This window comes from Rhinatrema bivittatum, chromosome 8 (assembly GCF_901001135.1).
Source record: "Rhinatrema bivittatum chromosome 8, aRhiBiv1.1, whole genome shotgun sequence".
NCBI classification, from domain to species: domain Eukaryota; kingdom Metazoa; phylum Chordata; class Amphibia; order Gymnophiona; family Rhinatrematidae; genus Rhinatrema; species Rhinatrema bivittatum.
Window position 1 is genome coordinate 35,882,559 of NC_042622.1, and position 72,089 is coordinate 35,954,647.

General features: G+C 42.9%; 1 protein-coding gene across 1 annotated transcript; it reads left to right on the forward strand.

Annotated features, from left to right (window-relative positions):
* The first annotated feature begins 8,856 nt into the window (after positions 1–8,856).
* On the forward strand, positions 8,857–57,825 carry LOC115098172 (thyrotropin-releasing hormone receptor-like). The gene is made up of 2 exons (XM_029614563.1): positions 8,857–9,660; positions 57,409–57,825. Exons 1-2 carry the CDS (start codon positions 8,857–8,859, stop codon positions 57,823–57,825), a joined length of 1,221 nt encoding a protein of 406 aa, XP_029470423.1.
* The last annotated feature ends 14,264 nt before the right edge of the window (positions 57,826–72,089 follow it).

Sequence of the window (72,089 nt, forward strand, 5' to 3'; positions counted from 1 at the left end):
TGCGCCAGCACTTGGCTGGTGCACACAACCTATGCCTGCCCAGAGGCAGGCGCAACTTAAATAATAAAGGTGGTGGTGGGGGGGGGGGGGGGGGGGGGGGATTTAGGTAGGGCTGGGGGCGGGTTAGATAGGGGAAGGGAGGGGAAGTATGGGGAGGTGAATGGAAAGTTCCCTCCGAGGCCACACTGATTTCAGAGCGGCCTCGGAGGGAACGGGGAAAGCCATCGGGACTCCCTTAGGGCTAGGCGCGCGCAAGATGCACAAGAGTGCACCCCCTTGTGCGTGCTGACCTCGGATTTTATAACATGCACACGGCTGCGCTCGCATGTTATAAAATCAGGTGTAGGTTAGAAAATCTGGCCCACTATGCACGCCAGTGACCCAAGCATGTTCAAAGTGAATTTATGTGCATATGTTCTCTTTGAAAATGCTTAGTTTACCTCTACCCACACAATTATAAAATTACCCTATTTAAGCTTAGAAAAAGAATTATCATAGAGCATTATGGTATTTTGACAATTCTGTCAAAAGCAATCAAACTGTAGGTAGTAGTAGTGGGCTGGCATTATTTTTTCGTATATGGAGACTTTAAATTAAGATTTTTGGAGCAAGGAAAAAAACTTTTATTTTAGAACCACAATAGGATGAGTCACCAAGTTCTTATTACTGGACAAGGTTTAGGTAAAATTTAGTGTATAACAAGATACTAGGATGCATCAGGAGTACTGCTAATTGGAATATTAGAAAACCACACAGTTGGTTACCAGAGATGATTTTGGCATGGACTTTTCGGGGAAGTATTTAAACTAAATTGTAACTTCATAAAACAATACTAATCGGTAACAGATAAAGAGGAGAAAATCCAGGAGTCCAAGGTTTCTATATGTGTAGCTATAAATAGACTTGGAGCGGCCCATACCTCCCCCTTTAGCAGGCCATCAATATTAGGTATGATTCTGTCTTTGCCACTATAGATCATCCTTGCTGCTATGAATCAGGCAAGACAGATTAAAGAGAGAACAGATCAAGCATAGCAATATCTATAACAACTGTGGAAACGTGCCTTGGGAAGATTTTTAAATAAAAGGCATATCATCTGGTATTTCTCCTGTGGCCCTGGTTTCCAACAGACAACTGATAACGTATTATCCCCAGATCTCGAAATCTTGAGATGAAAGAGCCTAGATCTCAAAAAGAGGAATTTATATTCCCTCTAAAATGAAAACTAACAGTGCAAAACAAATGTCTTTTATAAAATAGCAGCGATTCTAAATTTAGCAAATAGTGAGGTTGCAGGCTGGTGACCAGGAAAGCTTCCCGGGGTAACTCTACCTGCACATTCTGTGCAACATAAGTATGTAAGTTTTCCACTGAATGTACACAGCTATTTTTCTGACCAGACTTACCCTGCTAACTTTAGCTAGGTAGTGCTGAATATTAGCACGCACCATCCAGATTTTAGTGCTGCCACTCCAGAACATCCCTAGCACATCCTTTTTTTTTTTTAACCCAGCTAAATGTTGTTTGGGTAATGAATTACCCGATCAAAATGTAACTAGCAAGTGGAGGATGATATTGCTATCTTGGGTTTTATAATGGATAGCTTGAAAATTCATTCAGGCAAACCCACTGAATATCATTCTCAGGAGCTGTATATGTCATAGAACCTAATGATCAGCTCCCTTTTATTTTATTTGTTTTTTTTTTTTCAGGGATGTGCATTTGTTTGAAATGAAAGGTAAAATGGGATGAATGAGCCCATTTTTGTTTCATTTCAAACAAACTGAAAATGAGGGGAAAACACAAATTTTTGGAGTTTTTTCATTTTTGGCAAATTGTGTGCCCTATTTGCCACATATGAAAAAAATACAAAAAAAAAAAAAAACACCCCAAGAAAAGCCAATGAAATGAAATATGAAAAAAAAAATATTCTGAAAATGAGCCCAATGAACTGAAAACAAAAATTTTGAGCATGCACATCATTACTAATTTTATTTTTAAAAATGTACATTGGTCCTCATACATGTCAGTTTGTCAAATTTCAGAGATCTTTGCCCCTTAGCCCTTAAAATATCTGAAGTGTAACTATGCTTATCATTTGCAAGGCTTTTAGTTTAATCTCTGTTTTTCTGTAACTAGCTTTTCAAAGCTATCCTGCCTTCATCAGAAAGCATGTTGTTTCCTTAGATGTCCTAGTAAAATATTCAGTCCATCAAAGTTCTCAAAATCTAGTCCTAGATGTACAGCAACTATCAAATAAAAATACTATATATTACTTGCAACTTGTTTTTTGACTCTTATTTCTACATATTGAAGTGACTAATATAGTTTAATCTCAAAATTTTGATTTAGCCCAGTTAGAATATAAGCAGGTGAGATTCCTCTGGATAATGGCAGATTAAAATATGTCAAATATCTTCTGAGTGTAGTACTATGTTCAATTCCTCTGCTGCAAAGAGTCAACTGTGAAAGCAGCATCAGAGAAGTTGAAGTAGTCATTTCAGTTCTGAAACTGTCATCATGACAAACTGTCTTTCACTCTTTTAGGATTTTGATTCAATATGTCACCATTCAGGATATCTAGATCCTGTGGCTCACGCAAGAGAACTGTGCTTGCCCAGCAGGTAGCATGGCAGAGAATGGCTAGCACCACAGGACCCACCTAAAACACCCATACAAGAAAATAGCCAGCAGCCAGCACACCTTAAAGCCATTTCACGTTCACTGAAATCTGCACTTCAAACTGAAACGGTTTGGAATAGATACTAATCCATAATTGTTTGATGGAACAGCACAGTTAATTATATTCTTGCATATTAAACCTACTTCAAAACCAGAGATGACAAAGCCACCATGAACCTGGAAATACTGAGAGCAAACTACATAACATTAATGGCGAGGAAGGCCCGGAGCAGTTTTAAAAACTAAACATAATGGTATTGAAAGATGCTTCCGCTTACTGGAACATATGGGTGTTTGTTTTGAAACATGAAGAAAAAAACCCCCACAATGAAGTATTTTGTCTCATTATATGTTATTTCAAAATGAAAAGAAATGAAAACCCCACTGACATTTGTTGGGTATTTCTTTTCACTTCAGAATATAGTCCCGGCCCAGTTCCTCACCACTACTACCAAATCCCCTCTCCTCCCAGCACTGCTGAACTTAGAAACATATAGAAACATAGAAATGACAGCAGAAGAAGACCAAACGGCCCATCCAGTCTGCCCAGCAAGCTATGCACATTTTTTTTTTTTTTATTTCTCTCATACGTCTGTTACTCTTGGCTCTTAGTAACCTTTTGGTTCTATTTCCCTTCCACCCACACCATTAATGTAGAAAGCAGTGTTGGAACTGCATCCAAGTGAATATCTACCATAGTTAGGGGTAGTAACCTCCGCAATAAGCAAGCTACACCCATGCCTTTGTTTACCCAGACTATGTAACTCAGTCCTTGTTGGTTATTGTCTGTATATAGATCCACCTTTCTACGTTCCCCCTGCCGTTGAAGCAGAGAGCTATGCTGGATGTGTGTTGAAAGTGAAGTATCAGACTTTCTCTCCTGCCGTAGAAGCAGAGAGCTATGTTGGATATGCGTGAAGTATCAGACTTTCTCCCCTGCCGTTGAAGCAGAGAGCTATGTTGGATATGCATTGAAAGTAAAGTATCTGGCTTATTTAGTTTGTCATCTGGCCCATGACAAGTAACTAAAACAAAGTTACTTGTCATGGGCCTTCCATTATCCTCCCACACTCACTAGGACCCGTCTTATCCCATTTGTGGGCCACATGAAGTTGCAATTGGGCAGGAGAGATCCTACCCCACAGGGTCCCATTTTCAAAATGGTGCCAGCTGGCTCTGAGGCCGGTGCCATTCTGTTGAATGGCCGCACAAAATACGATCATATAACAGAATGACGCCAGTCTCAGAGCCAGCTGGCACCATTTTTAAAACAGGTTCCAGCAGGGTAGGACTGACTGAGGATTGCTTCTACCCCATTTTAAGAACATAAGAACATAAGAACATAAGAAATTGCCATGCTGGGTCAGACCAAGGGTCCATCAAGCCCAGCATCCTGTTTCCAACAGAGGCCAAACCAGGCCACAAGAACCTGGCAATTACCCAAACACCTAGAAGATCCCATGCTACTGATGCAATTAATAGCAGTGACTATTCCCTAAGTAAACTTGATTAATAGCAGTTAATGGACTTCTCTTCCAAGAACTTATCCAAACCTTTTTTGAACCCAGCTACACTAACTGCACTAACCACATCCTCTGGCAACAAATTCCAGAGATTTATTGTGCGTTGAGTGAAAAAGAATTTTCTCCGATTAGTCTTAAATGTGCTACTTGCTAACTTCATGGAATGCCCCCTAGTCCTTCTATTATTCGAAAGTGTAAATAACCGAGTCACATCTACTCGTTCAAGACCTCTCATGATCTTAAAGACCTCTATGATATCCCCCCTCAGCCGTCTCTTCTCCAAGCTGAACAGCCCTAACCTCTTCAGCCTTTCCTCATAGGGGAGCTGTTCCATCCCCTTTATCATTTTGGTTGCCCTTCTCTGTACCTTCTCCATTGCAACTATATCTTTTTTGAGATACGGCGACCAGAATTGTACACAGTATTCAAGGTGTGGTCTCACCATGGAGCGATATAGAGGCATTATGACATTTTCCGTTTTATTAACCATTCCCTTCCTAATAATTCCTAACATTTTATTTGCTTTTTTGACTGCTGCAGCACACTGAGCTGACGATTTCAATGTATTATCTACTATGACGCCTAGATCTCTTTCTTGGGTGGTAGCTCCTAATATGGAACCTAACATCGTGTAACTACAGCTAGGGTTATTTTTCCCTATATGCAACACCTTGCACTTGTCCACATTAAATTTCATCTGCCATTTGGATGCCCAATCTTCCAGTCTTGCAAGGTCCTCCTGTAATGTATCACAGTCTGCTTGTGATTTAACTACTCTGAATAATTTTGTATCATCTGCAAATGACATCTTTTGACTCACAGATGAGATAAGATGGGTCCATTGATAGTGGGGAAATAGGGGAAGACCCAGAGAGGAGGACATATATATATATATATATATATATATATTTTTTTTTTTTTTTTTATTTTGGTGGTGCTGCTAGGTTATTTGGTGGCAGAGGGAACCCAAACTCCCTTTGTTACCTTTTTTTTTCCTGTTTTTTTCCCTCATTGGTGTCTATTTAATTTCAAATAATGAAATAAACTAAAATAAACATCAAGTAAAACAAAAAAGGAAAAGAACCAAAAAAATCCTAATTTTTTTTTAAATGTGCACATTCCTACTAGAATCACAGTTCTCTCCCTTTTAATTGTAACTCAATTATCTCTGCAACACAGCTTTCTTCTGCTGCTGAAAGACAGTACAACTTCTCTATCTACCATGCTGCAGAATTTATCTCCAGGCAGAACTTCATGTGAAAAATGCATCTAATGAGCTGTTTAGCTTCCTTATTATGGGGGCTATTTTTAATCTCAGATTTGCACAACAGAGGAAATAAGATCTTTTAAAAGGTTTGTTGATGTCTATGTAAAATAAAAGCCAAAACAAACGTTTCAGAAAAGCATGTGGATGACACTTCAAACAGTGTCATCCTACCAAGATGAAGTTATTGATCACCTGTAGTGTGTAATAGTCTGCCAAACATTCTCCCCTCAGCTTCATTCTCAGCTCCATTAGTTATTTACATAGTAACACAGTAACGATGACAGAAAAGGACCACATTGTCCATCCAGTCTGCCCCGCAAGCTTCTTAAGGTAGTAACTGCCACTCTGTGCAGGTTACCCCCATGTTTCTCTTACGGGTAGCAACTGCTGCTCCGTGCAGTTAGCCCCAAGCCTTATGATAACCCACAACGATTGCAGCTAGCAACATTTTTTACTGGGAGATGAGCTTTCTTGAAAATTCAGTCAGTGCTGCTTGACGTGCTTTGCTTATGGACTTGGCCATAGAAGCCGTCCTGTACTTTTTCCCTTATGTCTGCATAACGGATCTTAGAAGTCTTGGAAGTAGCTGAATCCAATTTCTCTTTTCCCCCTCAAAGGAAACACCGTTACAGAGAGGGTTTTGGTGTCGTACACCAGCCATTGCAATGATAAAGCCAATAGCAATGCCATCATTATGGGATTGTTCTATCACGGCAGTTTCCCATTTTCTTTAATGCAACATTAACAGCAGTGCAAACTAAAAATTTGCTCTCTGGTTTACACCACAAGTATTTTTGCTCTTCAATTAATATTTTTTAAGAAGAGCTATACTAAAAAGTGTGAAATGTGCTCTTAATTTTAAAATCCTTTATTTTAACATCTGCTGTCAAGAATTATTTATGTGAGCTATTGTCTCCAAATGTGTTTGTTTTGTGCATACCATGACAAGAATGACCCTCATTTGTAAGACAGAGTATGTTGGTACAGGTTCTCAAATTTACTGCTAGTGTGTATATTCCATTCAGAAGTTCATAGGGTGTAAGAACAGTAAGATGTATATAAAGGAGAGCTTGAAAGTTTTTATTTTAGGCCAGTGGTCCCAAAAACACTTAAGACTATTTCTGTACCTTTCTGTATGTTTCTCTTTTTTAAACTTCATGATGACCTTTAGGGTTGATCTATTAAACTTTTACAATGAAGCAAGCAATCTGGCTAAAGATTACATCATACATATTTTTCTGCATTCATACAACATGCATTGCAACATATTGTTGTCCTCAGATATGCATTTTATTTTAGGGAACTAGGCTATGCTGCTGCAATTTTGTTATCAAATGATTTTTTTTTTTTTTTTACAAAGGTATTAGTAAAGGGCAAGGAGAAATATATTTACAGAAAAAAATGAAAGCTTGCGCCTGTATATTAATTAAATACCTGTCATTAAACTAATACAACTTTTCAAGTAGGCTGCTAGCTTCAGTGTGTATTATTAGACTACTCATCTTTGGTTATTAGCACATATGCTGACAATTTATCTCCAGTCCTTGTAATGGCAAATAGATTCAACCAAGCATGCACTATCCCATACACCTTGCCCTCCTGAAGACATCAATGTAGTTCTGATGGCTTTCTTATCTTGTGTATCAGGTACCTTTTCTATAAATAGTTCTGGATTAGAAGGAATCATGTATGTTATGAATGAGCAGCAAAGGGAGAGATATTTACTTTCTGCTCATTCTCCATTTCCACCCTTCTGCTCCCAAAAGAAATCCAGAGGACCAATGGTTTCTTCTAGCTATAGTGAAGTAATATTCAACTTTGGGATGTAAATTTCTCCTAGCATCACTAAAAATAAATCAGTAGGAGTAGATGTTTAAGACAGAGCCAATTTCCATTATTTTTTCCATGGTTTCCTGATGTTTTAGTTATATCCTTATTGCTAAGTTTATATCGTTATGTTTATTACAATTTATGAATCGCTTACAAATAGATACTAAGTGACATACAGGTAAAACAATCATAGTGCATAGAACTCACAAAACAACTACCGCAGAAGTGTGCAATATCAGTCAAGGAGGATTACCAAACCAGGTTTTCAGGATATCCCTAATGAATATGCATGAGTTAAGTTTTCATGCACACTGCTCCAACTGTATGCAAATGCCTCATGCATATTGATTAGGAATGTCCCAAAAAAAACAGACTAGTTGGTGGCCCTTGAGGACCAGAATTGCCCACCCCTGCTCTACTAAGAATTTCACGGTTGTGAATTACTTCAGAGCGTGTGTGTGTGTGCGCGCGCGTATTACCTGCTCTATATACTCATGTGGAGGAGTATGTGGCTATGCCAAAGCCATGAGTTTATTGGTTTCTGTTACCCTAAGAAGCGCTACGGCACAATCACTTTTAGTAAACGGAGGCATTAGGACCCAGACGAAGCCTCAGTAGGAGCCAGGGTGCTGTCTATGGTGCTGAACGAGCCCTGCTCAGCCAGGTTTTCTGCCGCTGCTGCCGCCGAACAATAGCTGCCTAGTGTCCTGCTCTGGAGAGCGCAGAGTGAGAGAAGGCAAACAAGCTGGAATCCGCCGTCACCATCACCTTTCTACTAGTGTCACTTCAACCCTAGGGCGTAGGGAAAGCTATACGACCAGACTCTTCTACAGCCCATCATATGGTAAAGTTTGCAAAAATATTTATGCATATCGGTTTCCATGCAGAGTATGTTGAGGCGTATCGGCTGTTTGTTACACTTTAACTACATGATCGGTCTCTGTCTTGAAGAATGAAAGTTTTATGTCGTTGACCTGGTCACGATTCTAGCTATCTAGTTGAAGTAACTTTAAACTATTTCTTCAAAACAAAATTGTATGGATTGTAAAATCTGTACTGAGGCTTTTTATTTTAATATGTTGTAACTATTCTGCTTAAATAAAACACATAAATCAAAATCAAGAGTTGTAAGAAAATTATGCAATAAAGGAAGAATTACATGAGTGAAAAATAAGCAAAATAGTATGGGGTAACATTTTTAACTGCATTTTAACAGATTATTAAATATTAAACCTTGTTCAATACATTGGTAGCATTCTATACATCACATTAAGACAAACTGGCTGAAATCCTGTGTATATGTCAAGAACTAGTTATCCGCCAAAATATTTACAATAGATACAGGTTTCCTTTGTGATTTTAAAGGAAGACAAGCAATCTACAAATAAAGCTGAAATACAGTATTAGGGTGAAACAACCTTTTCCTCATCCAGAAAATGACTTTTTCTCTCTTTTTACAGGATTTTTGTTCTTGAATATAAAGGATTCATTTTCATTATTTTATTCATAACTGACACCTCCAGTGATTGGAAGGTCGAGGTAAAGGAAGCAGCAATGGACAATCAAACCTGGATTATAGGAACACCAATAATAAATACAACGGGAGAAAATCAAACCTTGCCAAAAATGCCCCAGCAAACACTAGAGTTGCAAGTGGTCACAATTTTCCTTGTGCTCTTGATCTGTGGTGTGGGTATTGCTGGAAACATCATGGTGGTTTTAGTGGTCTTGAGAGCCAAGCATATGATGACTCCTACCAACTGTTATCTGGTCAGTTTAGCTATAGCTGACCTCATTGTTCTTCTAGCTGCAGGACTTCCTAACATTTCCGAAGTGGTAGCCTCTTGGGTTTATGGCTATGTTGGCTGTCTGTGTATTACCTATCTACAGTACTTGGGCATTAATATTTCAGCTTGCTCTATCACAGCCTTCACTATTGAACGATACATAGCCATCTGCCACTCCATTAAAGCCCAATTCATCTGCACTGTCTCTAGAGCCAAGAAGATTATTGCTTTTGTGTGGATGTTCACGTCAGTGTATTGTGTAATGTGGTTCTTCTTGGTAGACACCAAAGAATTCAAATTTTCTGATGGTGTTCAGGTCAATTGTGGCTACAGGGTATCCAGAAACTTATATACCCCCATCTACTTTCTGGACTTTACAATCTTTTATGTTATACCATTGGTGTTGGCCACTGTTCTATATGGTTTGATAGCCAGGATATTATTTATGAATCCCTTACCTACAGCTCCACAGGACCCTGACAGAATGAGTTCTAAACATCAAGGAAAACCCTATAATTCAATCAAGCTTTCATGTCGTGGGAACAAAGGAACAATCAGCTCCAGGAAACAAGTAAGCATATAAAATCTCTTGCAGTTTAGAGCAAGGTAGTAAGACATAAGTTTGTGTAGGCTATGTAGATTCTTGTTTTAGTTGTTATAAATTTTAACAGGTTTTTTTTTTCATTTTTAAAATCCAACAATTGCATTTATCTTCACTTAAATTACAAATAAATTACATATATGTAACATGGAGATGTCATTAAAAGTCTAAATGAACACTATAAGGTGAATTTTAAGACCTGCACGTGGGAACACATGTGCATGTTTTTGCTTGCTCGTGCACATGGACGCAGCAGTTTTATAATATATGCACTTATATGTGTGCCTTTTATAAAATTGGCTATACGTGCATACATGTGCACATAATTTTACATTGATGCGCACATGTGTGCGTAAATGCCACTTTGATTTGTAAGTGGGGGGGGGGGGGGAGTTTGGTAGATACACATGCCAATCCAATCACCTATTTCCCCAATTCGTTCTCAGTTCACCCCAGTAAAAGGAGAGGAAGTCCTTAACCCCCTAGCTAACTTGTCTCCCTTTTACCCTATTAACCCTGACCCTTAAAATCCTACTGACTAGCTTGTTTTTTTTTTTTTCTTTCATGACTTACATGCCATCCATAGCAGACGTTAAGTTATGCGGATAGGGATCCTGGTGCGCACTGGTGTGCGTAAAAACTTACATGCTGGTTTCATTCATATTTCCTGGAACACCCATGCCTTGCTTAGACCATGACCACACCCCACCCCTTTTATGAAAAAAAAATGTAAACGTGTACTAGGACATACACAGGTACCCAGGCACTTCTTGAAATCCGCATGGCACATTCTGGGCCAATACACACGTGTATCTCCCGACATTGGCGCACATAGGGCTTTTAAAATTCACCTGTATAAAGCTAGAAAAACTAGCCCTAATGACTTTTACATTATTGATATAGTAAACCAGCATCAAATGTTTTCTCCAGTAGAAGATTTGCAAAAGTCTAGAGTAGTGAATAACTACCCAACTACTTTATTGTTTACCAAGACAGATTTCCTGAACTTTATGTGGTTTATACCAATCTTTCACAACTAGTGTGCCTTCAGATCTGATTTGGTGTGCCATGGAAAGGTCACCACTACTTGATGCTCTGCTTTCAGTATCTCATGGCAACAAGGGTCACCAGTGGTGGTTCTTAAACTTGTAGGAACTCTTTTTTGAGAACATGTGTAATCATGCATGCCTCTTCTTCCTCACCTCAGGATGAATCCCAAAGTGTGGTATTTAATAGGCAGCATGCAGGGCACAGATAACTGAGACCCACTTTGTGCAATACACACATTGCATGCAGCTCCTCTTCATTTTCCCTGTGTTTGAGTCCTTCCAGCCTCTGTCTTATCTCCAGGCTGAGTGAGATGAGGAGAGTATTGGATATGACTCACTCCTGAGTGTTGGGAGCAGCAGCAGCAGCAGTGGAGGAGCTCCGGCAGCCATATGTGGCAGCCAAGGTACCTAACCGAGCTAGCTGCCTGCATCACACGGACGTCTCCTCATGCACTTTTACATAGATAGAGCTTGTCCATCATGGTAGATTCATGTGTGTTTCCATCCCCTCTCTCCCTTTGTTTTAAAATTTGGAAGAGGGACTGGCAGGGTTTTCAGTTCTTTTCTAGTTCTTCTTTTGGCCATATGAGTCCTCTCCATGTCTGCACTGCCTGTTTCATAGAGGCTGGTGTGCCACACTTTGTGGGTGTGCCTTGGGCTTGAAATGGCTGGGAAATACTGATTCATAAAACACTTGTGCATAGTTGCACACCAGCAAAGAATTGCTCCAACATATAGCATGGTATGCACAATATAATAAAACATCACATTATAAAGTATAAAAGTAGAAGACATGCCACTTTTTGCAATTTTCATTCTGTTTGATTTAATGCACCCTTTTGAAGCATAATAATCTTGTAAGGAAACAAACCTGAATTCTTGTAAACAAGGGAAGAAAAGGCTGAGGTAACATTAATGTCTCTGAGCTATTTCTATTCTAACATTTTCTTTTGCAGAAATAATTTAAATAATGCACAGCAGAACAAAAAATGTGAATCATTAAGTAAAGTGAATGGAAATAGGCACTTTCCAAACAAGGTGCTAACTTGCCAAAAACAGGAATAAAACTTATTACCCTTCAGTCTTGTTTCCCTGTTGAGTGCAAGAATTCAAATGTACTTTCTGGCAGGTTCATACTTTAACACTAGAAAGGAAAAGCCAGTGAATTAGACAACTCACATATGCTTTCTGAGCATTAACAGCATCATTCAATTATAGATAGCACAATTATCTCATGAAGCTATTATTATAGGAGATCATCATATTGTTTAGAAGCCTTAGGTATTTTAAACTGTACATCTCATTAAGCTTCCTGGAAAGGCTGTTTAAATTAAAATCAAACCAAATAGAGGCATAAAGAAACTGAAACACCAAACATTTTAACATTCAAAATATATTCCTGTTAAGGCTATAGAAGATGCTGTTGTGTTGGAGGTGTGGTAGCCAATAATAGAGAAGTTAAATCATTAATTGAGTTGTTACGGGAGGATGGTTTAAGGGTAAAAAAAAAAATAAATGTTTCTGTGTGTTTTTCTGGGGAAGAAGAAGTTGACAACCCTGTTATACTCCTACTTCCAGCACCACCATGGTGCATTAGACAGATTTTAGAATGCATGCAGTTTAATATGTTCTTATAATAGGATTTTATGGTTTTCTGACAACTTAAATAGTAGGCTGTATTTTTAGATGTGTTTATTTATTTATTTTCTTTGCTAATGAAATCCTAAATTGCGTTATCCAGCAGAGGGCAATATGTTAGTAATCATTTATACCTAACCACTTTTTCTGATATGCTGCGTTTCTCCCTTTCACTTCTACGTAAAATGCTTTCTTTCTTTCTCTCTATCAATTCTAATCACTTTTGTTTCTGGACAATCACCTCTCTGGACACAGAAAGAATACAAAGAGCTCCAGGGACATTACAGATGTCTTGTAACCAGTAGAGATGTGTTGTGAGTCGTATTGTGACAGATGAAAGTGGCAACATGTGTAGATGCTTGTCCCTGCAGACTTTTAGCAGATGTCAATCAACTGATCTTTTTAGAAAATTTGAATTGACCCTTTAGGCTCCCCCCCCCCCCCAATTAAAACAAAACAGCAAATACTAAAGAAATTACAGTTAGCTTGGGACACTTTCAAAGAGACTGAGTAGGACTGCTCCTGTGTAGATACAATCTTTGGGTACTTCGCGCTGACCTTGACAGATGGTTCAGGTGTCTTCTGAAACAGCAAACACCAGAGTTAGCTGAAAAATAGTATTTTCCAGCAAGGCTATGGCACTTGCAATGGCAGCATGCTCAGTGGCCAGCGACGTCATGTGCAAAACTGAGAATCTTCTCCCCCACACCTGGAAGAGAGGGAAGGGAAGAAGAATTGCCAAGAAGCTCTAAGGATCCTCTCAGCCAGGCCTGAGGAGAGGGAGGAAGGATCCCCTTCAACAACGTCCATGAGCAGCCACTTTATTTCCTTTGTTGACTTAGCCCTGTCCAAAGGGAGTTATTGTTATTATAAGTAAAGGTGTTAGCTTTCAGGTTTTCATGACAGAGACCATTAAGGTGAGCATTCCAAGCATTTAAATCGCCAATGCAGGCTTATGCAGGGGATGCCAAGCAACCAGATGGCCTGGAATCAAAACCCAACATTCCATTTACGTAACTCACAACATACAACTAAGTTAAGAGTTTCCAAACTGGATGATTTTGTATTTTAGGTACATTTACAATTGATGGAAGGAATTCAGTTTAGTTGAAAGATGGGAACAAACATCACAAATGATGCTAAAACAGAGACATTCATTTTTTCAGTAGTGTTTCTCTAAGGGTCATCTTTTATATTAGAGTTTATATTGCCCCAAGTGAAACCAAGCAATACATCAGTAACAGAAGTGTTAATGATGTACTCATTTAACCACAATACCCTAAAACCAGAGTAAGATATATTGAAGGCACTCAGTACTGTACAGCTGACAGCCAGCTTGCATTCTTAACTAGAACATTGTGCACTGTAGACAAAAAGGACTGGGATGATGGGGTGGCCCAGTTGATCCTTATCTGCTATCATGTATTATGTTATGATGTTTCTTCAATACCAGAAAGCTCTGCTTTGACCATCATTTTGCAAGCCATGTCAATGAGAGAGTGGTGGACATCTGGAACAGAATTCCAGCAGCGCTTCTAGGCACCAAAACAGTGGCAACAATCCAAGCATGCATGCGGCAGACACAAGGGACCTTAGGGACAGAAGGAGGGAGAAGACCACAGATCTAGTGAGACCTGTACCAGCACAGTGGGCAGGCATGAATGGGCAGGCCGGGTAATCACATGGCCCTTTGCTGGCAACTTCGTTCATGTTTCTGTGTGCTCATTGCTGGCACCTATGCTGCTGATGCTTATTGGATGAGCTTTACTGACAATGTGAGAATTAGCAGGAAGTCGTGCTATCTTTCTGATTTTTTTTAACATTAAAATAAATTTTAACTTTTGTTTGGAAGTTTTGATATTATTATTTAGTTTTATAGGCATTTCATGTTGTGCATGATGTTTGTACTGACTGGGTATAGAATTTGTTGAATAGATGTGAACTTACAATGTGTTTCTTTCTCTTTTATAATATTTGCATTGTGCACTCTATAAACCTTGTAATCTAGAGGATACAAATGGGTAGGATTCTCTTCTCTGCATATTATTGGAAGTGAATAATATTTTCTAAAATGAGTAAAATATGCTTTTGATGTGATATGTATATATATTTATATATAACTGGCTGTACCCGGCCACGCGTTGGTGTGGCTCAGTCTGGTTAAATGGAAAAGAAAGAAAAGAGAAAGTGCACGTTTGTAATATGTTTAATTTCACAATGCTTGTGGGTATACAATATTTTTTGTTGTTCCATTGTCTGTGCAGATATAGAGATTGTCTGGTTTGCCGACTCTAGCTTTGCTGGGAGTGGGGGTGGAGTGATGCCCATATAAACCCTTCCCGTGGTGGCTGAGACCCACGGGCAGCTTGCCAGCACTGCCTTCCCCCTCCCCCCCTCCGCAGTTGCGGGATATTTACTTGGCTTCTCCTTATCTGCGGGACTCAGGGGGCGGGGGAGGAGGGCAAGCTGTTCTCTGTTCAGCTCTTTGCGCTTTGGCTGCTGCAGGCTGCAGCTGCTTGTGATCTCTTCACAGCCGCTTTCTACTGCATTCGCTCTGTTCTGGCCGTCCCAACTCCCTCCCCCCCTTCCCCGGTGGTGGACGGACTGGCTTGGCAACTCTTCTACCCTTTCCTCCTCCTGTGTGTAACTGTCTGGCAGTCCCTACTCCCGCCCTCCTTCCCCAGCGGCAGAGGAACGGGCTGAGCCGTTTCTCGGAGCGGCAACTCATCTGCTCTTTCCTCCTCCCCTCTGTGACACCCAGCACGTAGCGCAGAGCTCTATGGTCCGCACATGCGTGGTAGAACTGCTCTCTACTGCGCATTTGCGGTCTGTCGGTCAGAGCCCATTTATATTGTAGATAGCATGTGTTGCTTTTACTTCCAACAGATGGCGCTATTTTTCCAAAAAACATGTTTTTACCTGTGACAGGCCAAAAAAGCATGTTTTTACCTGTCACAGGTGTGATATCTATAGAATATAGTTATATAAAAACACGCACGTAGTCGAATGCAACTTTGTGTCAAAATTTCAAAGCAATCGGTGAAGAACTTTCAGAGATTTAAGATTTTGAAGAAACGAACATTTACATTTTTATTTATATAGATACATATAGTAAATATTATGAGGTGAATTTTAAAAGCCCAGCACATGCCAAAACCAGGAGATAGGCGAGTATGTCTGGCCAGCTCGCACTGAGTGGATTTTAAAAGCTGCCCGGTACGCACACAAGTGAGAAAAGCCCAAAAAAGGGGCAGGGAATGGGCATGGTCCGGGCAGAGCAAGGGTGAGACATGAGAATTCTGGGCCTTTAGCATGGAATGTGCGCATAATGGGGCGGATTTTCAGAGCCCTGCTTGCGTAAATCCGCCCAAAACCGGGCGGATTTACGCGAGCAGGGCCCTGCGCGCCGGGAAGCCTATTTTACATAGGCCTCCCGGCGCGCGCAGAGCCCCGGGACTCGCGTAAGTCCCGGGGTTCTCGGAGGGGGGCGTGTCGGGGGCGGGCCCGGTCGTCGCAGCGTTTCGGGGGCGTGTCGGCAGCGTTTTGGGGGCGGGTACGGGGGTCGTGGCTACAGCCCGGGGGCGTGGCCGCGCCCTCCGTACCCGCCCCCAGGTCGCGGCCCGGCGCGCAGGAGGCCCGCTGGTGCGCGGGGATTTACGCCTCCCTCTGGGAGGCGTAAATCCCCCGACAAAGGTAAGGGGGGGGTTTAGACAGGGCCGGGCGGGTGGGTTAGGTAGGGGAAGGGAGGGGAAGGTGAGGGGAGGGCAAAGGAAAGTTCCCTCCGAGGCCGCTCCGATTTCGGAGCGGCCTTGGAGGGAACGGGGTAGGCTGCGCGGCTCGGCACGCGCCGGCTATACAAAATTCATAGCCTTGCGCGCGCCGATCCAGGATTTTAGTGGATACGCGCGGCTCCGCACGTATCTACTAAAATCCAGCGTACTTTTGTTTGCGCCTGGAGCACAAACAAAAGTAGGCTGTTCGCGCTCGTTTTAAAATCCGCCCCAATATTTACGCACACAAATACATGCCAGGGTCTTCTGCTGCGTAACTTTACTACTGCTAGGCTAGTCAGCGGAGTTTTAATAGTCAGGGCTAACAAGGGGCAAGGGAGACTATTAAACTAGGGTGGCTGGGAAGTCCTATCCCTTAACTGAGCGACCTGGAAATGAACCGGGAAAACTCCTTATGTCTTCAGCGTGCATTCCTTATAAAGCTCTCCCACTTACGCGTAGAGGAGGAACTTGTACACACGTGTGTGCATCCATATAAAATTATGCAGACATATACATGCATACATGCTATTGATTACCATATGCGTGTTTATGCACGTATGTTATAAAAAGGCTGCATCCTTTGGCACGCGCTGGCATATGCATGTGCATGTGTGCCCGCATGGCTGTTTCAAAGTTACTATCCCTGAGTGAAGAATGAGATGAGAATTATCTCTGATATGTGTGTTTGATGTTTTGAAATAAAACATAGAATATAAAACAATTCAAATCTTATAAATTACTTTACCAGTATTATTCCAAATGATTTAAGGACATTCAAACATGAGCAAAGTAACACATATTGGGGCAGATTTTCAAAGCCCTACGCATGTAAATCCAGGAGGATTTACGCGCGTAAGGGGTTATGCGCGCTGCCGGGCCTATTTTCAAAAGGCCCGGCAGCGCGCATAAAGCCCCGGGATGCGTACCCGGGGCTTGAAAAAAGGGTCGGGGAGTGGGCGGGGGCGGGGCCAGAGCCTCCAGGCACAGCGGCCATTTGCCGCTGTGCCCGGAAACGCGGGCCGGCCATCGGCCAGCGTGCGCAACTTGCGCCTGCCCAAGGCAGGCATAACTGGGTAAGATACATTTTTTAGGAGGGTTTAGCTTAGGGCTGGGGGGCGGGAGAGTTAGGGGAAGGGAAGGTGGGGTGGGGGGAGGGAACGGAGGAAAGCAGCGCGGCTTGGCACGCGCAATGTGCACAATTGTGCACCCCCTTCCGTGCGCCGACCCCTGATTTTTTAACATACATGCGGCTGCGCGTGCATGTTATAAAATCGGGCGTACATTTGTGCGTTCCGGGTTGCGCACAGAAATGTACACCGCGCGCGTATGTTTTAAAATGTGCCTCATTGTGAGAGTATTTATGCTCTAATTTTAATCAACCAATCCTTTAAAGTAGTTCATAAACAACTTTTTATCATTTTTTTAGGATTTTACATAAAATCTATTTTTCACATTACTTATCTTGTAAAAGTACATAATAGGTCATTCCAATTGCCCCATAGTTCAATATTTTCAATACTCACTGTTGCTTTCCACACTACATAGATCCTAGTTTTGAACAAATATCTTCATCGGGGATTTATTCATTTACAGAAGTAACTGCTGCAATCCAGCGCTGCTCATGCATGAAAATCCCTATGTCTAGTCGCATAATACTAGTAAAGTCAAGGCGTTATTTATATGACTTGGAATTGTTTTGTATTTTATTAGATTATTTCCCATTCTTTTTGGATTGTTTTTGATGTAGAAATAAGGAATTCCATGGTAATTTAACACAGAAAAAGAAAATGGAATTCCACTGATGATAAATTGATGTAACAGATTTGTTGATAAAGCTTGCTTGGTATTGGAAATAGAACAGCAGATGGGGGCAGTTCATGGGAGAGAATTAGAAATGAGATTATTAGAACTGGCAGTGCAGGCAATTGAAGAATAGGCAGCATTAAGGTGAAACTAATAAGAGCAAAATATTGTTTCACAGAAAGCAGTCAACAATCTAGAAACCCGATAGATGTTTGAAACCAGGAAATATGGACGTATTTTGCAGTTATTTCTTAGAAATGTAGATGTTGACAGGTAAGGATCACTTGATTTACCCAGTCTGTCCATTTCTGCTCATAACTCTGCTGTCCCAGGTCTTACTCAGTCTTTGCTCCTCTCTCTCACTCCTCCTGCCACTGAAGTCTCTTTGTGCCTGTCTCAAACATGCTTGAATGAAATTACAGTGACTCCTACCAATACCGCTGGAAGTCTGCTCCAGGGGTCTACCATTATCCTTGTGAAAAAGTCTTCTGATATTCCTGTTGACCCTCTACCCCCTTTCTGCTTCATCTGAGGACCCCTTCTTAAGCTTCTCAGTCAAAAAATAGAATGGACTGAATTCCTTAGTTCTGAAAATGGATATTTAAACTAGTATTATACCTTTGAATATAACTTGTGCTTGTATTAGTCCAATTATAGTCAGTAAATATATTGCAGGATATATATTGACTTATTGTCATTTATTTTATCAAATGAGGTTTTATTGTTATATGATACGCACAGTTATTTAAGAACTGCTTGTTTATGTATTGATTTTGTTCTGCTGATGGACCCTTGGACCGAGGGGGAGTTGACGGCACCTGTGGGGAAGAGCCCCACAGGTCGCCACCATCAGTAGGCAAGGCAGAAGACAAGCAGAGACCCCACGGGAGCTTCACCATTACCAGCCCACATTCTCCTCAGGTTGAGCCCTTGGGTGCCGGCGCCGGCTGGACTTACGTGAGGCCACTGTGAAAATGGAAGTCCAGAAGAGAGGCAGACAGCGTAGCTCGTAATCAGTATCCAGTCAAGGGTTGTGGCAGGCAGGGAAACTTGTAGTCAAGTCCGGTCCGAAGTCAAAGCCAAAGACAAGCAGAAGCAACGAAGAGGGCAGGAACTCAGGAACTTAGGAGCAACACACAGTCGCAGGAAGCAAGGAGACCTGCTGCCAAGGCAAAGGCTGGTAGCAGGATACAGTCTTATATACTGTCCCAGGAATGATGTCATCAGAGAGAGCCGGCACCATATTCCCACCATGGGCCCTTGAAAAGATAGAGGAAGGCACGTGCGCATCTAGAGGGAGGTCCCTGGCTGAAGGAAATTGGCAGCGTCCCAGCCGTGGAAAGAGAGGGACTGGTAGGGTAGGTGGGGCACATGTTGGGCTGGCGGACCGCAGCCACAGGCAGCACTGAGCATCGGCAGTGGCTTCCCGCTGCTGCCAAAGAACCCAGGCCCGATCCCGCCACAGAGCGGTGTCAGATAAGGGAAGCCAGCCATGGGACTCCATGGCCAGCAAGCGCAATAGATTTCTTAGGAATGCCCCTATTTATTTGTTCTTAATTATTGTAGTTTTATGATTATGTCTGTATTATTTCTATGTTGCTTTGTATATTGTCTTGGATGCATTATGCAAAGACAGTAAAAAAGTTAAATAAATAAATAAATAAATAAATAAATAAATAAAACCATAATCACCCCCAATTATACCCCTTTCAACATCAGTTCCACTAAATAGATATTCAACTTTCAGTTTTTGCTCTTCTAGGAATTCTGACATAAAGTTTTATCAGTTTCCGTAACTCAAGATCTCAGATTTATTTATTATTGAAGAATGTGATCTTAAGGTCCTACTTGATGTACTCCTTTATGTAGGAGTGACTTCAACCATGCAGTGCCTTACAGACTATGCATAAAATTTTAAATTGCTCTCTAAATACTATAGTTAACCAATGAAGCTGCTGCAAGGTTGGGAAATATGGTCTCTATAACCACAACCCAAGACCATATAGACTGCAGTATTTTGTACAGTCTGAAGTCTACAGAAAGCACTGTCATAGCAGAACCTTCTTAAAATGGATGCATGAAGGATCTGTCCCAGGTGATTAGCAGATAAAAATGGTCTCTTCTGACTTACCAAATGTAATTTATAGCAGGCACTGGTGGCCACTGTCATGATATTTGTCTCCATAGACAAGGAGGACTCTAGTAGCATGCCCAGGGTTTTAGCTTGTGATTTTAAAGATAATATAGTACCATTCTAAATCACTTGAAATAGGTATTTGGGAACAAACGTCTGCTCACCCACAGAACTTCAGATTTATCTGTGTTTAGTTTGAGCTTATTTAGGATCATCTATACTGAGATGACACACAAACAGGTGTTTAAAATAGTAACAGAAATGTTGGAGGTGTTCCTCAAAGGACAACAGATCTGATTGGCATTGGCATATACTTAAAAATTAAAACCAAAGGAATATATAATATTGTCAATGTGCACAAGTAAATATTAAAAAGAAATGGAACCAAGATGAAGTCTTAAGGTGTTGAGAGAGAGCCTGAACTGCCAAGCTCTAATGTGGCAAGGACACAACTTGCTCGTTGCCGTGAGGCTGCCTGACCTCTGGTCAAGGACCATGGTCCTCAGTGCAAGGTTTGATGCAATAGCCGTATGGTGAGGGCGGGAGGAGCTGGGGTGGGACCTACCAGTCAGTTAAAAATGTCAAGCCCTGGCTAACTCAGCATCTATGGCTGACCTCGCATACCAGCTTACCCACCTGGCCAACTCCTTATACAGGATGTCTGCCCGGGGCTTTCTTAGATTTGATTACAGTACAGGGGTGGGAGAATAGGGTATAGCAGGTATGTCAGGGGATGGGTGGAGTATCCTCTCATATCTCAGCTTTATGAATGGCACACAGTGAATTCAAGGGATCCAACTGGACATATCTTACATATGATTTAGTTATCTGGCTGTTACATTATTTCACTTGAAGCCTCATCAAGCTCACTGGTGGTGGTGGTGGTGGTGGTGTATAGGAGGGGCAGTCCACTCTTGTGATCCTTCAGCCAGGGCAGGTTCTCCATGCAAAACAAGAATGAATTCATAAATACAGTTGGGAGCTGGGGGAGGTCAGGTCTTCACCTGCTCATATGGCTCAGATGGGGCCTGCTTACCCTTAGTATGCATACAAGCAAAAGGTTGAAGTGGGAGAAGGTCTGGCCATTACCTGCTTTCACAGCTTGGGTGCGGAGGCCATGAGCTTAGCATACAGGCACAAATTTTGTAAATGGGAGGAGGTCTGGCCATTACTTGCCTCTGTTGTTCAGGATACAGCCTTCTTGCCCTACAATAATACAATTTTACTGCCACAAAATAAGAACAAGGGCAGGTGAGGCTATTCCAATGTCCTCAGCTTGGAACAGAAGCAAAAAACTTCTGACTGCCTAATAACAGTTTCAAACAATTGACAAGCTGGACCCGATTTATTATTATGAACATTTATTTATTTAAAAAGTATTTTATTTCCTGCGTCCTCCGCAGATAAAGAAATAAAAGCTACAGCCCTACCATTCTCCAAAAACAGAGTCTCCTTTCCGTTCTTTGTATGAGCCCACTTCTTAGAGGGAAAGGGGCAATGAGAGTGGGGCTTCACAAGTTATCCAGCTAAATGCCAACTTTAGAATATTTTGGGCACTTATTCAGCTAAATTATAGAGAGATAACGCCAATATTCAGAGTTAGCTGGTTAACTTATTGGGCTAACTCTGGTCATGCCAAACAGTAGTCTTGAAGTTAGCCAGATAAAGTTTTTGGCTATCTTTAAGATAGCAAGCTACAGTCAATAGTGCGGCTGCACCACTAAATTTCCCTTCAAGGTTAGCTGGATACGTTTATTTGGCTAACAGTGACTGAATATTAAACTCTAGGTAGACCACTGGGATATTGTTTCTCATAGACCTAACATCACAAAACTCTGCAACAGAATAAGGTCTAGGAGAAGCAGCAAGTCAACATGCATTACTTGTATTACTGCAGGTGAAGTGACTTAGTTCATGTTTATGAGTTCTCTTCAGATACCATGCTCCTTCCCAGACCTTCTTCTCCTTCCAAAGAATGGTTCTCATCTTAGTTCCAACAGCTAACTTTAGAGATGTGCACTCTGCCTGGGTTCATCAAACACTGCTTCCAGTTTGGAGCTCCAGTGCAAAAATTGCCCAGCCTTGCCATTGTATTTTCAATGGGAAAAAGAACCCAGCAGCACTGGACCCATTTTCACGCTGTTCCAAAACCCTTGCTAAATCCTCACTTAGAATTCCTGTGAGCTATTAAACCAGTAACTCCTTCCTGGATCTTTCCCTGTTCTACTTTTCTACCTGCTGATAGCTATTTGATTTCCTTCAGCTTGACTGCGGCTGATAATTTGTTTTGTAAATGCAGTCCTATTCAGAGAACTAATTAAACGCAAAAATGAATTCTGAGGATTCAGAGAAAAAAAAACAAACCCTTGTGATGTACAGAAATGATTTCACATAAGAAGCAGCTCAGACTCTACCAGACCAATCAGATCCTTGCTCACTTTCTCCACTTCGCTTGCACAGTAACGTCATCCCTCCTTCCACGTCTTCCATTCCGTCCTAGCATAAGGGCTGCAATTTTAAAACTGTCCATATTTTGCCCATGGGCCTTGCAGCAATTCTCTAAGAGAAAGTGTGTATGTACTGTCTCTTGAATCTTGCCGCAGGTACAAAGGGTATGCAGTTACCTGCACCTTTTTCTGCAAAAGGGAGTTTAGCAGAAAACTACGAGGTCCATATTCAGCGCCAGATATGTTTTGACTTCTGCCCAGCACCAGAAGCTGCCACTTAACCAGATAACTATTCATTCAGCAATATAGTTAGCCAACAAAGGCCTGGATTCATCATTCTTTGCAGAATGATGAATCCTGCGAAAACGGGGGGGTGGGCCTGCGAAAGCCCGCAACCTTCGAACCACGGCGCTGTGCCAGCTGCCGGCTTTCGCACGAATAGCGCCACTGTGAAAGGTGGTGCTATTCGGTGCGCTACTGCCGACGATAACATTAGTAACATTATTGCCGGCAGCGAAACCACCGCCGACTCCTCCCCTCCCCGCCCCGACTCCTCCCCTCCCCACCCCGACTCCTATCCTCCCCCTAATTTGCATTATATCGCATGCGATATGGCCTTATCGCGTGCGTTAGGGCCCTAACGCACGCGATAAAGCTTTAGAAAATAACCCCCTAGGTGGTGGGCAGGATGGGACAGTATGTGGGAGGAGTTGAGTTCGCTGAATAACCCATCTGGCTACCTCTGGTGGCCCCGGAGACATGTCCTAAAGTTAGGCAGGTAAACTTATCCAGCTAACGTTTAGACAGCAGGGTGTATACTCAGCGGCACCGCCTTGCTGCTGAATATCCCAGCTGAGTCAGTTAGATTTATCTGGCTAACTAGCTCAGCCAGACAGCGGCTGAACATGGACTTGTATGTGCAAAGATTTGAAAGTGCAATCTACGTGCCTCCTTCTCCTCCCCAACCTGAAGCCGCCCCGGAAACGCCTCCGCTCAGTGCACCTAAAAGTCTCTTAACTACACTGAGGGTGGGAAGCTTACAGAGAGCAAATTAATACGAGGAAAACAATTTTTTTCTAGGGATGCACTTGTATTTCAAATGACAGAAGAAATATGACAAATGTTTCTTATGTCATTTTGTTTTGCTTCATTTTTACTGCAACCAAAATAAAACAAAGGAATGCCTCCCCACATGCTCCTTCCCCCATGCAGACCACCCTCCACTGCTTGCAACTGCTCTCCTCTCCCCCCCCCCCCCACTTAGCTGATCGTAAAGGATCAGGAGTGATCCGCCAATGCAAATCTTCAACATGGCATGGAGTGACCCGGAGGAGGGCCTTTGGGAAATGCTGGGGCAGGGAGCAGGAATGCCTTTGTTTCATTTTAGTTGCATTGAAATGAAATGAATGGAAAAAAAAAAAAAAGCCCAGCACAAAAGCAATGAAGATGTTTTAAAAATGAAACAGAACTTAAATGAGACAAGTTGGGGGTTTTTTGCCTGCACATCCCTAACCTACATAAATCATTTTGAAAATCGCCCTGGTAATTTTGAGGTGAATTTCAGTGACCTCTTTTCATGACCAATTCACAAATTCCATGTAAACGGATTTGTATTTCATTAAAGCTAACTCTCATGACATTTTTATTTGCATCAAACTGAGAAAGCGGTGGAAAAACACAAGCCTCTGCCTGAGCTTCTCTCACAAGGGCTGCAGGTGCACTGCATTACAGCGGGCGAGTAAAGGAGCCAACCTGCTTCCTGCTGCACCTCAAAGTGTGACTGGAAGCCATGCTTTCCCCTCCCGATGCCGGTTGTTTTCGGATCCTCAATATCCTGTATAATATATTCTGATAACTTTCTGCATCTCCTATTTCAGTCCCTCTAATTCTTGGCCTGTGATCAGGAGTTCTGGTGGAGACTAACAGATTGGGGAAACCTCCCTCTGAGAATGGAGACCCCTCCTTACAGTTTGAGAATCCTGCAGATGTGAGATTTGGTCTTCTGGGATAAAGTTCTGCACTTTCTAAATAATACTCACAAAACCCAAGATCTCCTAAAAGCTTGGGGGGGGGGGGGGAATGATCATTGCTTCCGTTAATACAACCCATTATAGTGCTAATTTCATAACAGTACAACAGCACGGACTTTCTCAGTCTAAGCTCCACTGTAACTCCCCGACTCTTTCCTGCCTGGTCGCTCAATCCCCATTTTGTATTTATACATTAGATTTTTTTTTTCCTTCTGAAGTGAGTGGCCTTGAATTTGACCTTGTTGAATTTGAATTTCTTCCTTTTATTTCATATATATATATATATATATATATATATATATATATATATATATATATTCTTTCTGCTAATCCATCAAGCTTATTTTGAATTCCAGTCCATGCCTCCAAGTTGCGTCCAAATAATAACATCTCACACGCTCCTATTTTGACAGAAGAACTGCAAAATGCCAAAACTATGCTTCCATTTTAATCTCTATATGCTTCCCTTTTATGCAGACTCTTCCATTGAAGCTGATTTCCTTACTGATGTGATGTCTTTTTGCTCATGTTGACAGAATGGTAATGAGTCACTTAAAAATGCTTCTTCTGTTATTTTCTCTCCAAAGACATGCACTGTTAATACTGAATGCAAGAAGAGACAGCCTTGTAATTGCTCTTTACATTTTCGGCCGGTGGCTGCTTGAAAACACCCCCCCTTACACCCCACTCTACTTCTTACCCTCCCCCCCCCCCCCCCCCCCCATCCCACAACACACAACTTGTGGTTTGTGCTGGCTGGCTAGTTCCTTTTCAGAAAATGAAACAAAATGGATTTTACAAGCACTGATAGCTTCTCCTTTCTCGTCACTGAATAAATACACACAAGTAATGTAATCATTTCTCAGTAGAACAAAACAACTTATTTCAATTCAACTTGGAACTGACCGGTAAAGTCTCCAGAGGAATGCCCCTTTTGCAAATATAGGTTTGTCTAATCAAAAGAGTGTATAGAAGATGCAATTTTCTCAGGGAATGATTGATTGCTACTAGCAGGATCCATTCCATGTGCTGTTAGGTTCCTAATAAGTCCAACTTTAATTGGATGACCCTAGTTACCGAATCTGCGAAGTTCAGAGTCATTTGTAGAAGTAAATCTACAAGGAACTGAATTAGACAACCCTGAGCTTGCTTGGATATCTCTTTTCTAGCATAAGAAAAATACAGTGGACCAAATTTCTCCATTTATTCAAGTATTTCGTTGGTTTAGGAATTTGTCAAAATTAAAACTTATGTATGTAGGGGCTTCTGCAATAAAGTTTAATGTGCACCTTAAGGGCCTTTTGTGCATGCTAAAAATAGTGTACTATGCAGGAAGGCCTTAATATGCAAGTTCAATAACACCTAAGCGATAAAATTCTTATCTATCTGTATGCAAATGAGGGTCATAGATATGCAAATTAGGCTTTACCACATCCATGAGAAATAACAGGATGGGAGATGGGAGGGGATCTATTTCTGCACTGTATGCAGAGGCTGGGGGAAGAAATCCCACATGCTAAGCATCCCTTTCACTATAGGCATGCAGAATGAAGGGGCTAGGTCAAGATACGCCTCTCTTATCCCCCACCTTGGCAGTCCTAAGATAAAAGGGCAGCTGAGAACCAATACTCCCCCGTGAGCCAAAGTCAGGGCCCACTGAAGCCAGACATTCCCCCAAATCCCATCCCACCCCCCAGAAGAGCCCTATCTTCTCCTACCTCATCTAAGGTAGGGGACGAGGAGTTCAGGACAGCAGAAACCTGTCTGCTGTTTGCTCCACAGTTGCTTTTAACAATGGCACCAGCTGATCACGTCACTGGTTTCCTGAAAGATCCATTCTTATCTCTTAGTTTCTCTCCCCAAATGTCTAAGCCACAACAGTGGGATACAGAAACTTAAAGAAGATGATATACCTGGTGCTGTTTTCTCCTATCTAGTCTTAGGCTTTCCAAGAAAATCCCATACTACCTGCCAATATGCAGTGTAAAAGAGAGGCCATGCATTTGTCTAGGATTACATCAAGCCTCTCCTGGACACTGGTTCAACTTGTTACATGGACTTTCTTTAAGGGGTGTAGAACCTGCCTAAATTCTCCTTTCTCGGCAGCATAACTGAACTTGGTTATGTTGTTGACAAATTCCTGCATTAATAGACAACTTAAAGTATTTGACCTGCATCATGGATTAAATCTATGACTACTGACATTCATGCCAGTTGGCTGCCATTCATTACCTAAATGCTTATCTCCCATGTCTTGCATGCCATTTATCTGTGTTTGGCTACCATATATCACAGGGATTGAGAGATGCTTTCTCCAACTCAATTAAGGTTTAAGGGGGGTTAGGGCTCACTCTGACAGGTCCCACTCACTCTGGTGTCATATCCTTGCATAAAATTCATCCTGTGAACCATCCACAGGACCCTGAATGCAGAGGTAGTCAAGCAGTACTGAACAGCAAGGGGTTCTGATAAGCTTGCCACCTGCCTGCAAAAGCACATCCTCCACTTAGCCCGACCCAAGTTCCCAGCATCCTCTAGGTCTCTGGGATATGCATTGACTAGTGAAAGGGGATTCTGGGAAGTAGGAGAGGGGAGGATGGGGAATTGCCAGGGTTATGTCATGTTATTGAGCGGCTGCTCCATGCATTTTAGCAAGGGCCTTTTGCTTCTCAGCCTACTAGGGATGTGCAAAGACATCTTTTCATTTAATTTAATTTTTTCAGGTTTTTTTTAATTTATTTAGATAAAAACAGCAAATTAAATTTTAATAAAGAAACAAAAAAAAAACCTAACAAAAAAAATGTTGGCCCCCCCCCACCCCCTCAAAAAAACCCTCACTTGCCTCCCAATTCGCAGACGTTTATCCGAAATCTCGTACCAAGTTGAAGTGCTCTACAAGGAAGGCGTGAACCATTGTTGCCACTGCCCTGCCAGAACTGCGATTAAAAATGCTGCCTATGGACCAAGGCCAGAACCATATATTTTCTGTACCAAAAAGCACCAGCCTGAGTCTAGCCAATGTCTTTTGTACATCAAAATTAACAGTGGTGCCGAATTTAGTCTGCCAGCGCCATTAATTTTTCAGTACAAAATGGTGCCAGACAGGCCCAGGCTGGCGCCATTTTGTACGTAAGATATTTAAAATGGTGCCAGCCTCAATCCACTGGCTCCATTTTTAATCCTAGTAGTGGCAGGGCAGGAGCACCCGGGGATTGCTCCTGCCCCATAAATAATATCAGCTTGGTAAGACATTTCGGGGGAAGGGGGGAATCAAGAGAAAGGCATGGGAGTTTGCTTTTTTTTTCTTGTTTTGGCAGCATCACTTTTTTTAAAATGAAAGAAACAAAACCGAACAAACTTTTGTACATTGGTCTTTTATGTTAAAAACATCCTACTACTGTCTAAAGTCACTAAGCAGTGGGGTGGAAGACCATCTTCCTCAGCCCATCAGCAGTGACCCTTAATCTATTCATGAGTTTGGGCTCCTCAGGTGTGAAGTACAATATCGCAATGCTTCCAGCAAACAAACATGAAAAAATAGAGTGCCAGCTTATTTGCATAAGAATGGTTACAATCCGTGCACAGCCCTGAGAAAGCTTTGTGTTTGTTAAACGACAGTGTTTGATGCCAATCATCTTATGGAACCACTGTGTTGCCTTACAGCTGAAGTCACGTCCACTCATAGCAGTTTGAAAATGTCACAGTATTTTCCCTCTCGTAAAATGAGCCCGTTATTTCTGACAGAAATGTTACTATAATAACTAATATCCATGATTATAATAGATTAAATGAAGCACAGTTTTAAGTAATTTGAACAAGAAAGTAAATGCAATGGTTGATAGATTAATGGATGTAAAATTCTCTGCTGATTTACTTTATTACTTGAAGTTGTATACGATCATTATCATGTAGCAGCTGGTGAGACAGATTATACCAAGATTCTAAAAGAGTTACATACTTTTATCGGTAAACGTGTTAGTGTAGGGGTGGCCAACTCCTATTCTCGAGAGCCACAAGCAGGCCGGGTTTTCAGGATATCCAGAGCGAATATGCATGAGATGGGTTTGTATGCAATGGTGGCAATGCATCCAAATCTCACTCATGCATATTCGTTCCAGATATCCTGAAAACCTGGCCCGTTTGTGACTCTTGAAGACCAGAGTTGGCCCTCCCTAAGTTAGTATGATATTAAACCTTCGAACACACATAGATATAGCATCTGTGCCACATGGAATGTCCCAAGAGTGTGAATCTCTTTGTTTGGAGCCATGGTATTAATGCCCAAGAGATGTTGTGAGCACAATCTAGAGCAGGGGTGGGCACTTCCGGTCCTCGAGGGCCACAAACCAGTCTGGTTTTCAGGATATCCCTAATGAATATGCATGACATAGATTTGCATACAACTGAGGCAGAGTGCATGCAAATCTCTCTCATGCATATTCATTAGGGATATCCTGAAAACCAGACTGGTTTGTGGCCCTCGAGGACCGGAAGTGCCCACCCCTGATCTAGAGGGAGTGTGCTCAGTTCAGTGAACCTGAAGGTTGATTTTGGTGTGAGAAGCTGCAGTGAGTGGTGCTAAGAGTCAGAAAATCCACTGGAGGAGTGGTTGGAGTAAGAATGCCAAAACTCCTAGTGAAGCCATGAGCTCCTGGGGGGAGAAGGGAAGCCCAATTTTGAGATATTTCCAGTTAGTGAGAACAATTGGAACCGGGAGTAAAACATACCCACACTCTAAGGGGGAACATGAAACATTACCGTATGGCACGTCTGGAACAGGATTCACTGCACAGTACCTTCTATGAAAGAGAAGTGTTCAGTAAAGAATGATTCCGAAGCTCCATTCCATGGTGATGCTGGGAAGAAGCCACATGCTTTAAAATCCTGGAGCTTTGCTTTGAGTAGCATATCTGAAGTCTGAGTAAGATATATCAGCGATTGGTTTATTGGACTGAGATGCGTGATCCCAAAGATCCAAGTTAAACCCATACTAGAAGAAATGGAGGAAAGCGTCGTGTAAAATCTATGAAATGGGAAAGGGAATATTGACGTGGGACTCGCTATGCTCAGCAGCGCAGACCCTTAAGACTATGGCTCTAGAGTAGCTTAGAAATAAAAGTCAGAACAGTTGGCACCACAGCTACTGGAATTGTCCGAAGACATTTCAGGGGTTGGCTAACACAAATAATCAGAGAGGATTTAGCCACCCTTGTTTTTGAGGGCTATCACCATTATACCATTTGATCAATCTGGATACCCCATCCGTCGGGGCCTTTCAGTCCAGGGCAAGCCACAGAAGAGATAAGCTGAGATCCAGGGAGGGAAGGAAGGTAGCTGCTGCTACTTCAGTGGCCCCTGTGGCCTAATGAGTAACATTGAGGTTATGTGTCCAAGAAGGGACCCCTCCAGCTGACCAGGGTCCCTAGCACTACCCAAGCATGCTGCCTGGGGAAAGTGGGTCAAATATGGCGAGTGATAAGAATAAAAGGCAAATAATAATAATAATAATAATTATGTAGGAAGGCTTCATTATATTATGAAAACGAGGTCACCAAATGAAGTGTTTTCAGGTTTTAATAAGCTACAGAGGGCAATGTGTACTCGTAGTAGTAGTCTGGGATTGGTTGCATGCTGGCAAGGAGGTCAGGTTTGGCCAAGCATATGTTTAGAAAACATTTCAAACTACAGTCACTACCATAATAGTAGAAGTCTAAAATTGCAGAACAGAGTCAATGGCCCTTCAACTTAGAAAAGAGAGTATTGGGCTGTCCAGGCATGCACCAGAAAAATTAGGCTCCATGGGTAAAACTAGGAGCTTTCATTTGAAATGAATTTGTTTTGAAAATGAAATGATAGAATATTGAACACACTTTTGCTTTCAATTGCAAGGTCCTGCTGCCACTGACGAAAAAATAAATAAAACCTTTCCCTGGGGGGGCCCTCTTGCCATTACTTGCGACCCCCTGGTCCCCTCGTACCCCTTTCAGAGTTTGAAAATCAGGCAGGCAGGATCCCCAATTGCTCCTGTCTTGTTGGTGCCTGCACCATATTCAGTGTTAGCCATACAATAAAATGGCACCAACCTCAGGTATGGCAAACATTGGCCGGTGCTATTGCGGAGCAGGCACTGGTGCAACAGGAGCCATTGGGAATGGCCATTGGGAATGGCTCCTGCCCAATTTTCAAGCTCCAGATAGAAGAAGAGGATCTGGGGTGGCAGTTAATGGAGAAGGGGAACTATTTTTATATGGCAGCAGGAGAACCAGACATTTTTTATTATTTTTATTATGGGTTTTTTTTTTAAATTTACTTAGGTTTTTTTGTTTTTTTTAATTTACAACTTTTTTTTGAGGGGCAATTTCAAACTATTTGCATTGAAACAAAGACCACATATACTTTTCACCCACAAGCATTGCTCTAGCTTTCAAAACCAAAGCACCTTGCTGTCATTTGCATCTGCTGTCTTGCTTGAAAAATAGGTGTGGAGATTTGAAAATACCACCTGCGCACATACTTGTCCTCCCCCAACCTAATCTCGCCTCTGGGAACGTCTCCATTTAGTGCACTGATGGAGGCCAACTTTCAGAAAGCTGACTTCCGCAGCTAAAAAAAAAAATGCTTGTTACCCATGGAAATCCCTTTGAAAATCGCCCTCAGAACCATTACCGAGACGCTGAAGCTCTCACCAGCATTGAGTAAAATATTTCAAATTGCAGAGTCTATAAAATGAGTGAAAAGTGACTGAGATCAATGGAGATTAAGGTAAGCGAGGCTGATCTCTCACCCCCCTGCCTGTCCCTCACTAACTCTCTGTGCTGCTCTTGCTCAGTGCTGCTCTCTCCACCATTCTTAAGGGGGAATTTTAAAAGCACTGAGCGCTCATAAAGTTGAAGATACTAGGCCCCCATATAGCGCTTACTCGCGCTAGGGAGATTTTAGACACATCGCGCACACACGCCCAGTACCGACGAGCGAGAGTATCTTTCATCTTGAAAAACAGGGGCGGGTCAGGGGCACTCTGCTCCAACACGTACGTGCGCCGGGCGTATTTCATAAAATGCGCGCGTGCTTGCACAGCCGAGACAAGATTCCTGCGTGTGTGGCCGTGCGCCCACGTACGCGCATATACGAGTGGGCGTGTGCTCGTTTTAAAGCTTCCGTCCCAGGGTCAATGTGTGTTTACCTGCTTCCTCTCGTGGGCAGTCTCTTTACCCTTTTCTGTCTCTCTCCCTTGGCCGTCTCTCTGTCTCTCTCTTTGCTTTGCCAAGTTGCTTTCCCCTCTTTGTTCTTCTCTTGGTCTCTTTTTTTGCATAGGGTTCTCCTGCCTTTAGCTATTATTCAGATTTTCCATTTCTCTTTTCTTCTCTTGGCAATATCTCTTTCTGTCTGTTTCTTTTATTGTTTTTTTCTTTTTCTCATAATTGCCAGCCCATCTGTACCTTTCATCCTGCGACCTTTTAATTATAGAGGCAATGTTTTTTTTAAATTTAATCAGGGCATTTCCAAGGGTCTGCAAATGAAGGGAAGCTCCCTGCAAAGTTTCTCTGAAAATTCGGGGCCGCCACAGGTACCTGAGCAGATATAAAGTCCCTATCATAAATCACGCACAGAGTTTTCAAAATGAAATCCCTGTTCCACCATCCCCATGGGCCCCAGTCCCATGTTTAGTTCCTCAAGGTAAATCTTTTGAAAATTGCCCTCATAACGCAATGGGTAATCTGGTTCATAGGCCAAGGAGGCACAAAATCAGTTGGAGCCTGCCCAGTTGCATATTTCCAACTAGAATGACATTTGTGTGTCTTTTTTAAGTATGTTACTGCTACTGTACCGAATGCAATGAGATCCCTCTCAAATACTATCACTGCTGCTACTACTACTACGAATCTTTTCTGAAGTGTTATTTGCCATACACCGGACCGTACAGGTCCCTGCTTTGAGGAGCTTACAATCTAGTCAAGACAAACATACATGATACGTGTTTATTGAAGAGGTTAGGATTTTGAAAGAAGCCCTGAAAAGTTGGGTTTTTAGACTGGATCTGAATGCAGCCAGAGCGGGAACGTCATGCTGCGCCAGCTCAGGAAATCTATTCCAGGCATACGGCACGGTAAGGTAGAAAGCGACGAGCTGAGAGTTGGCAGTGTGGGAGAAGGGCACAGATAAGAGCAACTTGCCCAAGGAACTGAGTTCATGAGGAACTGGGCTGATTTAAAATTACAGTGCCCAAAGGCAGAGGACTGCGGGGAGGGGGGGAGGGGGATTTTTTTCCCAGAAAATCAGAGAGTAGTGTGGGGGGGGGGGGGGGGGATCCAGGTTTCAGGTGCCTTCAGAATTTGACACCACAGGCAGGTACCTTTGTTGCCTAATGTCTAAATCTGGTCCTGGTCAGGAAAGAGAAGAAAAGAGAGGTAATAATGGGGAAGCTGCACAGCGAATGCATCTGTAGGTGAGGAAGAGAAGCTTGAACTGTGTGTGGAAGCGGGAGGGGAACCAAAATGGCAAAAATACCAGGTGTCAAGTAAAAATGTCAGGAAGCAGATGGATTACCTGCCCAGCTATGTCACGCAGATCTTACTGTTCGTGGCTGCCACTTTTAGCGAGACAGATCACCCCCTCTACAGTAATGAAATCCATTAATCCCCACTAATGTGTACCCTGAATGTAATGGGGGGGGGGGGGGGTGTTTCAAAGCTAGTTACACGCACAACACCTGATTTTATGTGCCTAAACGGCTTTTCTAAAACTGATGGGGCTCACTGCACGTAAAGTGCGTGCACTAAGGAGAGATGCTCGGGGCGAGGGGAAGAGTTGGGGGTGGAATAGTGACCTACGCGCATACCTATTTATTTAAAAAGAATACGTCTGTATGTTACTCCGCACATGTTAAGCCCTGCTTAGGGCAGAGGTGTCTTTGTGCAAGTTAATTAGTGCGCGGATTTAATTAATGGTCCTGAGGGTTTTCATAGCGAGCTTTGAGCATGCAAGTTCACTTTGGAACTACTCGGCAGTCTGCGCGTACAATAAATATGCAGATTCTACCTCCCTATGTAATAAGTGGAGTATTAGAGTGAAGATCACTAAAACATTTCCTTCTCTCGTATAAAACAATTTTTGACTTGGGAGAGCCGGCACAGTGAGGGTTGTCTCTGCACATTTAAATGTGATTTAAAGGTCAGGGAGATGGATGCATGCTTTGCATATTTGCACAAGATCACAAATGGTAGGATCTGTTCCTGAATAGGATGGACTTTATATCCCTGTGCTCCAACTAAGAGGAAGCACTGTTAGTTCAGAAAGGTTATTTTGCTAAAAGAAAAAAAATGTTAAATCCCTGTTATTAATTATTCGGGGAAAATGTCCCACCATGCTAGTTGGATCCTTATGCAGCATTTTTTATGTTTTGTTTCATTTAATTTTAATTGTATGCGTTGACTCTGTATCGTCTGTATCGTATGACTATTCTGAGCCAGGGAAGTGGTAATTAAGAAATTTTCAATAAACAAAATAAATCAGGTTGGTGATTGCTTTCTGTACTTTCTACCTTGAATGAAAGCTTTCTTCTATCCATTATATTTTCTTAAAATTTATTTATTTATTTATTTGTTTTTATATACCGAAGTATTAGTGTTGGCCTTCACTCCGGTTCACATTTGAACAACATTATACATAAGAACTCAGGAACAATATACATACGAACTCAATAATGTTATACATGCGAACTCAATAACAGTATTGTACATAGGAATTCAAGAACATTATACATAAGAACTCAAGAATGTTATACATGAGAAATCAAGAACAGTATTATACGTAAGAACTTATAAGTATAATATATAACAGTTATGTGAGGGGTGTGGTAACTGAGAGTCTTAGAATCCAGGGGTAACTGTGACAAGCGATAATAACTTAACAGGACATGACGGAATAGCAAAGGGATAAAACTGATACAGATGTTCTGGCACGGCAATCGAGGTGACTAGTGTCACGAGACTGGGGAGGGGGCATACCAGGGAGAGTAGGGTGGATAGAAGGGATATTGGATGTTTGATAAGTAGGGGAGTGCTGTGGAGGGGGGAAGGTGGATTGTGCTGTGCAGTGGATTCAAAATGGATTCAAATGAATGTTTTCCATGCATTCATTTATTTTCCCCATTGATTATATGAGACACTGTAAGTAGAAAAATCGGAAGTGTTTCTAGGAATTTCCATTGGTCGATATTTCCATTTCAGTATTAAAATGGTTTCATTGGTAGATGGAGATAGCACCAACATGGACTTTCTGATCTTAGGCTCCAGCCTTACTTTATTTTTTTTGTTTATCTTTTTATTGTTTTTATGTAATCTATTTGAGGCTCAATTTACCCAAATTCAAGACTTAAAAGCATTTTCAACAAAAAGATATTTGACAATGTTGGTAAATAAACATAACCACATCCCATGTTTAAATTAGAAAAGTGGGACTTGGCCTCAGTGTTTCATGCCATGCAGAGAATCTGGGCTTGACCGTTGGGCTAGACCTCTGCTCCCACCTTGGGCTGGGGATGCTGTAAAGTCTGGGAGTAGGGTGTCCCATTCATCGTGCAATGACTAATGACTGAATTTAAGGATTGCAGGGAACCCTGGCGCTTGGCCCCTTGGCCAAGGACTGTTGCTGCAATGCCTGGACTGGGTAAGCTGGGCTAAAAACCCTTAGTTAGCTGTGAATGAAGGCTCAAGGTGCCAGCTCTCGGCTCCGTGTCTGATTGTTCTGAAAGCCCAAAGAAGCAGGAGGAAACTGTTGGCTCTCCAAAAGTATAAAAAATAAAGTTGAGCACGCAGAGTTCTTGTGGTTCTCAGGAAAAGTTAATAAACCCCTTTTACGTCAGTTTTAAGGCTTCTCCTCCCCCAAGAATAACACAATAACAACCATCTTCACTAGCAGTACTGGTGCGAGAATGTCCAGCTGCCATCATCAGCCCAACACGTGATCTCTCTCTCGCTCACTCTCTGATTCACATTACTCCCATCTCCAGCACATGATCTCACTTACTTCCACGTCCCAGAACACAATCTCGCTTGCTTTAAAAAAATGCCACCCTCACGTCATGCCATGCAACCTGCCCACTTCTGGCATGCTAGGCAACTGCTTAGTCCACCTAATATCTCACACTGGCCCTGTTCATTAGACTAGGCAGGAGCTAGAAATAACAATGCATTACCGCCTTCACTAGAATAGGCAGTAACTAGAATACCATTGCATTGCCGTCTTCACTAGAATAGGCAGTAACTGGAATACCACTGCATTGCCGTCTTCACTAGAATAGGCAGTAACTGGAATACCACTGCATTGCCGTCTTCACTAGAATAGGCAGTAACTGGAATACCACTGCATTGCCGTCTTCACTAGAATAGGCAGGAGCTAGAGGTAAGCACAGACATTGTGTTTTCTTTTTTTCATTTTTGTTGTTATGTTTGCTCTCTGTTTTGATCTATTTTTTATTTCTTAAACAAAACCTGAAACAAACAAGAAATGAAATAAAAATAATGAAGAAAAAGAACAAAATGAAAAGTAAAAAAAAAAAAAAGAAGTCAATCCTGACAGAGAAGGAAAGGAAAATAAAACACTCCCAGGTCCTCCCCTAATCCCTTTAGTCCCTTCAAACTCCAACCTTCCCCCCCCCCCCCCCACCCCCTACTCAGCAAACTTTACCCTATTGAAGAATATTCCTAGGGCAGGGGCAATCCCTGGACACTCCAGCCCTGCCTGTATTACGATTACAAATGGTGCCGGCAGACTGAAGTTGGTGCCATTGTTAATTTATTCTGTTCAAAACAGCGTTCTCCTACATCTACGCCTGGCTGATGCCATTTTGTACAGAAAAAATTAACAATAGTGTCAGCCCACGTCTGCAGGTGTCATTTGTCCTCGCAGCACAGACAGGGCAGGAACGACCGGGATTGCTCCAGCTCAGCAAAGATTTTTCAGCAGGAGGATTGGGGAGGGCCCAGGAGTTGAATTTTTTTTTCTTCTCTGATGGAACCAACATTTTTTTGAAAACATAAATGAAAACAAACAATTTTTTTCTTTTTTTTTTTGTTTTGTTTTAAAACGAATACAAATCCTTAGCAAGAAACTCATTATCCTAGTGTTGCTTTCCTGATGCCACCAGCGTGAGACCCATCTAGTCTGCTCTCTGGATGCCACAAAAGAAATTGGGTAGAAAGCTTGGGTCCAAATCCTTTGGAAACATACGTTTTGGAAACAATGTGAGTGTTGCGGTTGCAGTTATCATACTGGGAAAGGTAGCTTTAGTTGTTAAGAAGCTTTACTCAGATTTTTTTTTTCAAACTTTTCCTTTAAATGGTTAAGTTAATTAAAAGTTGCTGCCTCTGACTCCGGTATGTCTGCACTGATGATTATCACTGTGTTTTCATTGTTCTTATAGTAAATGGGTGAAAAGAGCAGCGAATGATTTGAACAAGGAATATTGTTCAAGGGCCAGATTTCATCTTTTTCTTCATTCAAGAATCAGCTGTGCATTAAAGGCTTTTCTGCACCAGGAAAATTTCAATCTGTCAGTCCAATTAGCCACTTGGCACTCTGCCAGTGTATGGACCTTTCTACATGGGCGGCGTGAGGCAGAACATAGAGCAGGCATTGTCTATTTTTAACTATTGCCTTCCACACCAATAATTAAAAAAACATTTTCTCTAAGCAAGTGGCTCTCAACCCGGTCCTTGGGATACACCCCGACCAGTCTGATTTTTTTAAATATCACAGATAGTAATTGGGGGAGGGGGGGGGCAGATTTTTCTTCATTTTGCTTGTTTTGTTTATTTTATTTATATAAAAAAGTAAAACCAACAAACAAAACTAGAAAGCCAAAAAAATGAAAAGAAAATGTACTTATTTATTATAATATTTATATTCCATCGATAGTAACAACGTTATGCTCAGAGGGTTAGAATTGCAACAGAAAATACGTCAAATAAAAACATAAAACAACAATAGAAAGGATAAAAATAAAAGAAATATGTCACAGTTACAAGACAAAATCCCTATGAAAAAGCCTCAACAAACAATAAAGTTTTTAGTTTCTTTCAATAAAGCTTAAAATCAGTGATTAACCGAAGTTCATCTGGCAGCGCAATCCAAATCCCAGGACCGAGAACAGATGATGTGCGATTGCGAGTAGTCTGTAAATGGGTACCTGAGGGATCTCTAATAATTTCAAACTGCCAAAAACAATGCTCTTGTATGTACATAAGGGGAAAATAATATGAGGGAGCACTATCCAGCTGAGCCTTAAAAATCATGTAAGAATTTTAAATCAAAAGAAACAAAAAAAAAAAAAATTGCCAAGCACTAGAGAAAAAAAATATCCCATCCAGGTCTCCTCTCTAATCCCCCTGAACCCTGGAACCATATTTTATTTTTCCTCACAAGGCAGGAGCTCTTACCCTACTGGAGGTATGCTTAGAAATGGCATTGGCAGACTGAATCTGGCGCCATTATTCATTTCTTCTGAACAACGTGATGCCAGTTAGGCGCCATTTTATATGGAAGAAATTAACAATGGTGGCAGCCTTGGTCTACTGGTGCCATTTCTAAGCTTCCCATGGAGGAGCAGGAGTAGCTGTGGATGAAAAATATGGTAAAAAGGCATGGAGGAGGGGAGAAATCTCGAAGAGAGGCCAGGAAGGGATTTTTTTTTGGCAACACTAAAAAATGTAAAAAAAAACAAACAAAAATGAATACAATTTTGTTCATTTTTCTTTCATTTCAATCAAAAAAATGAACTGAAACATGTTGCAGTTGGGTACTGCTGTGGAATAGTGGACCCTTGGGCCGACCTACCACGAGAGGCGGGGTAGGCCGGGAGGCGGAGCCAAGGCTCAAACTGTTCACCAGGTGATTGCCCGGAAACCAGGAACCCCCCAGGAGGAGCCCGTAGGGACCTGGCTCTTTGGGACTTAGGTACCAGAGAGAGAGTCCAGTAACAGAGAACCAGGAAGTCCAATGGTAACTGAGTCTAGCACAAGATCTTCACCCGGGTACCCAGAACCCCCCAGGAGGAGCCCGTAGGGTTCTGGCACCTTGGGACTTGGGGACTAGAGAGAGAGTGCAGCAATAGAGAACCAGGAAGTCCAAAGGTAATAGAGTCTCTAAGTGAGCAGATGTGAGTAGGAGCCCCCTCACCTACGTCAGGAGCCATGCCATAAAACATTCAAACAGAATCTTAAAACCTGGCTCTTCAAACTAGCATACCCTGACTGACTGACTGACTGACTGACTGACTGGCTCTTCAAACTAGCATACCCTGACTGACTGACTGACTGACTGACTGGCTCTTCAAACTAGCATACCCTGACCGACTATTCCCATAGATATACACCCGATCCCTTACACCAGAGCTTTCCAAACTTTTCATGTTGGTGACACACTTTTTAGACAAACATAATTTCACAACACGGTAATTCAGTCTACTAGTAAACCAGAGGTTAAAGGTTAAACGAACGAAACATATTTCGACAATTTATGTATGTTTCCTTAAATATATACATAAATAAAATGTTTCACGACACAACCTATCTCATGAAAACCTTAAATTTATATTAAAAATATATATTCCAAGATTCATGTTGTTATAATTTATGAGAAACAATAATAAAACAAATTGTCTGTCCCCCACACATTCATTTCTCTCCTCCCCCCAGCACATGTCTGGCCCCCACACACTCATATCTCTCCCTCTCAAGCACATGTCTGTCCCCCCAGCACGTTTGCCCCCCCACTCACTCATCTCTCTACCCCCCAGCACATGTCTGGCCCCCACACTCATGTACCTCGTCTTTTTGATTGTTGCCAGTTAAGTGCTTCACTCCCTTCCATGATCACCAGACACTGCTGCTTGCAGTCAGTACTCCTCATGGCCAGGCCTCATCAGCAGCAGCAGCCAATGCAAGGATGGCTGGGCTCGTTCCACCCACCAAGCCCCCAAAAAAACGCGATTGACAGCAAAAATCACCCAATAATAAGCAACCCATAAACTGAAAAAAAAAAGTGAATCTCTAGGAAAAAAAAAGCCCAAACTCGCATCAGAGTTGACCGGGCTTGCGCGACACACCTGCACACTGCAGGCGACACACTAACGTGTCCCGACACACAGTTTGGAAAGCTCTGCCTTACACCCTACCTGACTGACACACCTTTATCGAACTTAACCACCCCAGACCCCCCCTCATCCTCTCCTCCTCCTACATCCCTGTCCCCCCTCTTCCCTCCCTCCCCCTACCTCCTCCCACTTCATCCCTGCTGACATCCCTCTCCCAAGCGTTCACCGCTTATATCCCTCTCATCATGTTGATGATTTAATAATCATCCTTCTTCTCTCATTTTAAAGAGTTAATATATTTAACCTCTTTCTATAGTTGACCTAGTTTACCTCCTGTTTGTTTGACATTAAACTATTGTAAAGCTTGTTGCTATGTTATGTTACAATGTGAACCGGGGTGATGTTTTTTTTCTAACGTGCCCCGGTATATAAAAAATCTTTAAATAAATAAATAAAATAAGTAGAAACCTGGAGCGGGGTCCGCAACCAGCAGGTGTAGGCAAGGCTGAAGGCTGAAGCAGGAACAGAGACGAGCCGGGATCAAAGGCAGGCGGCAACAGAGCGTGGTCAGGGACGAACCAGGGTGGAGGCAGGCAGCAGGCAGAGCGTAGTCAGGAACGAACCGGGGTCGAGGCAGGCAGCAGGCAGAGCGTAGTCAGGGACGAACTGGGGTCGAGGCAGGCGGCAGGCAAAGCGTAGTCAGGAACTCCAAAGTCAGCGGCAGGAACTCAGCAAGACGAAGCGCAACTCAGAACTACAAGACTGTAGTGAACCTCGTTGCAAGGCGATGATGGAACGTCCGGACGCCGGTTATATCTGTCTCAGAGCGTGACGTCATCAGCGCAGGCGGGGCTTGACTTCCGGGTTCTGGCGCTCAAAGTGGCCGTACTCGCGCGCGCGCGCGAGGCCGCGTGAGAGAGACAGGCAAATGGCGGATGCCACATGGAACTGAGCGCGTCCTTGGGTCCTGGAGACCGCGGAGTGCGGCGTCCCCAGACGCGGAGGTAGGCGCTGGTCACGGGGAAGAGAGGGGAAGCGGTGCAGACCGCAACAGAAACATAACAGGAAATTTCTTTAAAATTTCCCATTTCATTTCAAATGAATGCACATCCCTAATAACTTTGATACCAGTGTGAGGGCGCAGATTTATGAGCTTATGCCGGCTCACGACAAAAGACAAGGTCATATTATAACAATTGCATGTATATGTATATTAGTGTGTAATTTTGTGTATAATTTTTATGAGAGAAAAATATTATCATATAGTTAGAATGATTGTATGCAGTCTTAAGAAAGCAGTTTTTGCTTTGGTCCCCACCTTCCCTCCCTCCCTTAGTATTACAGAAAGTACAACTTAGATTATGTACAAGGTCATTAGGCACCCACAGCTTCACCCTTCCTTCTTCCCCCTCCTTCACTTTCTTTCGGGCCGATACAGCCGGCATTTGGACGTGCTTTTTGGACGCGCTAGCTTTACCCCTTATTCAGTAAGGGGTAATAGCACGTCCAAAACACGCGTCCAACCCCCCCCCCCCCCCCCCCCTCCGAACCTAATAGCGCCTGAAACATGCAAATGGCCAAGCCGGGCACCAGGAACATAAGAGCATAAGAAATTGCCATGCTGGGTCAGACCAAGGGTCCATCAAGCCCAGCATCCTGTTTCCAACAGTGGCCAAAACCAGGCCACAAGGACCTGGCAATTACCCAAACACTAAGAAGATCCCATGCTACAGATGCAATTAATAACAGTGGCTATTCCCTAAGTAAAATTGATTAATAGCCATTAATGGACTTCTCCTCCAAGAACTTATCCAAACCTTTTTTGAACCCAGCTACACTAACTGCACTAACCACATCCTCTGGCAATAAATTCCAGACCTTTATTGTGCGTTGACTGAAAAAGAATTTTCTCCGATTAGTCTTAAATGTGCTACTTGCTAACTTCATGGAATGCCCCCTAGTCCTTCTATTATTCGAAAGTGTAAATAACCGAGTCACATCTACTCGTTCAAGACCTCTCATGATCTTAAAGACCTCTATCATATCCCCCCTCAGCCGTCTCTTCTCCAAGCTGAACAGCCCTAACCTCTTCAGCCCTAACCTCCTCAGCCTTTCCTCATAGGGGAGCTGTTCCATCCCCTTTATCATTTTGGTTGCCCTTCTCTGTACCTTCTCCATTGCAACTATATCTTTTTTGAGATGCGGCGACCAGAATTGTACACAGTATTCAAGGTGCGGTCTCACCATGGAGCGATACAGAGGCACGTGGTAGTGTCCCTAGCGCCTCTTTTTACCGCCGGACCTAATTTAAATAAATTAAAATACTGAATCGCGCGCACAGGAGAGTGGCCTGTGCGCGCACGCTGGGAGAGCGGGCGCTTGCCCGCTCTCCCGCGATTTTACTGTATCGGCCCATTTGTTAGAAGCATTCTGGCACATCTTATTGCCTATACACAGCCTTCACAGTTTCCCCTCCCAACACGGACTTCTTCTAACAAGAAATCTAAAAAGCTTCAAGGTCACAGAGATTTTGTGTCTAAGCCATACTAGTGCTGTGATCTGAGAACATCTGGCAACTGCCCAGCACAGAATGTGTTAGGTTTAAAGCTAGTGGTCACAAAGAAGTCCACCATTTTAGAGTACAATTATGCAGTAAAGCTTTTCTTATCAGTAGTTTGGCAATATATCAAGAAAGGCTACACAAAGAAGTCCAAAGAGTACATGTTCTATCCCAAGGGGCATAAAACCCCCAGCACCTCAAATTTCAGATAGATTCCCTGCAGAGAACTGACAATAAGTATCTCTAGTGCTGAACTGCCTCCAAACAAGAACTCACTTGGCTGATTCACCCATCTGGGGAACATGGAGACACCCTTTTCAGGAAAGGTGACAGCTTCCACCAGGCTTTTGTATATAATTATATCCTATTAGTTTCTGTCCCACAGGATTCCTAGATACTTCCTCTTAGCAGGGAAATAAAAGGCAGCTTCTTCCCTGGCCATTTTGTCAGTGCTGGTTGGTGTTAGGTGAGCTCTGAGCTAGACATTGGAAAATAAGATAAAAGAAAATATACATGTAATGTATGAGGTAAAAAGTTGGAAAAACTGGGATAGTAATATTGAGGGGTTTTGTTGCAATTTTAGGCCTGGATTTATCAAAATGCACTAAATATCACCTGTGATAGACAAAGGGGTGTGTTTTATGGTAAAAGGTAGTTTATCACAATTTGCACTAATACCTATGTGAAGAGCTAAGTTACTGCAAATTGTGCTAACTTTTAGATAAGTGCTCGGAGTGAGGAAACTCACTCAAAGATGATATTTGTGCACTATTCTCTCAACCTAGCTTGATGTTACCCAGGTAGAGAGTCCATCAGGCTAGGTTGAGAGGACATTGGAAAAATCTCATCTTTGAGTGAGTTTCCTCACTCCGAAGGTCATCAAATCTTCACAAGAGAGCACTGTTCTGTTCGTACGTCTCACTTTGAATGTCAAAGTGGCCCCTAACCCCCTACACTAATACCTAAACCTCACCTCGAGTTACCAGGTGGGCCTCCCATAGAGATATAAATACCTATCTAGGGTGCAGGAATTCTGGCTAGTCTCTCTCTCTCTATCTCTCTCTCTCTCTCTCTCTCTCCTAACACAATAAAAGCTTAACACTAATAAAAAAGGTATAGCTAAAATCAGCATTAAAGCTATGCAATAGTGCTTCACAAAACAGTAAGCCCACCCCTAATTCCTCCTCTTTTTCAGATTTTCATCACACCATACGTTATGGTGCTATTGCATGCGGTAAAGGCATTTTTGCATGTGTTAAGGGTGCGAAAACGCCTTATAGCATTTTGATAAATGACCTTATTAGTGTGGTATTCTGAGTGTGAGTTTTTATTTGTAGTGTATGATGTATGAGCGAGTTATATAGTATGGATATTAACATATGGGGTGGGCACCAATAAGATAGATACTAGAAAGTATTTAGAATTTATGTGTGAGTATAAAAATAAATATATAGAGATTTTACATTAAGATATTGTTTGAATATGTAAAATGTTGGGTGTCTTTATGTTTTGATATATTCTTCACAATTTGTATACAATCCAAGTCTAGGATAATGCCAAAAATGTGTTTTGTGATATATATATTTCATATATTTTGTTTTGTTATTTGTCTCAGGTGTTCTCATAAGCACTTGTTTTGTACATACATTATACAGAAAATATAGCTTGTTATTGTTTCACAAAAAAGACATAGTGGGGCGGATTTTAAACCCCCTGCTCGCGTAAATCTGGCCGGATTTATGCGAGCAGGGCCCTCCCGCGCTGGCGCGCCTATTTTGCATAGGCCGCCGGCGCGCACAGAGCCCCGGGACTCGAGTAAGTCCCGGGGTTTCTGAAAAGGGGCATGTCGGGGGCGTGTCGGGGGCATCGCTGAGTGACGCAGCGTTTTGGGGCGTGGCACGGCATTTGGGGGGCGGGCCCGGGCGTGGCACCGGCCCGTGGGCATTCCGGGGGCGTGGCCTCGCCCTCCGGAACAGCCCCCGGGACGGGTCTCAGCGCGCCAGCAGCCCACTGGTGCGCGCGGATTTATGTCTGCCTCCGGCAGGCGTAAATCCATGGATAAAGGTAGGGGGGGGTTAGATAGGGCCGGGGGGGTGGGTTAGGTAGGGGAAGGGAACGGAGGTAGGCTGTGCAGCTCGGCGCACGCCGGCTGCCCAAAATCGGCAGCCTTGTGCGCACCGATCCAGGATTTTAGAAGATACGCGCGGCTACGCACGTATCTTATAAAATCCAGCGTACTTTTGTTTGCGCCTGCTGCACAAACAAAAGTACGCGATCGCGCAGTTTTTAAAAATCTACCCCAGTGTGTGTTATTATTTTCTAATGCTGACTATATGATACAGACCTCAGGGCAAATACAAATACTAGTAGAATCCAAAAGAACCCACTACAATATGTGCTCATGATATAAAATAGGTTGTACACATGTACATGTGCGCACAATTTTCTATGGATGCATGCATGTGCGCGCAAATGCCACCTCTACTGTGTAAGTGGGAGGATTTTAGTAGACACACACGCTGTCGCAATTAACAGTTTCCCCAGTTTCCCAGTTTCCCCAGTTTCCCAGTTCCCTTATCTGAGCAAACTGGGAAAGAACTTCCTACCCCCCTAGTTAAATAGCCCCTCTTTTAGCTTGTTAGCACTAACCCTTAAAACCCCACTGAGTAGCCTAGAATTGTTTTATTGTATTACTTACATGCCATCCATGAGAGCAGTAAAATTACGCGGCAGGGGACTCCGGTGCGTGCGCTTGTGCGCGTACTTACACGCACATTTCATGTTAAAGTCCAGGAACACCCATGTCCCACCCAGACCTCACCCACAGCCCACCTCTTTCTGGTACTCTCTACTCGGGTGCCTTTTAAAATCCACGCAGTGCGTGCTGGCCGGACATATTCGTGTATCTCCTGGTTTTGACATGCAACAGGCTTTTAAAATTCACCTCAGAAGAAATATATATGATAAAGATTTGCATACAAAAGAAGCAGTGCATGCAAATTTAATATGGATATCCTGAAAACCTGACTGGCAGAGGTGTGTCCAGAGGACTGGGTTGAGAACCATTGCTGTAAGGACAGATATCCAGCTCTCCTGTCTAAACTAGTAGGAAAACCAACTTGCCTTTTTGTCCAGTTATTTGTTGCTCTCCAGTATTAGTGACAAGGGTAAGAAGAAGTAATCGCTTCTTAGCTTTCTTGGCTCAGATCCAGGTGTAGTCTTTTCTTGGCTTTTTGGCTGAGATTGAGAATTTGTACAATAAAGGGAGGACTCTGGTGAGTATTAAGAGTTGCAGACTTCAGACATAGAGGCACTGAAGAAGTCCACAAATTGTCCTTGCATGTAAATAGACAGACATAACAAGTATGAAGAAACCATAAAAGATTTATCTCCAGTCAATTGCAGAGATACAAAGGTGACAGCCTTGGAATATATAAAAATGAACACAAGGCAAAAAATAAGGTGAATAGGAGCTCTCATATACTTCAGCAATCAAACCAAGACGACTATCCAATGAAGCTAAAATATTTTGTAATCATTGCTCCAGAATAACATCACATGTTGTCTCTTTTTAAATATTTAAAAATGATGTATAACTCTTTTGGGATAGAGCCATATACAAGGGATTTGGGTTCAAATTAGTTGGGGTCGAACAGACCAGCATGTGAAGCAATCTGCTGGAAGGGCTAATCTGACCTCTCTGTGGGCAGAGAATTCCTCTCTGGATGTTATAGTATAGGTATAGACCTGGAGTATTATATTCTTAGGGTCAGATTTTATAACATGCGTGCGCTGCCACACGCAGGGGGGTGCACAATTGTGCAACCTGCGAGCGCCGAGCCGAGCAGCCTGCCTCCGTTCCCTCCAATCGGAGCGTCCTCGGAGGGAACTTTCTTTCCACCCCCCCCCCCCTCCCTTCCCCTCCCTTCCCCTATCTAACCCGCCCCCCAGCCTTAACTAAACCCCCCCTGACCTTTATTGAAGAAGTTACACCTGCCTCCGGGCAGACATAACTTGCGCGCGCCGGCTCTCCATCCCCCGGCCTGGTAGCTGTTCCGGAGGCCTCGGTACCGCCCCCGGAACGCCCCCAGGCCAGCACCCCGCCCACACCCCCTCCCCAGAATGCCCATTTTTTCAAGCCCTGGGACTTACGCTCGTCCCGGGGCTTGCGTGCGCCGCTGAGCCTATGCAAGATAGGCTTGGTGCGCGCAGGGGGAGGCAGGGTGCGCGCAGCCCTTTGAAAATCTACCCCTTACTCTCTCAGGGGGCTGATGTAATAAAACCCATGCTAAAACCAGAGCTCATTTTTAGCCCGGATTTCACGAAATATGCATGGTGAAATTACATGGCCCTGCAGGATGCAGTAAGCTGAGAATGAAAATGCAACCAGAATAAAAAGTCTATCGTAAGTCAACAAAGCATGCTAAAATCCCACAGTTAAAACTAAAATGCAGAAAACCACAGTAAAAACAGTGCAAAGCTGGAAAGTGCTGCATTGTTCTCAATTGGTTGAGAAATGTAATCTAAAGTGACCTCTGATGTGATTGGTGGTATATTGCTGTCCTTCAGGATTTCTGGATATTCCCCCTTAACAGGGAAATAAAAGGCAACTTTTTCCCTGGCCATTTTGTTGGTGCTGGGTGGTGTTGGATGAGCTCTGAACTAGACACTGGAGATTTTCTAGGTTTAGGAGTGGTGGTTGTTGTTGTTTAGTTCGGGCTTTGCGATTGCTGATTGGTGCTTTTGTGCTGCTTGTTTTTACCATGCTATTTTCCCATCCCTTTTTGTCTTTTGTTTGTGTTCTTGATTGAATCTTTTGAATAAATCTGTTGCGTGACAGCGATTGTCATTTGGTAAGGTCATTTTCTGTGTTTTTAGTGGAGTGGCTGTAAAGAGAATGGAGCATGACAGAGGAGGTGTGAGTGAGGGAGCAAGTGAGTGGTGACAGAGAGGATAGGAGGAGTGTGGTGCATGAGGTGGTGGAGAGTAGCCAGAGAAGGGAATGGGGTCAGGAGGAGAGGGGAGTGCATGAGAAAGAGAAAAGGAGCAGACAGGAAGCAAGGGCTGAGAGAGGGGAGCAGGAGCTGGTGAGTGGGCAGAGAGAGAAGCAAGCAGTTAGAGGGAATAAAAAAAAGAAGGTAAGTGGCGATATCAGAGCAGGGATAGGGCGGAGAGGAATGAGAACTGGGAGTGGGAGTAGTGATCAGGGAAGTAGAGACACATACCAGTCATCCTGGAGTGATGATCAGGCGAGGACCAGCAGCCAACATCAGGAGAAGCAGCGGCGCCATTGTGATGTGTGCTTCACCAAGGAAGAGAAGGATCTTCTCATGCAGCAGATCTGTGAGAAGTCCAGTTTGCTCAATGGATCGAAGAAGACATCCTTGCTGATCAAGAGGAACACCTGGGAAAGTATCACCAAGGATGTCAGCAGTCATCAGTGGTCACCAGAACTGTGGATCAACTCAAGAATCGCTGGCAGGAAACCAGGATGGTTGTCAAAGCAAAGTAGGCACAGAAGGAGAGGTCCAAGTGCTGGACAGAAGGAGACACACCATGCGATGTTGAGCTGACACTGGTCCGGGGAACTCTTCATCCGGACTCTGTTCTTGGCATCTGTACTGGTGGTGACAAGGATGATGTGCCTGCTCTGGCAGGCATTTGTATGGGGTGGAATGTGTGTCTGGGGGGAGGGGCAGAAGGAACAATAGGGGGATAGATTTTATCTAGTTTTTTTCCATTTTCTTTTTCCAGCTGATCATCATCATCAGCTGATAGAGGCAGAGAAGCCTGCCACATTGGGCGTGGCTGAAGATTCCCAGCCTGCATCTGAGGCGATAGGACCCCAGGGTCCACCTTCCATGGGAATTGCTGCTCAACCCACCAACAATCAGCAGCTGGCAAGTGAGATGCTGGCATCTGAGATATAAGAAGAGAGTCAGATGGTTGTCCTCGCTTTCTCATGGATGGCTCCATCCATGCCAGACCTTCAGAATGTACCAGCCACACCAGACATCGGTGCAGGCGGCAAGGCTCCAGAGCATGAATATGTCCCACCAAGAGCAGACCATAGTTGCAATGTCAGACCAGATTGCAGCAGAACTGACTGTGAGACAGGAACTTGTTCAGGCCAGTGTGATGGTGGGATGGACATGCAGAAATGAAACACATGTGAAAAGAAATGCAATGGCGCCATAGAGAGTCCAGACAGTCTGTGAGGTAGTGCACTCCTGCTGTCAATGTATTATCAAATTAGTTTAGAGCTTCATCTGCTGACACTGTCAGCACACTAAGAGGCCTTGACTCATTTGTAAGGGATCTGACCTGAGCTGTTAACTGCTGTTCCCCCAGGAGGCAAGCTCATGCTTGAACTCTGAAACCATGGAATGCAGCAGCCCTACACACCCAAAAAAGAGGGACAGAAGAGGCAGAGGTGGGAGACATTGATAGAGTCAATATTCACCAAGAATGCACTCATCATGCTGAACCATCATTGAATCTCTTGTGCCATAATGTCTCTGGACCCAATCTGACCCACGCTGAACCACTGATTAACCTCGCTCATCATGCAATGTACACCACACTCCAGTATAGGAGGAGACCCAACCTGACACACATTGGACCACCGATGACTCTCTCTGGCCCAGCCCTGACCCATGCTGAACCACTGAGGACTCTCCCAGACAGCCTATGTCAGACTGCTGCTGATCCACCAATGAACCACTGACAATTCTCCTGCACCCACACTGAACCACAGATGACCTGCCTGGAACCTGGGTGAAGATTGTATCTGAAGCTAACTTATGATGCCATATCTGATAAGTTGTCAGCATCCAAGCAGGGCCGCCAGTGTTCAGATAAGCACCTGAACCACCAACGTCTTCTGGCATTATCTTCTACTGAGAGAACCGTGTGCCAGAGCCTGAAGACTCTAGGATGCCAGAGAAGAACCCAATCCCAATGTACACCCAGGATTCCCTCTGTGAAGCACCACCTGGAAGCCAATTTTCAAAAATATTGCAAGCTGCAATGGCAAACTGGAATAGTGGCGCTGGTGTCCAGGGTGTCTGGTTACAAATGGATGTCGGCCATGGTTCGGTCTTCCTACTTGGCAGTAGGGAGTTTCCCACTGCACTGTCTTTATAGGAGTGAATGGTGGGAGAGGCTCAGTTTTCCAATGGTGTGGTCCCAGGTAATCCCTGCGGTAACTTGGTGCGATTCTGTATTTGTCAGCTGTGATCCCCTCCTTGGTTAGTATCCGCAAGGTTTGTTTCCTTTGGATATGTGCGTTTTCTCTTACAGACCAACTAGGGATTACTCCTACCCCAATTTTGACCGCTGGAACCCCACTGAAGGGATGAGAGATATTTGGGGAAGATGAGGGCATAGCGGAAGGCCTGAGGGGGGAGGGTTTTTTCAGAGGAGGGAGGGCTCTTCCTTTCTTTGTGGTTTGTTTTCTTTTGCCTTTCTCTCCCTGTTTTTCCTTTTTGCAGTGGTATTTATTTACTTCATTTCTAATACAAGAAACAAAATGAAGTAAACATCAAATGAAATGAAAAACAAATGTAAAAATAAATAAAGTTTTTCCTTCCACACTCCGAATAAGGACATTAAAAGTATAGAAATAATTCAGAGAAGGGCTACAAAATAGTACAGGGCCTGCAGCACAAACCCCGACACAGAGGGGGAAAGAAAGGAATGGGGGAATGTAATAGAAACAGTGAAATATTTAGAAGGCTTCAATTAAGTATAAGGAGGTGCGTATTGATTTTCAATTGTAAGATACCATAATTAATTAAGAAAATAAATAATAACAATACAGTTTTCCAAAGAAATAAAATTCAAGGACAAGGGATGAAGGGAATATGATATAAAATCTGAGGCAGAGTGGTTCAGAGTAAATAATTAAGGATGTGCATTTGTTCTCTAATGAGATGATAAACACAATGATAAACCTCGTTTCATTAGAAAACAAACCGAAAAAATTGCAATTGATATTGGGGTTTTTTTTCTTCCATTTCCTTTTGTGTCAGAAACAGGGGGGGAAAAACCTCATAAGCACCACCACAATTTAAAAAGTAGCCCCCCTTCCCCCATTTTGGACTCATTCTTACCCCATCCATAGGGGTCACAAGAAGAAAAGCAGTTGAAATGGGGCAGGAGCGATCTCCAGTTGCTCCTGCCCTGCCTGGTCCCATTTTCGAAATGGTTCCAGTTTTACAACAAAAAAATGCCCACCTCAGCACCAGCCAGCAGCATTGTGGAAATGGGAACTGGCAGGACAGGAAAGACTGGGGATCACTGCCAATTTTGACTGCATCTTGTGCTTATGACCCCAATGGATGGGGTAAGATCAGGTCCTGGGAGGTGGGGGGATATGGAAAGGCCTGGGGGAGGTGGGGTTAATGTTTTTTTTAGATCAGCAGTCCTTTGGGTTTTGGCAGCAGGTAGAGGGGGAACCCGGCCCATTCTGTTTTGTTTTGGGTTTTTTTTTTGCTTTGCCTTTTACTGTATTTTGGTTCAACTAAACACATCAAATACAATTAAAAAAAAAGAATATTTAAAATAAAAACAAAACAAATACTTCTTTACTGGGAGAGTGGTAGATGCCTAGGATAACTCACCAGCAGAGGTGAAGGAAACTAATACTGAGACAGAATTGAAGCAGGCTTAGGACAGACACAGAGGACAGTTGTAAGAGGCCTGAGTTTTGGTTTAGGGATGGAAATGTATCTGCTCAGCTACCCAGAATGGTAGAGGACTAAAAGGGGGAAGCCAACAAAACTAATTTGGGTAAGAGGTGATCTCCTGCAGGTGATCAAGGTTATATGTCCAACAACTGTGAGATGTTCTTAGCCGGGCAGGTTGCGTGGGGCCCATTCTCCTTACCTAGCTGTCGACATTGACTCTGTTACTGTATTACCAAGCTTAAGGCATGGGGCTTTAGTGCTTTCAATGTGTTCTATGCCAGTTGTATATAACATAATCATTATCCTAAATATTCAATTACCTCCTTTAAATTGGAATCCTAGAAAACACGCACAGAATAATGGGTTACTTCAGGATCCTCATTTTACAAATTTTCTAAGATGTGAAATTGGAATTTTCTTAGAAACTAATGACATCCCTGCAGACTCGTCAGTCTTGATCTGGGCTACTTTGTAGGTTTATATAAGTGGACAGGTAATTACTTTTCCAACATCTTCAAATAATGAGACAAGAAGGAGATTACACGACACTAGGAAGAAAATATTTAGAGGGAGAACCTGCTAGCTGACGGCCCTCTTATTTTAAGGAATTTATACCATAAACCAAATAAGCTCACACAGAAACTATTTCTTGCTGCTGGTGTTCAGAGCCAAAAACCGGAAGCAAAAATATTCAGAATAAAGATGTGCGAATTACTGGCGGAGAAAAAAATGGTTCGATCTCAATTCTCAAACAAAAGACATGGGAGTAACGCAACCACACATGAGAAACCAAAAGCAAGGACAGAATGTGTGATTTCAAGTAAGCCTCTTCTATGTTAAAAATCACCAGTCTTTTTCAAGATTCAAAGTCCCAAGAAAGGTAAAGCTAGTGGATTTATTCAATCTTCCTAGATGATAGAGTCCCCCAACGGGGCTGTGTTTCGCCAATGGGACTGCATCGGGAGGGATCGCAATACAGGATCAATATACTGAGTCGTTACGGAGGGCTTTGGAGGGTCCGTCTAATCCAAGATTTTCTGATTCTTTTATTGCAGAATCCAATATATTAGTGCCAAGGTTTAGGTATCAGAATGACATAAAAGCTTCAGGAGGCGCGGCAGCGGCAGTTCAAAGACTAAGCCGTTTATAAAACGTCATACATCCTACGCGCGTTCTGTAAAATCCTATAGCACATCTGCGTATACACCGCCGCGTGCAGCTCTTTGGAAGTTATCCTCCCTATTTAGGATGGAATTCCTAAAAAGATATTCTAAGAGATGTGCTTCAGCTGAAACCAGAACAGATAAGCATCTGAGTAGATCAATTAATATGTGAGATTATGGGCCTGATTGGGGGAATTATGGGCACAGAATGGGGGAAAGGAAAGATATTTTTTTAAAGAAGGTTGAATGTCCCTTTTAGCTTTGGTGCTGTAATCCCACCGGAATGGTCAGTTATTGGAAACGGATCCAAAACAACTGTTTTTCCTTCTACTAAATAACCCACAATCTTCCTTTACGAAACTTTTAGTCTTGTTTCATCTTGCATGACTTCATGTGGCCACGTCGTCCCTCAAGCCGCGGGTGTTCTCTCATGTGCCCCCTCTTCTCAGATATCCCTGCATCTTCCATCACAGCTTAAATAATCACTTCCCCATTGCTTCTCTAGTTTGCTTTGCTCCCATTGTAGTCTGCTAATTCTGACTAGGGCTAAAGGCTGCAGTGCTCTGAATTTGCAACCGCATAGAAGGGAGATGACCCCGAATGAGCTTTACTGAATTTATTGAATTAAATTTGTAAACTGCAAGTATGCCAAAAAATACTCAACATGAAGCACAAAAATTGTAGTTGGAGCAGGATGCGGAAGAGCCCTAACAGGGAAGAGCACCGAGTCAGGAGTGGTAATGGAGGAAGAGGCCAGTCAAATGTTAAAAGGATGCATACTAGGTACAAAACACACCATATGTTGAATTTTAAGCAATAGATTGCCTTCCTAATGCTGGATTCTGACTAGGCCAGTTTCTAAGAGTGAGGTTCATTAGAATTGTTAAGTTTCGTCGCTGCTTTTTCTTGCACATAGAGTACATTCAGATTCTTTTGAATCTGGTTGATCCAAGAGGAATTAGAACAGAAGATACATTTTAGAATGCAAAGTGCTGAAGCATGAAACATAATTGACTGCTATGCAAATAGCAATCTGTTTAATTGCGGGATCTGATTAAGATGAAGTTATGTAACACCTGCTTGGTCTCAATAGTGTCAGCAGAGCATTTAAATGAAAGTTCTTTTATAAAATATACATGAGCAATTTTGTGTACAATGCTCACTCTATATCTAAACAGATTGGAAATCTACATTGCCTTATCATTATAGAAATTAAGGACTTGATTGCATTTGCAATTTTTAAATGTTGCAGTGATTCAATAAATATGAAAAGGTCATTTATATGTTTACCTTGCAAAATTAGCTTGCTCTTTTTATAAAACGTTTCTTGAAATTCGCATCTCCGGCATACTTATTCATTAATCCTGCAGCACAATTCTTGAATACAGAAGTGAAAAATTTGAAATCTACTATTTCAAACCTGGCTCCCATCCCCAATACTGTAGGAGCCTTGAGCAAGTCGGATAATGTGAATTTCTCTTCCTTTCATAATATTTTGCACTGTGTTGTCTTCCCCATAATTATGTCTAAATTGATTTTGTTTTCCTTTCTGTACTTGACTTAGTGAAGCAAATTTTCAGTTTGCATAGGGCTAAATTCAGCAAGTCCAAAGAGGTCCACAGACTGTAGCCTGAATTTTCAAAGTGCACTTATGTGCTTTGGAAATTTGTGGGTTGTCCCACTATGCACGTGGACTTACACGCGCAAACTTACACCTGCAGGAACTTTGTGCGTGAAGATTTACATGCAAAGTTTCAAAAGTCACAAGCACATGCATATATCTTTCCCCACTCCAGCTTAACCTGTGGACCGCCTTTTGTGGCTGCACACAAAAGTATACGTGATCAGGTTTCTAGCATACTTTAGTGCACTTAAGCTCCCAGCTGATTTCCAAAGGCTATTTATGCACATAAACCCGGGTTCTATGCATGTAGAATCCTTGTGGAAAACAACCCCTCAGTCTGTAAAGTTCTTTGAGATGAATGTCAGAGGAAAATCTAAGTAGATTAAGAAAATTTGGCTTTGTGATGCAAACTTGGTCGGCGACAAGTCACCTAAGCGGAAAGTGTGGATGGGCAGACCTGATGGTGCCGTAGCATCTTTATCTGTCATAATGTTCTATGTTTATTATTTCACAAAACAATGAGAGGCCATACAGTTGAAGGATAAGATCAATAGTATGAATACTCCAAAAAGAAAAGTCAAAAATTGTATAAATGTTCAAAACAAGCCACTTTTATATTTAGACTTCAATGCCCAAAAAAATCTAAAAAATGAAAAAAGTGCATGCATAATAGCTACAAGAACTCCATGCACAGCTTGGGAGATTATGCAGCTCTATAGATTATAATATATTACATGCAAAAATAAAGATTTTTCCTTATTTCAAATAATCATTTGTATCATGATAATAATATGTACGTAGGAGAGTGCCCATGTTCTGCCCCTAGGAAAATGTCCTTGCCCCTTACAGACATGCAGTGTGTGGCTTCGGCTGATCCGAGGGGTCTCAGTATGACAGAAGTCTCACCAGGCCTTTCCTACCTGTGATGTCAGTGTAGCATCAGTGTGCTCAGGAGGACCACCGTGCCCCCATTGGGAGGGGTGATGTGAGGGTATAAAAACGCCTGCTCCCACGTGAAGCAGGAGAGGATTCTAAGAAATAAACGGAGTGGGGAGCTATCTCTTCACAGCCTGTCCCTTTGCAGAGGAGTGTAGGAGAAGAAATGCAGGATAAGAGTTCCTGGAAGTCCAGACATAAAGGAATAGCGAGCATCCTGAAAGCTGGGGATGAATGTGGTGGGAGGTGCCAGAGGAGAGGCATCCTGCCTGGGAAAGTCCACCAGTGTGCGGTTGGCGCTATCAAGAGAAGAGGATTTTCTGAGAGTAGGTGAACTAGCCTACCGAGAGGCAGTCTGCCTGGGAAAGTTCACTAGAGTCAGAGACCGATTCATCTACAATCAGCCCAAGACTCCACAGGTGAGCGAGAAAGAAAACGAGACAAGGAGCATAAGGGAAAGAGTACAGGCATTGGGAGGGCCCAGGGTGGAAGGGGTACCCATCCAGAAGAGCTGACCTGTTTTGGGGTGGAGGCAGAGAAAAGAAACCAAATTTTGTTTTCGTGATTTGAATTGATTTCCTGCTGTGGTGCTTTAACAAAGTATAATTTTTTGACTCTTTTTTTTTAATCCTGTCACTAGTTTTTCAGCAAAAGATTTTATTTTAAACAAAAGCACGGCTGTAGATTGCCTTTTTTTTCCCCGTGACCTGACTGGTGAGCAGGAAGAGCCACTGTGAGTACAAAATCCTAAAGGCCTTGAAAGGTTCATCTCTGCTCTCCTGGGCGGGAAACCCAGGAGGTCATGGGGACGTGCATGGTCCATGGCCCTCCCTGCATGTTCCCCGTGCCCAGGACCCAACCGAGACAGAGCTTACATGTATAGTAAGAAACAAACCAAAAAAAGTCCAAGAAAACCTTTCCAGCACATGTACTTAGTTTGTATACTGAAAATACCAGGACTTTCAAGGGCAATCTCTAAGATGATTGTATCTGCAAGAGCAGCTGGGGAGAGAACCATCTAATGAGAGCCACCACCATATAAGATGGCTATTCGTATAAGGCAAAGCAGAGCTGAGAGCAGGGTTCAAGCCATGATATCTTCTTCAGGTCCCTACAGTACCTGAATGTAATCCACTTTGGTACTGCAAAAGAGTGCGAAAAGCGGAATATAAAAAAAATCTAAATAAATAAATGTGATCAAAAGATTTCTTTGCACTGGTTTTGGTTTGTTTCTTAAAGCTTTCGGAAATAGATATACATAGCTATCTTGATACAAATGTTTACTGAAATAAGGAAGAGTGTTTATTCTTGTGTGCAATGATTGCTCTGTGTAATATTCCAAACAGTGCATGGGGTTCTTGCAACTATTATGAACGCACTTTTTTCACTTTTCAAATTATCTTGGGCATTGATGTCTAATTATAAAAGTGGCTTGTTGTTTTGAAGATTTATATAATTCTTGGCCTAAGGTCCTTGTACTAGAGCATTCATACTTGGGTGCATATTCAGTAAGCCAGCAAATGGACAAGTAATCCATCTAAAGTTAGGCGGGTAATCCGTCTAAAGTTGGCGGGTAACTTGTTAAGCCTATTTATTGGGAAGAGTTAGCTGGATATCTTTAAGCCTAACCTAATATATTTGGAATATAGTCGGGCAGGTTTAAAGATATGCAAATAAGTTTTTCTCAGATAAGTATAACCCTACTCATCTATATTCAGAATATGCCAGGTACCTACAAAACCCCAAACCTTCTGGGCTTTTAGGCCCAATTTCCCAGCTCCCCATCCCACTAAAATGCTTAAAGCTATTGCAGGCTCATACCCAATCCACCCTTCTCCTCCCACCTCCCCTTACCACCAGATCATAGCTACCTAATGCTGCCCCCTCCTCAATATTACATGAAAATTCACCAAGTCCTTTCCTTCTACCCACCCACAACCTCAATTCAATTCTACCCTCCCCGCCCCACCCTGCCCCATATCTCAGCCAGGAGCATGCTAATGACTTACCAGCTTCCAGCTCTGCTCCGACACCCACACTAGAATCAGAATCTAACAATGCAGAGGGTGGAGAGGATGGAATTGAGGTTAAGGATGGGTGGAGAGGGTGAGGTGGGGGGTTAGGAGAGGACCTGGAGAATTTTCATATAATATCATGGAGGGAAGGCGTGCACCTTCAGGTCGCTATGATCTCATCTTCTTTTTTACATTTTGGAGGTTAGGAAAGTTGGGAGGGAAATTAGCGCTCGCCTGCAATGCCTTTAAATATTTTGGGGGCTGGGGTGATGGGGGCAGGGGGATTGGGTCTGAAGGCCTAGAAGTTGGGTTTTTTTTTAAATATTGTTAACTTGCTGTATATTCTGAACAAAGCCAGTTAAGTACTAAGTTATCCAGGTACATGCACAAGGACAAATTTAGGACTGCCCTAAGGAAGTCATAGGATTATCTGGCTAACTTGGTACCTGACTCACTAAGGGTTTTTCCCATAGACACAAAATGGGAGAAAAGCCTTGGAGAACCTGGTCCTTAGCTGGATAACTGTGCATACAAGCTAAGTTAGCAGGATAACAGTGATCCACCCTGGTTACGTTTTAGCCAGATAATTACATAGCCGGCCAAAACTTTGCAGGTTAGTAGGAAGACATAGCTAAATCCCAGGTTTGCCAGCTAAGTTTGGGACTTAGCCAGACAAATCCTTATGAATATTGACCTCACTATGTTTACTTTATAACATTATTGCATGATGGAAGCTTGCTAAACATTTTATGTATTTCGCAGGTAACAAAGATGCTGGCTGTGGTGGTCATCCTGTTTGCCCTCCTTTGGATGCCTTACCGTACCCTGGTAGTGGTGAACTCTTTCATGGACCCACCCTATCTGAACATATGGTTTGTGCTGTTCTGCAGAATGTGCATCTACCTTAACAGCGCGATCAACCCGATTATTTACAATCTGATGTCGCAGAAGTTCAGGGCTGCCTTCCAAAAATTATGCAAATGCGAGCAGAAGAGAATGGAAAAGGAAGCAAAGTACAACGTCCCCGTTTACTACAGTGCCATGAAAGAGAGTAGCCACGAGAGCCCAGATCACGATCTCACGATTCAAGAAGACCTGAATGGCTTCCCGGGACCCGCTAAAAAAATCAGCTTTCCAGAAAAATGCATTGGTACCAGAGCCACATATAGCATGGCATGACACTGGGAGCACAGGAAAAACAACTTCACAACTCCTCCAGGGACAGTGATCCTGAGGCCAGCACGAGAAAATAGCAGAGGGCGCACATCAAATCAATAGACATGCATACTATTGTTTCATCACTTTAACTGCATCCAGGGATAAGCAGCCAGGCCGGTGCCTCCATCATGCAAACTAGGCGATTGCCTAGAGTGTTAAAAATTGCCAAAATTTGGGGGGGGGGGGGGGGGATAGCAAAATCCCACCAGCAGCCACCAACAGATAATTTGGAGGGTGTGGGTGGTGCATGACTGAAGGTTCGCATAGGGTGCCAAATACTCTTGCATCAGCTCTGATAAGCAGAAGCAAATAACAGTGGAGGGGAGATAAGCTCTGCTTCCTACAAGGGATTTCTTTCCTCTTCAATTTTAAATTGACCTAGTAAAAGTCTAATTTCATTTTACTTACTTTGCAGCCTAGTTTTTTGGTGTGTGCCAACCATTGTTCTCTGGTGCTGGCAATCCACTATTTGTGAACTTAGATATTTCATTTGTTTCAGTAACATGTGGACATCAGTGCTGTAAACCTAATTTTATAGATTCTAGTGAGACACTGCTGTAAAGCTGCTGCGATTCATGGGCCTTCCAAGCAAGGCCTCGATTCTAGAGAGGGTCATTTTTAAAGTCTGCGTAGACATTAGCCATTCAAAGAGAACATATCTGCATAAGTTCGCTTTGAAGTTGCTCAGGCACTTGGCCCGGTATGTGCATAGATGAACTTGCATAAGGTTGCACCTCCTCTTCAGAAGGCATAACTTATCGGGGGTAACTTCCATGCACTCTTTTTAAAATAAAAAATTATGATGGTATCTTTCAAACTGGCGCACAGGTGTACACTGGCGCATGCCCAGGGACGCGTCAATTTTATAACTTGCGCGCACATATGCAGACATGTTATAAAATAGACTGGCCGCGAGCACGTGTGTGCACAATTTTAAGAGAGCGCATGCCTAGCCGCCTAAGTCCAGCTTCTACTGTGTAAGCTAGGGTATTTTAAAGCAAGCATGCATCCACGCCTCTGCCAGTTTCACCAGTTCATCCACTAGTTTGCTCAGTTAAGAGCTAGGTCCTCCAAATCCCCCTGGTTTAATGGCCTGCACTATCCCTAGTTACCCCAGACTCTTTAAATCCCTCCAAAACAGCAGGGTTCTTTGGGGGGGGGGGGGGTTTACACTCCTCCAAAGCAGAAGTAAACTTCCGCAGCAGTGGATCTTGGCATGTGTCAGGATGTGCACATCTCTTGGCCATGTCCAAAAACACCCATGCCCCACCCAGACCACACCCCTTTTTGAAACAATGTGCAAGCACCGGGAGATACGCGTACATCTGGGCAGCTTTTAAAATGCTGTTGGTGCGCGTGAGCTCGACTCGTGCATGCATCTCCCGATTTTGGCACGCACCAGGCTTTCAAAATTCACCTTTATGTACGTACATTTTAACGCTGGCCCTGAAATCCTCTCTGCAGTTCATGGAAAAGTATGTGTGTGTTTCACCAGTTACAAGCTTACTTTTTATGTGTACAGAGAGCCAATCTATTTTATAAGAGTCATTTAAGGACATAAAATGCATTTAAATGGCTTTGAAGGTCAACTCCATATTGTTTTAGATAGGATATTCTAAGATACATAACTCAGATCTCCAGCCAGAATTCTTACATGCTGTATATCAGTCCATATAGCACAGTAACTTTCTGGATATTTTGTCCCGTTTTTATAGCTTGGTGTGTATCCTATGCTGTACACTATACTAGTAAACTAACCTTTTACACACCTGCAACCTATGAAAATTATTCTTACAAGGAGAGTCTATATTTTGCTATTTCTTTTCTTCTACAGTGCATTAAGAGTAGGCAAAAGGTGTCAGATTGATAGCACAGGTAACAGAATTGCTCTTCTATCCACAGAACAGACAGTGTATGTGCTACTGTAGTTCCCATCAATATGACTCAACCTTGCTCTGGCAGAAGCACCTCTCTTGACAAGAGAATAGATCACATCCATGCACTTTTATAACCTTAAATCGTCTGAGATTGGCAGCCAGAGTACAAAGATTAAAGGTGCTCTTGGTGAGATGGACCCTTATTCAGTATGGGGCGGATTTTCAAACACTACGCGCGCGAGTACTTTTATTTGCGCCACCGGCGCAAACAAAAGTACACCAGATTTTATAAGATACGCGCGTAGCCACGCGTATCTTATAAAATCCGGGGTCGGCGCGGCCTGCCTGTTCCCTCCGAGGCCGCTCCGATTTTGGAGCAGCCTCGGAGGGAACTTTTCTTCGCCCTCCCCCACCTTCCCCTCCCTTCCCCTACCTAACCCACCCCCCCGGCCCTATCTAAACCCCCCCTTACCTTTGCACGCGTCGCCAGCAGCCCCGCTCCGTCCTCTGGTCCCGGGGGTGTGGTCCGGAGGCCTCGACCACGCCCCCGGGCCGGCACCACGCCCCCGGGCCCGCCCCCGAAACGCCACGTCATTTCGGGAATGCCCCCGGACACGCCCCCTCCCTCCCCGTTTCGAAAGCCCCGGGACTTACGCGCGTCCCGGGGCTTTACGCGCGCCGGCGGCCTATGCAAAATCCTGCCGGATTTACGTGCGCAGGGGTTTTAAAATCCGCCCCTAAGATTGTAACTTGATGCCACACGAGCCATTGAATGGTCACTGGACAATAACCTTTGACCTTTGATCTTTGCCAGTTTTAAACCTGTGAGCTAATGACAAAAGGCTCTGACAGTCCACTAAACTATCCATCATGCTTTGCAGTTTCCACATTTTAGTTTTATGTTGACTAGAATAGCAAGAGTTTCTTATTCTGTCCTGTCTTGTGCCACTATTTATATTGAGAAAAGCAGTGTAATATCTCTGATTCTATTCAGACAAAAACCTGCACCTGACAGAGTTTTCTGATAGTTTCTTTTGTTAGCTGCCACAAGCTGCATGCGATATGTACAAAAACAGAAATGATATTTCCAAGGGTTGTTTTTTTTTTTTTTTGCAAAAAATCATTAAGGATCAGAGAGTAATCCTGCAGTGAGCAATATGGATGCTATTCCATGCAGTAGCTACCTTGTCCATCAGATGTTCAAGTATATGATTATGATGTCTTTTTTGGTTGTGCATATTCTAATTAAAAAGTACTCATAAACCTGGAATCCAGAGGTATCTAATTACATATCTACATCAGTGAACAATGAGTGGGATAATCTGAAATACCTTGCCCACATCATTGCGCAAGAGATATTAGTTTTGCTAAGTAGATTTTATTGTATGTTTCATTTATTTGCTGAGGCCAAGTAAAGTTAAAAGCCACTGAAAATGATTACATAATGCAGACCATGATTGTTGTTCACTGCAATTTGCTACCATGTCTAAATTGTTAACAAAAAACAAACAAAAAAAGCCCAAAAATAATTTCAGTAGAATTCTTCATTCAGGGAAGTTGAAAGGGATTTTTTTTTTTAAAGCAAAGATTATTTCTTTCTTTCCCTACTCTGGTTCTGATTGTCTGTCAATGTCATCCTGCTTACAATTAACTTTCTAACAGGCCCATTGCCTACCACAGAGTTAGTGACTATGATATGGGTACTGTAAGTGGTACTGTCACCCAAGTGAAAATAATTGAAGTCCCACAGATATTGGTTTCTACCAAACTGACAAATTCTAAGATGTTTAACATTTTGGAGTCTAAGCAATAAACTCCACTGTGCGTGTTAAGGCCGTCTTGTGCATTTTGGGGTAGATCTTTAAAAAATACGTGATCGTGAACAAAAGTATGCTGGATTTTATAAGATACGCGCGGCTACGCGCGTATCTTATAAAATCCAGGGTCGGCGCGCGCAAGGGGGTGCACATTTGTGCAACCTGCGCGCGCCGAGCCCAGCGCGCGCTGCCTGTTCCCTCCGAGGCCGCTCCGATTTCGGAGCGGCCTCGGAGGGAACTTTCCATCGCCCTCCCCCCACCTTCCCCTCCCTTCCCCTACCTAACCCACCCCCCCGGCCCTATCTAAACCCCCCCCTACCTTTGTCGGTAAAGTTACGCCTGCTTTCAGCAGGTGTAACTTTGCGTGCGCCGGCCGGCAGCCCCACTCCATCCTCCGGTCCCGGGGGCTGGTCCGGAGGCCTCGACTATGCCCCCGGGCTGGCGCCACGCCCCCAGGCCTGCCCCCAAAACGCCGCGGCACGCCCCCGAAACGCCGCATCGTTTCGGGAATGCCTCCGGACATGCCCCCTCCCGCCCCTTTTTAAAAGCCCCAGGACTTACGCGCAACCCGGGGCTTTATGCGCGCCGGCGGCCTATGCAAAATAGGCACGCCGGCGTGCGCAGGCCTTTTAAAATCCGCCCCTTTGAAAATAGCGAGCTATGCAGGAAGGTCTTACGATGCCCATTAAAGGGGTTTGAAAAGACATTAGCATGAGCATGCAAAAATGTACGTGTCCAAGCATTCAACAAAGGAACATCATATGCACAAGCCTGGCCACCTAGATCATGTTAAATAGTGTGGTATGCTCACCTTTCACACTCTTTAATGAGAGTTCACTGACTGGACATTATTTAAACCCTGCTAGGACCTGGCAGTGAACATGTTACTTAGCGAGGGGGCAAGTCACTTCACCTTCCATTGCCTTAGGTACAATCTTAGATTGTGAGCCTTCTGGGGATCAGGAATTACCTACAGTACTTGAATATAACTCACCTTGAGCCACCAATAAAAAGGCATGAACTAAACCTAAATAAATAAACTAAGTATGCCCTTGAGAAGGCCCACTTAACTAGAAACAGAAGGCCTGAAAAAAGACCATGGACCGAAGTGGACCTTTCCATAAGCAATAAGCCCTGGGGGATAAATACATTTGATCATACTTCTCTTTGTCAAAAAATCATAGGTAACAGTCTTTTTGAACAAATTCATATACATACACAAGTAGGTCTTCTCAAATATCACAGAGACTAGAGATGTGCATTCATTTTTGCCGAATTGGAAAATTTCAACGAAATTGTCCAATTCAGCATGTTTTGGGGAACCCAAAAAACAATCAGAATTTTCCGTTTTTTTTCGCAAAAATTCGTTTTTCAGATTAGTGCGCGCTAATGGGAGTTAGCGTGCACTAACCCCAAAACAATTTTTCACGAAAAAAAACCCCCGAACCTCAAAAAATCATTTCCCGCGGCAGGAGAAAAAACAAGAACGACACGAACTCAAAAAACGGTTCACATCTCTAACAGAGACTGAGTATAGCTCTGTACCTTACAATGTACAAGGCACAGAGGTTTTATACTGGTGTGGAAGGTACTGGCATGATTAGCCTGACTACTGAGCACTACGGGAGCTCAGAAACTTCCTCCTGAACAGCAGGGGCTAGTTATAAAAGCAGAAGGCCTCATATGCAGGAGGAGGCTCCCCTGAGGGGCAAATGACTAGCCAGAGGGTTTCCACAATCTTTCCTCTTCTGCCCAAATATACAAAGGAAACTTTCACAGGGCACCTTCAGGACAGAGAAGACATGGAAGAGAGAGTAAGACTGACACACAGAGAGAGGTGAAAAAGGAGACACACTCACAAATACACTTGATCAATTTTTTTAAAAACCCATCTCTCTTATCGCATGGTAAATTAATTTCCAATCAATAGGTTCCCAGAGAACAAAAGCCTTTGCTGTCATTGACATTGTTAGTGTAAGCAGTCAGAGGCTGCAGCTTAAGACCAATCTGAGCCTCAAAAGCTATTAATAGCTGACCAACTGTTTTGATTTGCATGCAGAGCTCATGTCTGTGAGCTTTGAGGCAGTAGCAGACTGTGTAGTGCAGCCACTGTGATGCTTAGACAAGAGGGTGGCTTTAGAGGGAGAAATGGTCAGATGGCAAGGGCTCTTCTGAGTCAAGGCAGCCAGATTCCTCTCTGAATCTCCCTCTTACACACTCCCTGAAACCTCCAATCATGTCTTCTCACATCACTCTTTGACACATGAGACGGAAGGGTCATGTCAGTTTTCTACTATTCTTGAACTCTCCACTCTTCTTTGACCTCCTCACTTATAAAGTGTAGTTGATCTCTGTTCCCTCTGCAATGCCAAAAGACACCACGGAGTGGAGTGGTTCTTTGTATGAAGGCCCTTTATTTATATGTACAAATATTGCATCCATAGCATGGAAAGGAGGTTTAAGTGCATACCTTTTGGAAGCCAGTAGGAAGAACTAAGAGGAAAAATGAACTAAGCATGCTCATTTACACGTACTTATACTATTTAGCATGCCATTGTAAGTAGCAAGCTCACACTATTTGGCCAATGCATTTTTAGGTTTCCATGCATGAGATTAATACGAGTACACTATTTCTGTCATTTGTTTTTACCATAGACATGCTAAAAAATTTTTACCATAGACATGCTAAAAAATTTGGTTGATTACTCACACAGCAGTTTCTCCCAGAAGGTAACACAGAAGCTGGAATAGAGGCAGGCCCTCGAGTTCCAGGGAACAGCTCTGAGAGAATATAGATGGTAACTCACTGATGGTGTAGGCAGCGGTTTCTTCCAAGCAGAAGTGAGCTCAGGCATCGAGTCCGGGAACATGGGCCCTCAAGCAGCGAGTACCGGTTCCAGACAGCGACCTGAAAGAAAAGAGAGAGGCCCCCGAGGAGTGGGTACCCTGATAGAGTAAGTCCAATTAAGGAGAGGAAGAGTAGCTAGGTACGGAGAATGAATCCCATCCTTAAGGTGTCCCCTTGCTAACTCGATTAGCTAGGAAACAGAGTAGGCTTTTGTATCCGGGATGCGTGACGTCATCACAGGGGGACGCCCCTGAGGTTCGCGCCAAAGAAGGAATAAGAAGCAGGGCCGCGCGGCATGTGCGCCCTATGGCAACTGAATAACATGGCGGGATGCAGTGCCCAAGCCGGACCAGGGACGCCAGAGAGGATGGCAGGCAGATGCCGCTGCAGCCAGACATCCATCAACCGTGGGAGGAGTCATCAAAGAGGTAAGGAGGGCGGAGTGGAGATATTGGGCAGCGACAGTCGTAACAATTGGTTTGCAAGAGTTTTCTTCCATAGACCCTTTTACCGCATCTAAGCTCAGAAAGGTTTGATATCACTGATGTAACATATAGTGGATAATATTTAAAAGTTTTTATATAGATGAAAAGAAGGTTTGAAAATTCCTTCCCCATATGTGGATAAAAATGCATATGCTGTTTTACAACCTGCGCACTTCTACCTGTGTTTTTCCACCCCCACCCCCGCCTCAATCACCTTCCTAGTTCTGGAGAATACTGGTTTCGCTCAACTAGGGTGGGAGAAAACACTCCATGACACTTCTGAACCCTTGTTGAACCCTCCAATGCTGGAAGATTCTCAATGTTAGCAAATACATCCACCCTTTGAACTCCTGGTGAACCCTCCAGGCTGGAAGGACCTTCATTTAAGATATAGACTCACACTAGCAACATTCTAGTGGCCAAGCAGGGGCCATATCTGCATTAAAAAGATGGGCAGGTTTAGGTCAGGGGAGAGAAAGCATGTGTGGGGATTGTATTTTGGAGTCACCGTGCATAATTGCAGACATGTAATTTGCACCTACTTCAATGCAAGTACAACTTACTTGGCTACAAAAGTACCCATGTTGTGAGTGCCATCCATATTTTAAAGGAAACTCTGTGAGGAGTTTCTCTTTGAAAATTACCTTGTAGGTTCTCAGGCCTTCAAGCACAGCAGGCAGTATCAAAATTGCCCTCATAGTGTCACACGTGTATAGTACATGTACCAGAAGTTTAAAAACAGCTCCTAGTTGCAAAGAATATCACTAATAATTTGATGGATAGTACAATATCTTGTGAATCTGATAACCTGGTAGGACTTCACTGGTTAAGTCCTTGCTATTTCCCTAATCAACATCAGAGTATTGCATACATAGCACCTCACATTCAATGCACCACAATTTTGTAAGGGTGGTGGATGCATGAAATTGATTCCCAGTAGAGGTGGTGGAGACAAAATTGGTAAGCACAGAGTTTTCCTAGTGGAAAGGAGGAGAGGGGAGGGGAGAGACTGTGGATTGGTTGAGGTATTGTCCTGATGGTTCTTGTCTGCTGTCATTTTCTATGACAGAGGCACGACCGTGGTTGGGTGATTGCAGTATTGCAGACAATCCACCCTTCACGCCCTCATGAGCAGAGACAATGGAAGAGGTGACAAGGACAATGTAATGGAAGTATGATTGAATAAGACCGCAGGTCATGGGGCAACCAGGTAGGTACCAGCACACTACAATGTCCCAGAATCCAGGAGGTTGGTGGCGGCTGGGTACTGTCCAGCGAGGTCAGAGGGACCTAGGAGGTTGGATGTTTGGGCAACACCCTCACTAGTTCTGGTAAATTGCTTAGATTTTTTTTTTATAAAGATTGGATCTAAAACATGAGGTGGGGGTTGGGTGTTAGGCGCTGGATCAGATCTTGTATGCTCATCTAGCCAGGAGGATAGAGAACCAAGGAAGAAAACAAAAACTGGCTGAATAAACACTGATAGCCTACAAGCAGTCATGATCTATGGCTGAAAACAGGGATACAGCCTTGCAGTCCAAAGAGGAATAACTGGGTAGATTGTGCGGGCCAACTGTCTTTTTCTGCCATCATCTGCAAAATTACGATTATAACAACAACTACCCTAATAGATCTGGTAAGTTATGGTGTTTCTAAAAGTTACTGCCATATAATCTTCCCATATAGTTCAATCATTATTACTGTACCCTAGGCACAGCTATGGCAATCCTCTAGTAAAACTAAATCATCCAGTCACGTTAGCGACTAGCGAGGCCACAGCCATGGTATTGCATCACCTGTCTGAGGACTGTCTGTAGTAGACATCATTCATTCTATTTCAGATCTTCAGCGTGAGGCTTATAAATAAATAATGTGCCTGCATCATTGTTTGTTGGTGCAATGAAGATTTCCACAAGCAATAGCAGCATCTTTCACAACCTTTGACCAGAAAGTCTTACAGAAACCTGACCCATGAAGTAGGTTAGGTTAGTAACTCACGCAAAGTGCAAGTCAATCTTGTTTACAGTTTATACAGTTTACAGTTTATGAATCTCCAAATTGTATAAGACTCTAGGCGATTTAAAATAAAAAGATTCACAATTGCAATAGTAAAAAGTCAAAATAAGTTGAAGTAAAACCACTTTAAAAGAAACTGCTCATCATATCAGCATTAAATGAATTGTTAAAGACACCATAATCATGCATAGGCCAAATTAAACAAATAGGTCTTAGTATTTGTCTTGAGCCTCAACTCAACGGGTAAGGAATTCCAGAACCGTGGAGCTGCAATGGAGAAAATTATCTGACTTGTCTTGTGAAGCCGCACCAGTTTATGTGGTTGTACCTCAAGCAGCCCTCTATTCTGTGATCTCAAATTACAAATGGGAGTATAGACCTTCAACAGGGCATTAGCCCATGGAAAGGAATTCAGTTAAAGCAAGGGATGAATCATTACAAAGATTTTATACTTTATTCTCCACTGGACTGGAAGCCAGTGCAAGTCAAAAAGAACTGGGGGAATATGGTCGTGTAAGTGTGTACCTGAGATCAACCTTGCAGCTGCATTTTGTAAAAGCTGAAGTGTTTTCAAGGCCAAAGCTGGAAGGCCCAAATAAACCATGTTACAGTGGTTAAGGGAGAGCACAATTAAGGCTTGAACCACTGAACGAAAGTCACCAGGACTGAGCAAACGCTTTAGGCCATAAAGCATATGCAGCTTAAAGAAGCCAGATCTGATGGTCACCTTAATCTGATGTTGGAAACACAGTCTGGATCCTTGTATCTGACAAGGTTCACTTAATTAAAAATGGCAGTTCTAAACAGATTGGAAGAACAGCAAATATATACATCTCTGCTCTTCTGGATATTCGAAAACATCAGAGTTACTTCTCCTTTGCATTGTTTTCACAGTCTTCATGGGCTGGATAGAAGCTTTTAAAGATGACTCCTTTTTTCAAAATTCCCTGCATCTTCTGCACAAGCTCAGCATTGACAACAATAAGCTAAGCAGTGCTGCATCTCTAAAGCCTGTAGTACTCTATCAAGAAAGATATGCTTTGTTCTCAGCATCGATCGCCTCTTAGCACCATATCTTAAATACATTGAAAGCTGGGATATGAATTCTTCGGGGTGATTTTTTTCAAATACTTCAAGGGCTCCCTGCTTTCCTCCTATTTTCAACTTCCTTCTAATCTCATGGCCAAGCTTTACCCTTCTACCATGCCCCCTCACATTGTGGATTCTTCCTCTTATACTATATGAGGATCATTTTTAAAGGGATCTAGCTGTGTAACTAAGGAGCTACCCAACTAGATCCCATGGGCTGAAAACTGCGCCCCTCAGAATGGCTAAAAGTGCACATGGGCTTTCACAATGAATGTACATACTTTTTAGCCAGATTATAAAGAGGAGATGCAGGGGCAGTGTTTAGGTTAGGGAAGTGAGCATGCATCTAATACTTGCTTTATTATACTCCTAAGAGCATAAGAAATGCCATGCTGGGTCAGACCAATGGTCTACCAAGCCCAGTATCCTGTCTCTGACAAGGTCCAGTTTCCCACCTGGAAACATGTGCATTTTGTACACACATACTTTATAGGCAGTTGTCAAAGTAAAAACTACCTTAGAAGCTTCCCTTTGAAAAGGCACTGTAAAGTATGCAGGTACAAAAGCATCCTAGTATGTGGCACCTAGGCAGGCTACTGAAAATTGGGTGTATGCTCTCATTTTAAAATAACAGGAGCAGTAACAATATTTGTTGTTTCAATTTTCCATCTGGAGAGACCCAAAGAAACAACAAAATGTTTTTAGCAAAGGCAAACTATTTTTAGTATGTGCTAAAACCATATAGTGCAAGCTAAACCCACTTAATGCACTGAAAAGACAAACAAAAGCAAAATGAAATGAACAGATAACGAAACCAAAAATTTTTCCATGCACACCCCCTACTCACAAGTTGTCCTCTTTGTAACTTGTGACATCATAGCAGGTCACTTGAATCCCATGCGCATGATTACAGAGAAGATAATTTAATCTCATATGACTCTGAATACTCTGTAGCACATCATATTAAAGTAACAATTTAGCCGTAGGGATGCTCTGCCTTCTTGTGTGAACTAGAAAGTTTAATGAACCACCATGGGGGTATAGTGACGTTGTGCATTAAACTGAGGTTAGCAGGGGGCTGTGTGGGGCAGCATCCCCAGCCAACTGTGCACTAGCAGTCTGAGTAACCAGTGTTCAACTGCACCAATTGAAACAGAGCTAAAAACGCCAGTACTGTGCAGAAATACTTACAGAGAGTAATTTTCGGCTGGAAGATTCCAAGCAGGGTTATGCACGGAAAATTAGCAGATACACCCATGCCCCAGCACGTCAAAGCTGCATGCATTTATACCTGCCTGTTAGCAGGTGCAGACAGGGATATAGATTTAAGCGCATCCTTTCACAAATCAAAAGTGTTCTCATAAATGCTATCCCCAGCCCTACTCTACCTCTTCCCCCCTCCCCCTGCAAAAAAAAAACCAAAACCTCTTTCTAGTGCATGGAAATATATTTGCAGAATCGCTTCTTCGTGTACTTTTACATACACAACTCCCTTATATTATCCCCTCTAATTTTTGACAGGCAATGTGTGCCAAAAAAGATCATTTTGTGCAACTTTTTATAAGTGGAGTTCAAATTTGTGCACTATGGGTCAGATTTTCAAGCCCTACGTGCACCAGGCCTATTTTAAAAGGGCCCGGCGACGCACGTAAAGCCCCGGGATGCGTGTAAGTCCCGGGGCTTGCAAAAAGGGGTGAGGAGGGGGCGGGGAGAGGGCGGGGCCAGAGGCCGGTTTGCGCAACTTGCGCCTGCCTCTGGGGGCAGGCACAAAAGGTAAAATAAAAATCAGGGGGGGTTAGAGTAGGGCTGGGGGGGAAGGTTAGAGGAAGGGGTGGGAAGGGAACGGGGGAAGGCAGCGCGACTCGGCACGCGCAAGGTGCACAATTGTGCACCTCCTTGCACGCGCCGACCCCTGATTTTATAACTTGCGCGCGCAAGTTATAAAATCGGGTATACATGTGCGTGCGCTGGGTAGTGCACGCACACGTATGCCGCATGCACATGTTATAAAATCTACCCCTATGGGCCAGATTTTAAAAGGGTTACGCACGTAAATCCGGAGGATTTACGTGCATAACCGGGTCTACGCGTACCGGGCCTATTTCGGAACGGCCTGGGAGGGAACGGGGAAGGAAGCGCGGCTTGGCACATGCAAAGTGCACAGTTGTGCACCCCCTTGCGTGTGCCAACCCCTGATTTTATAACTTGTGCGCGCCTGTACGGACGTACATGTGCGCGCACCAGGTAGCGCTCGCACATCTAGGCCGCGCGTGCTCCTTTTCAAATCTACCCCTATGAGCCAGGTGTGCCTGAACAAGTATTTTTTGGATGAAAATAATTCTAATTAAGTTAGTTCAGTATATGATTTGTTTTAAATAAATAGAAAACATCTGATTTCATATTTTTTAATAAAGCATAAATATATAGTAAAAATATATATGTTATTATCACAGATTAAAGCATATTATGCTCTAACTTAAATTCCTTTTGTATTATGTTATAATTCCTTCTGCCTTCCTTTCTCCAGCTTTAAGCTTCCCAAGTTTTTACTCCTTGTTAAATGTAACTTTGCCTTATTCTTCTCTTGTTAATTACTATTTTATTTATTGCCTCAGTTATACCCTTGTTCTATGTAAACTGATCCGATATGGTTATTACTATGAAGGTCGGTATAAAAAAAATGTTAAATAAAATAAATAAATAAATTATGCCATTTTATGTGCACTCTATGTTTTGCTGTGTACACGGGGTTCATGACCTGCACATGCCCATATGTGCACAGCTTAGAGGGAACATTTTTGGAAGTCTATTGACTTGCGTAAAACTCCAGTTTATGCATGGGAATGCTTCTGAAAATCAGGCCCAAAATAAACAGTAAAGTCTTTGGAATAATTTAACAAGACACTACATTTTGCTGATCTCTAGTTTTTCTTATTTTACTGGAAATCTGAAAACCCTCTCCCTGTACTGCACTGGTTATCTTGGCAACAACATACTAAAAATAATTTGATTTCCATTGCTAATGGTCAATTCAAGACTTTCTTTCTGTCTCCCTTCCTGGTTATTATACTCTGCATCTTATGCGATAGAGCGCATGCTAGAAAGGTAACTAGGAAACTGTCTTCATTTAAAAGGGTCCTGTGACCTTATCAGTAAAATGAGCATACAGCTAAACAGGCACACATTGTACACTTATAGTTATCCCTTGTTACTCACCGTAATCCAGTGCCCCATTATGACACTGCAAGATCTGAATTTCTAAAGCACATTGTGTATGTGGTACTGTCTAAAAAGCTAGAGGCAGACATGGCATTAAACGCATTGCTATTTAGTGCACTCTGAATGCATAGAATATTACTTAATTGAACTAGCTAATGCATACTTTAAAAGAACTTATTAGGAGGACATTTGTTTCTGTACAGAGCACAGTACAATTTTAAACTAGCTGTCAATAAAGGGGTAACTGGACCCTAAGAAATCCCCTAGGATCTGCCCACTGGCTAGTGTTTCTGTGGGTTTTGTCAGGAGTGAGCAGAAAGGAATATTTTTCAGATTTAATGGCAATCTTTGAGATTAGAAGGGTAAAGACTTATTTTCATTAAAACATTCTTTATGCTAAAAGTAATTACGTTATGAAATATGTTGCCAACTGAGACATTAAGAGCGACTTCGGTAAACATTATTTTTAAGATTCTTGGATTCGATTCATGGAATAACTAGATATTCAGATTCATTCCATAAGTGCTAATTAAGAAATTGGTTCTGACCATTTTTGTAGACCAGGTGGTTGCTTTTTGTTTTGCTTTGTTTTTGCATTTAGCACATAAGAGATTTGAAAGAAAGATCAGGGGAGAACTGAGTAATATTTCCACAGCACAGACAGAAAGTAGCAATATCTATTGGGTCACAAATTAAAATTATCTTTACCATGTCACGGTTTCTAAAATTTTTAAAAACAGCTGCCCTGTAGTCTCTGTGCAGTTTTGGGAGTAGCCATCTTGAGGACAGAGTCACATAGTGATCTCACACTCTCTCTTTTTTGGCTGCATACAAATGGCCTCACACTCACTGTATGAACCAGTCAAATTCCATT

Excerpts from the sequence above, each read along its gene's own strand:
- LOC115098172 (XM_029614563.1), top strand. The coding sequence starts at position 8,857 with ATGGACAATCAAACCTGGATTATAGGAACACCAATAATAAATACAACG. Across the intron at positions 9,661-57,408 it reads CAATCAGCTCCAGGAAACAA|GTAACAAAGATGCTGGCTGT; the intron begins GTAAGCATATAA and ends TGTATTTCGCAG.